Here is a 72,089-nt window from a genome sequence, read left to right on the forward strand (position 1 = left end):
AAGGGGATCAGAGCTGGGATCTAAATATCCAAGGATGTGTGTCCTGTCAAAAGGACAGACAGATAGGCAAAGGGGGGCGGGATTGTGTTATTAGTAAGGAATGAAGTTAAATTGATAGCAAGAAGTGATATAGGATCAGAAAGAATAGAATCTCTGTGGGTAGAGTTGAGGAATCGCAATGGTAAAAAGAGCCTGATGGTAGTTGTATACAGGCCCCCTAACAGTCGCCAGGATGTGGGGCAAAAAAATAAATCAGGAGATAGAAAAGGCATACAAAAAAGGCAATATTACAATAATCATGGGGGACTTTAATATGCAGGTGGACTGGGAAAATCAGGTAGGTAGTGGATCCCAAGAAAAGGAATTTGTGGAATGTCTAAGAGATTTTTTTTTGGAGCAGCTGGTGACAGAGTCTATTAGGGAACAGGCAATTCTGGATTTGGAGATGTGTAATGAGGCAGACTTGATTAGGGAGCTTAAGATGAAGGAACATGGTTTTGTCAAGGGCAGATCATGCTTTACGAGCCTAGTTGAGTTCTTTGAGAATGTGACTGAGCACATTGACGAAGGAAGAGTGGTAGACGTGGTTTACATGGACTTCAGCAAGGCGTTTGATAAGATCCCCCATGCAAGACTTCTTGAGAAGGTGAGAGGGCATGGGATCCAGGGGGCTTGCCTGCAGAAGGCAGAGAGTGGTTGTGGATGGGTCTTTTTCTGCATGGAGGTCGGTCACCAGTGGAGTGCCCCAGGGATCTGTTCTAGGACCCTTGCTGTTTGTCATTTTCACAAATGACCTGGATGAGGAAATGGAGGGATGGGTTAGCAAGTTCGCAGATGACATGAAGGTTGGTGGTGTTGTGGATGGTCTGGAGGGATGTCAGCAGTTGCAGCGGGACATAGATAGGATGCAAGACTGGGCGGAGAAGTGGCAGATGGACTTCAACGCAGATAAATGTGTAGTGGTCCATTTTGGCAGGACCAATGGGATGAAGGAATACAATATCAAGGGTAGGAGTCTTAGCTGTGTTGAAGAGCAGAGGGATCGTGGGGTCCGGGTCCATAGGACTCTTAAGTCGGCCTCGCAGGTGGAGGATGTGGTCAAGAAGGCGTATGGTGTACTGGCCTTCATTAATCGAGGGATTGAGTTTAGGAGTCAGGAGGTAATGCTGCAACTTTATAGGACCCTTGTCAGACCCCACGGAGTATTGTGTGCAGTTCTGGTTGCCTCACTATGGGAAGGACGTGGAAGCTATTGAAAGGGTGCAGAGGAGATTTACAAGGATGTTGCCTGGATTGGGGGGCATGCCTTATGTGGATAGGTTGAGGGAGCTGGGACTCTTCTCCCTGGAGAGACGAAGGTTGAGAGGCGACCTGATAGAGGTTTATAAGATGTTGAGAGGAATAGATAGGGTGGATTCTCGGAGGCTATTTCCCAGGGCTGAAATGGTCGCTACGAGAGGACACAGATTTAAGGTGCAGGGAAGCAAGTACAGAGGAGATGTTAGGGGTAAGTTTTTCACTCAGAGGGTGGTGAGTGAATGGAATCAGCTGCCATCAGTGGTGATGGAGGCAAACTCGCTGGGGTCTGGATGAGTATATGGGATCTAATGGGATTGGGGGTTATAGATAGGTCTATGGCTTAGTAGGTATACAAGTGATCGGGGCAACTAGTGGGCCGAAGGGCCTGTTTGTGCTGTAGTGTTCTATGTTCTATGAACTCTTAGGGAGCAGTGGCTACAATGTGATAGAATTTACCCTGCAATTTGAGAGGGAGAAGCTGGAATCAGATGTAACAGTGTTACAATTAAATAAAGGTAACTACAAAGACATGAGGGAGGAGCTCGCCAGAGTTGATTGGAAAGGGGGCCCAGCAGGGCAGACAGAGGAACAGCAATGGCAGGAGCTTTTGGGAGTTATTCAGGAGGCACAACAGAAATTCATCCCAAGGAAGAAGAAACATGCTAAGAGGAGGAAGAGGCATCCATGGCTGATGAGGGAAGTCAAGGACAGCATAACAGCGAAAGAAAAAGCACACAAAGTTACAAAGATTAGTGGGAAGCCAGAGGATTGGGAAGCTTTTAAATGGAGCAGAGGACAACTAAAAAAGCATTAAGTGGGGATAAGATGGAATTTAAGCTAGCTAATAATATAAAAGAAGCTAGGAAGCGTTCTTTTCAATATATAAAAGGTAAGAGAGAGGCAAAAATAGCCACTGAACCACTGGAAAATGAGGCTAGAGAAGTAATAATAGGAAACAAAGCAATGGCAGAGGAACTGAATAGTTACTTTGCATCAGTCTTCATGATGGAAGACACCAGTGGGGTACCAGAGCTCCAGGAGAATCAGGGGGCACAGGTGAGTGTAGTGGCTGTTACTAATGTGAAGATTCTGGGGAAGCTAAAAGGTCTGAAGATGGAGAGATCACCTGGACTGGATGGACTACACTCCAGGGTTCTAAAAGAGATAGCTGAGGAAATTGTGGAGGCATTGGTGGTGATCTTTCAGGAATCAGAGGACTGGAAAGTAGCTAATGTAACATTGCTGTTTAAGAAGGGAGGGAGGCAGCAGGTGGGAAATTATAGACCGGTTAGCCTGACTTCAGTCATTGACAAGATTTTAGAGTCCATTATTAAAGATGAGATCACAGAGTACTTGGAAATACATGATAAAGTAGGACTGAGCCAGCATGGCTTTGTCAAGAGGGGGTCACGTCTGACAAATCTGTTAGAGTTCTTTGAGGAGGTAACAAGGAAGTTAGATAAAGGAAAACCAGTGAACATGATGTATTTAGATTTCCAGAAGGCCTTTGACAAGGTGCCGCATTGAAGACTGTTAAATAAGTTAAGTACCCATGATGTTAAGGGTAAGACCCTGGCATGGATAGAGGATTGATTGACTGGCAGAAGGCAGAGGGTGGGGATAAACGTGTCTTCTTCAGGGTGGCAGCCAGTGGCTAGTGGTGTGCCTCAGGAGTCAGTGATGGGGCCTCAACTTTTCACAATATACATTAACGATTTAGAAGAAGGAATTGAAGGCACAGCTGCTAAGTTTGCAGATGATACAAAGATATGCAGAAGGACAGGTAGTATTGAGGAAGCAGGGGGGCTGTAGAAGGACTTGGACAGGTTAGGAGAGTGGACAAAGAGTGGCAAATACAATGCAATGTGGAAACATGTGAGGTCATGCACTTTGGAAGAAGGAATGGAAGCATAGACTATTTTCTAAATGGGAAAACGCATCAGAAATCAGAAACACAAAGGGACTTGAGAGTCCTTGTTCAAGATTCTCTTAAGGTTAAATTGTAGTTGGCAGGTAGGAAGGCAAATACAATGTTAGCATTCATGTTGAGAGGGCTAGAATACCAGAGCAGGGATGTACTTCTGAGGCTATATAGGGCTCTAGTCAGACCCTATTTGGAGTATTGTGAGCAGTTTTGTGCCCCATATTTAAGGAAGGATGTGCTGGACTTGGAAAGGGTTCAGAGGAGGTTCACAGAGATGATCCCTAGAATGGAGCTTGTCCTATGAGGAATGGTTGAGGATTCTGGGTCTGTATTCATTGGAGTTTAGAAGGATGAGGGGGAATTTTATTGAAACTTACAGGATATTGTGAGGCCTGGATAGAATGGACGTGGAGAGGATGTTTCCACTTGTAGGAAAAACTAGAACCAGAGGGCACAACCTCAGGATAAAGGGATGATTCTTTAAAACAGTTGATGAGGAATTCCTTCAGCCAGTGTGTGGTGAATCTGTGGAACTCTTTGCCGCAGAAGACTGTGGAGGCCAGGTCATTGAGTGTCTTTAAGACAGAGATAGATAGGTTCTTGATTAATAAGGGGATCGGGGGTTATTGGGAAAAGGCAGGAGAATGCAGATGAGAAAAATATCAGCCATAATTGAATGGTGGAGCAGATTCAATGGGCCGAGTGGCCTAATTCTGCTCTTATGTCTTGTGGTCTTATGGTCTCACTACCACAGCGTACCCAGGCCCACCACTCTGCTGTTACAATGTTGCAGGAGATTGTAGGTCTGCACAGAGGAGGGAATGGAACCCTCCTGTTGCAACACAGGCCCCAAGTGTCCAAAACGTGTGGTGAACAGGGCCTGCCCCACTGCCCTTCCATCCTGATCCTTGCTATCACCAGCTCTCCAGGTGGAATTGATCGTTGTTGCTGTCCTCCCCCTCCTCTTTCTCCTCCTGCTGGGTGGCCTTCTCCCCAGCGACGCACAGCTGCTCAGCCCCCATGTCCTCCTCCTTCAAAAGGTTACCTCTCTGCTGCGCCAAATTGTGTAGGGCACAGCACACCACCACAACATGGGACAATATCAGGGGTCTATATTGGCGGGCCCCTCCAGAGGGTCCAGGCACCTGAACCATATCTTGAGGAGCCCTACGCACTGTTCCACTATTGAACGGGTGGCAATGTGGGCCTTATTATATCGGGTCTCTGCCTCAGCCTCAGACATCAGCCAAGCCTGAAGTGGGTGCCCCATGTCCTCCACAAGCCATCCCTACAGCCTGAGCTCCTCCTCAAAGACCTCTGGAACATTGGAGCTCCTCAATACGAAGCTGTCATGCACATTGCTGGGATGTCTAGCGCAGACGTGCATTATGTTCAGCATGGTTACACACCAACTGCACATTGACCGAATGGAAGTCCTTTCTGTTCATGAATCTTCCTGGATTCTTCATCGGGGCTTTGAGGGCGATGTGGGTGCAGTCTATACCACTGCACAATTGCTATCCCCGCAATGGCTGTGAATCCTGCAGCCTGGGCTTCCTGCTTGCCTGATCCAGGTTAAATTTAATATACTGGCCAGTCTGGGCACACAGGGCATCAGTGATCTCCTTGGCACACTTGTGGAAAGGTGATTGGGAAATGCCACAAAGGCCGCCACAGGTGGTTTGGAGGAACCTGGTGTCATAAAAGTTTAAGGCGGTTGTTACTTTCACAGCCAGTGGGTGTGGGTGCTCTCTGTGCTTCGTGTTGCCAAGTCCTGCAACAAATGGCACAAGTGTCTCATTTTGGAATCGGAGCCATCGGATATCCTGAGGCTGCAACACTGCCACACCAGGGAGTTTCCAGCCCACCACCACCCCTCCGCACCTGCAACAGTGCTTGCTGCTGCCAGCACAAGGATCCAGAGCCAGCACAAAGACCTGAGATTAATGCTCAGACCTGGGTCTGTGCTAAGAGTCTGAAGTCAGACCCCATGAGTAACAACAGCCCCCTAGCCTCTCACACATTCGCAGCCCAGCCCCCTGACCCGAAACGCAACATAGCCATCACGAAACAACATCCCCCCATCGTCCCAGCAGCATGGAACAGTTTGAAAGCAGAGACTTCCCTCCTCGCTCACTCTCATTGCTCCAGCACCAGAAATTGACTTTAATACTTGAGGTGTTTTCCTCACCGATTCCAGTGCAGTGAACGAGCTCGTTAAGGCAGGTGAGCTGGGACGATTGGGAGCGAAGGTCACTAATTGCATTGTGGTAAATGCAAAAAATGCAAATTGATGTTTTGGGTGGGATCCTGATTGTGCCGATTCTTTTTGTGGTAAAATGGGAATGGGCGCAAAAACGGGCACCATTCCTGCTAGTTGCATCATGCCTGATTTAGTGACTTTTCCTGCTGAAAAACAGACACGATGAGGTTGTAAAATTCCGCCCATATTTTCCTAATGTTCCATGAACTTCTTACTATTTTTCCCAGCATTCAGAGCAGTAAAGAGTTCTTCTATGTTGGCACTTTGCCCTGGTAGTCACAATTCTTCACCCATGTCAATTTTTTCATTAAAGTTACTGAATATTTGTTGTTGCCCTTTATATTTTATTGGATATGTGCGGTTGCTGAAATCTTCTCGTTGAAGCATCTAACTTCACCTTCAGAATTTGAAGTCACACAATTTTGTTTTTGAAAGTGTTGGTCCATGCACCTGTGCCACATTACCCTCAGCACTTCAGCTGGTGCCAGATTACCCTGTTATAATGGCTTAGGTGCAACATATGGATCTCTAACAAACTGAGGCACATCACACTATGTACAAATTTCAAATGTATTTCCTGCAATGATAAATGCAACACCAGAAAGAAAAGGTCAGCTTGACTGAATATTGACAACAGTATGATTCCTCTGTTGATTTTCATTTCAATGTTGGTCTTCAATATTCAATGTATATTGTGCTGAAATTTAGTCAATGTAAACCAAATCCAAATGCAGTGTACTTCCTCCTTGCAATGATTGGATTGCTATGGCTATGATCAACAACCAACACTCGTGCACACATTATTTGAGAAGCTATGCTCTGCTAATGTGGAAAATGATTTTCATCTGTTGTTTACTGTTTACCTTGCAGCAGCTAGGACAATAAATGTAGTGTATTTGTTTGATGTGAATAGAATCTATGCATGATGCAGCCCACTGGCTCTCTCATACTTCTCCACTGTATCTCAGATAATCTAATTTGATTCAAGGGCATACTTTGATTTGATTTGATTTATTATTGCCATATATATTGGTATACAGTGAGAAATATTGTTTCTTGCATGCTATACAGACAAAATATACCCTTCATAGAGTACATAAGGGAGAATGAAAGGTGAGGGTGCACAATATAATGTAACAGTCATAGCTAGGGTGTAGAGAAAGAGTAACGTCATATAAGATATGTCCATTCAAGAGTCTGATGGCAGCAGGAAAGAAGCTGTTCTTGAGACGATTGACACATTATCTCAGACTTTTGTATATTTTTCCCGACAGAAGAAAGTGGGAGAGTAACGTTTTTCTAAGTCAATCCTAATTCCATGTTTTCTTGACCGTATAGTTATAAATTTGGTCACAGTTTTGTGGAAAAGGTAATAGCCATAAAAATATATAGTAATTGCAAAGACAACCAGAAGCCATTTTGAAATGAAAGGGAGCAAAAGCAACAATATTTCTACACATGAAAATGTGGTTACACTACAATGATGTGTGCTGTGAATTTGAAAAATCTGTCTTAAAAATGTATTTTCTTGAGCGATCTTGGACAGAGCAGGCACCATATCAAGCTATGATACAATTGGAAAGAATGCTTTCTATGGTGCATCTGTAGAAGTTGGTGAGAGTTGTAGCTGACATGCCAAATTTCCTTAGTCTCCTGAGGAAATAGAGGTATTAGTGAGCGTCTGCATGGAGGGACCAGGACAGGTTCTTAGTGATCTGGACTCCTAGACAGGGTTACATTGCAATATATTTCCTGATTGATTCAAGCACGTTAAATGAACTCATTGTAATGGTGTTCAGCTGTTGTTCTAGAAAACTATACAACTGTCATCAACCTCTGCTACAAAGATGTCCAGGATCTAATCCATACACTTGTTTTAAGGCAGCAAGAGAGCTGTTAAAATGGACCATCTTAAAATGAATCAATTATGATAAGTTACAAAAACAAAGACATTTCAATGCACTGTTTAATAGTTGTGGTCTATATCTGCTGACACATTTAACAAATGGGACCCAAGGAGTTGATGGCATTTGGGACAGGTGGCGAATTCTGCCACACAGTAAAATTGCAGGACCATGTTACATTGATGATGACTGTGCAGAGGATATTATTACTGAGTGGCTCCTGCAAACAAGGGACTTGCCACTTGCTCTGTGTGCAGCTAAATGGTTAATTTTGTAATTGATTCTGGAGATAGTCTGTAATGATCCTGTTGGGTGGAACTTGAAAGCAATGATGACCTTTGACAGTGGTGAAGACAATCTCTTGATCGAAATGAGCATGTGGCATAATTTCTGTATTAGTATAAAGTGAAGTGCCGCTTCAGGAAATCATTACACTAAACTCTAGATGCTGCAAATCTGAAACAAAAACAGAAAAATACTGGAAATGTTCTGCAGTTCTGATGAAAGGTCACAGACCTGAAATGTTAACTATGTTTATCTCTCACCACAGATACTGCCAGCACTACTGCAATTTTCTGTTTTTGTTTTAGGAAATGATTGTTCAGGTGGAGATAGAACCTTCGTTTCTATGTGTGATGAAGGTGCCTGCTGGCCATACTCAATGAATTTCACTTCCCTCTAATCCTGCTCATTGTTCTCAAAAGAGCAATAATAACACGGCACTCTTAATTGCGAGACTTTTGTTTAGTAGTAACATGAAAACAGAAAATCTGAGTGTATAAGGCAGAGTAGTGAATATAGATTAAGCTTCTTGATATACAAAAGTACAAATTGTTCTAAAGCAAATTTACAGCAATTTACATTATCTTAAAATACCCCTTTAAATCAACTTCTGTCCATCTAGCAGCAATGAATGCTTCTGAAAAAGTAGCATTCATTGCCATGGGTACAATGGAAGCACAAATAGCAGGAAATATGATATTTGCTGTTAGCCTGTATTTAAATATATATTACATATTAGGTCCAGTATTTTGATGGGCATTCCTAATCATGATCTCACTTGCGGTAGAGAGTTTCCAATGCCATTATTAGGTTGGGAAAGTAGTGTTCTGCATCATTGTCCAATTTTCTAATCCCACCTACTACAGAGTTGCCTGAAATTAAGCACTAAACTAGATGAATATCTACCTCTGGGAGTCCAGTATTCTGCAGACGAGGGGATCAGAAGCTATACCTTGAGGATTATAATAGATAGATACAAGGTCCATTTAGAAGAGGTTTGGTAAGGCCATTGTAAGAGGGAGTGATTGATTTAAATATCCTAAAGTTGCATCATACTTGGAGGCAATGAGATGTGAGACATACCACACTTCTGTCATCAATATTGTAATTTGAAGGACTACATACACTAACAAACATGAGTCCAACATACAGCTAACTCATCCTGGGTATTACTAGGCCACATAACAAATAATGGAAGAGTTGTGTGGCCATACCTTGAGAGAATTTATGAATCTAATATGTTTCCGCACCTATGGGTATGAAGTGCAATGGATATAAATTTTCGACATGGTGTCCATGTTCTGCTGCTATCCTATGGGGAGGACGCAAAGCAGTTTGACATCTTCCCTAAACCTATCTAATGGAATGGACCTCCACTTTTCCAGCCTTTGAAGAATGGAGATTTGGTGCTTTACAACTTAAATTAATATTACAGATTATAGGGCTGATGAACAGATAGGCTTTAAGGAGTATATTAAAGGTGGAAAGAGTTAAAGAGAAGCGAAGAAGCATAGGAAGGGAATTCCAGAGCTGGGAACCTTGTCAGTTGAAGACGTGGTTCCAAATGATGTGTGGTCAAAATTGGGGATGGTCAGCTGATCAGAATTGGAGGAATGCAAATATCTCAGAGGATTATGGAGCTGGGAAAATTAGAGCAATAGGGAGGAACGAGGCTTCCAATCATTACTACAGTCACTAGGGTTTTTGGACATGCAGACATAAATTATTGACTCCATATTTGTCAATTAGTTTTCTCTATTGCGATGAGCAATATAATTTGTGAGACTAATGTGGAAATTTGCGTGATCCATTGACTGCACAGACTTTGGTTTCAAAGCTTGCATTTTTTGACATAGACTCTAATTAATGAGAAACAAAAACCCCGGTTTTAGGGAAAGAGGAGGGGGGTTAAATTTTGATTTCCTGGCTGTGACATTAGACTTCTGGAAAACCAGACAGACCTCAGGTTTCTAAGAAAATGGAGACTGCTTCAATCTAAAAATAAACGCTCACAGCTCTCAAAAATTGTTTTCAACAGGAAGGCTGAGGAAAGAAAATGTGAAGTTATGCATGGATGAGATTGTAGAGTTCAGCCATTATCTTCAGTCCCCATCACAATTTGCATTCTCTTACCACCAACTCCATCCCTCTCCCTGTCAACTATCTAAGACTGAATCAGGTTATTTTCAATCTTGGTAGAATATTTAACACTAGGACAAGCTTTCTACCAAACCCTTATTATGATAACCTATTCTCACTTCCACAATAACATCTGACTCTGCCCACCTTCATTCATTTGCTGCTGAAATTCTCTGATTGAATGTTCCAAAGCACTCAGTGACAGCCTCCCACATTCTACCATCTGTAAACCCAAGGTCTTCTAAAACTCTACTCATGTCCTAACTCATACCAAATACCTTTCACTCACCACCCCTGTGCTCATTGACCAAGATTGTCTCCCAGTTAAGCAATACATTGATTTTAAAATTCCTACTCCTGGTTTCAAATTCTTTCATACCCTTGTTCCTGCTATTCCTGGCATCTTCCCCAACTCTATAATCCATCCTGATATTTGGGTGGCAGGGTGACATCGTGGTTACTCTTCACTCAAAGGGTGGTGAATCTCTGGAATTCTCTGCCCGTTGAAGTGGTGGAGGCTACCTCGCTAAATATTTTTAAGACGCGGGTTGATGGGTTTTTGATAAGAGAGGGGATTAAGGGTTATGGGGAGAGGGCGGGAATGTGGAACTGAGCCACGACAGATCAGCCATGATCTTATTGAATGGCGGGGCAGGCTCAAAGCGCTAGATGGCCTACTCCTGCTCCTATTTCTTATGTTCTTATGTTCTTATGTTACCACTGTTGCCTCACAGCACCAGGATTCGATTCCTGGTTTGGGTCACTGTGTGAAGTTTGCACATTCTCTCTGTGTCTGCATGGGTTTCCACCAGGTGCTCCAGTTTCTTCCCACAGTCTGAAAGACATGCTGGTTAGATGCATTGACCCGAATAGGTGCCAGAGTGTGGCAGCTAGGGAAGTTCCACAGTAACTTAATTGTAGTGTTATTATAAGCCTTACTTGTGACTAATAAGTAAACTTTACTGTTTGCATTCCTCCAATTTTGACCTCCTGAGCTTTCTCAATTTTAACTATCCTTCATTTGTGGTTGTTCCTTCAGCTAACAAGGTCTTCAGCTCTGCAATTTCCTCCCTAAGCCTCCTTATCTCTCTTTCTCTCTTTCCGCCTTTAATATACTCGTTAAAACTTACTTTTCTGATATTTTTGGTCACCAGCCAAATTTTGTTTAATCATGTTCCTCCAAAGTACCTTGCAGCATTTTGTTACATTAAAGGTACTCTATAAATACAAGTTGCTTTTATAACACACATAAGTCTGAAATTCCAACAGAAAGTAGAGCATCACTTGCAATTGTCAAGTAACCTTCCTGACAACTCTCAAAATGGTTGACTGAGAGTTGTTCTTCACATTAATTAATGTAACATCATGTACACATATTCCACGCAGTAGAGTGGGTGGATTCAATGAACAATTTCCTTTGGAAAAGAAAATTAGAGGGAAAAATGTAACAACATTTTAGATGTGGGAGCTGAAACACATGAAGAGAAGCAGATACACTCATTTCGCACACAATTCTTTCTGTGATTACTCAATCAAACTGCAAGCTAGAATTTTCTTTTTGAAACATATTTTTTCACCTTTGGAAATAAATAGGATAATGTAATAAATTGTCATGTATAGCCACATGACCTTCCACATTCGTGGAAAGATCACCAAAGTGGTGAAGGGCAAATGGATGTGTTGGATAAAACAAAGGCATCATGTCTCATCAAGAAATAAGTATTTTAAGGGCATAAGTTATAAGAATCATGGTAGCACATTTGTTGTAGTCTGCATAGATTTTGGCAAGGATTTTAATCAGATCACACATGGCAGCCTTGTCAGAAAAGTAAAAGCCCAAGGGGTCTAAGGAAAGGTAGCAAGTTGGATCCAAAATTAACTCAGTAACAGGAAGCAAGGGGTTCTAATCAATTGGTATTGTGTGACCTGAAAGCTGTTTCTAGTGGTACTTCGCAGTACACAATACACAATTATTTGTTTTTCATTATATATATATCAATCATTAAGACTTAAGTGTGGGAGTCATGGTTGAGACGTTTGCAGATTACCACCCATCAAGTTATCACCAACATGTCTCCTGTTCCGCCAGAGGCCCAAACATCCTAGACCACTGCTACACAAATATCAAATGTGCCTCCCACTTCAATTGCCCACACTTTGGCAAATCAGACCACAAGGCTGTGCTCCCGCTCTTGGTTTAGAAGCAAAAACTGAAGCAGGAGAATCCATCAGAGAAAGTCGAGCAATGTTGGCCTGAGGAACTGGATGATCTCCTACGGGGCTGCTTGGAGTCAGTGGACTGGTCAGTATTTAAAAACTCTGCAACCAACCTGAACAAGTACGCCACTACAGTAACTTACTTCATTAATAATGTCTAGAAGACTATGTGCCAAAAAATCCATGTGTTCCCCAACTGGAAACCATGGATGAACAGGGATATTTACTGCTTGCTGAAGTCTAGGTCTGAGGCGTTCAAGTCAGGTGATACTGACCTATACAAGAAGCCAGATATGATCTAAGGAGATCCATCAAAGTTGCCAAAAGACAGTACCAGACAAGGCTTGAGTCTCAGGCTAGCCACACCGATCCCCACTGACTATAGTATGGTCTACAAGACACAACAGGCTACTAGATGAAGGCATGTAAAATTACCAGCTCCAACACACCTCTCCTTGGTGAGCACAATGCATTCTATGTCCGTTTTGTGCAAGAGATCAGTGATTGCTTTCTCGAAGGTCAACCCATGGAAAGCGACTGGCCTGGGTGGGCTACCCAGATGAGCACTCAGGTCCTGCGTGGATCAGCTGGTGGGAGTATTCACAGACATCTTCAACCTTTCTTTACCACAATCTGAAGTCCCTATCTGCTTCAAGAAGACGACTATCATCCCAGTATCTAAGAAAAACCAAGCAGCAGGCCTTAATGATTATCAGCCGGTGGCTCTGACATCCATCATTATGAAGTACTTCAAAAGGCTAGTCATCACACAATCAATTCCAGCCTCCCAGACTACCTGGATCCACTACAGTTTGCCTATCACTGCACAGTTCCACAGCAGATGCCATCTCCCAAGCCCTTCTCTCAATCTTGGAACATCTAGATAACAATGACACCAATATTAGACTTCTATTTATTGACTACAGCTCAGTCTTCAACACTATTATTCCCACAAAACTCACCTCCAAACGTCATGGTCTGGGTTTCAACACCTCCCTCTGTGACTGGATCCTGAACTTTTGAACTCACGGACCACAGTTAAGATAGGCAACATCACCTCCTCCACGATCATTCTCAACACCAGTACCCCACCTACTATACGCCTATGACTGTGTGGCCAAATTCCCCTCCAATTCTATTTTCAAGTTTGCTGATGACACAACCGCAGTGGGTTGGATCTCAAACAATGACGAGACAGAGTACAGGAATGAGATAGAGAACCTGATGAATCGGTGTGGCAACAATAATCTCTCCTTCAATGTCAACAAAACGAAGGAGATTGTCATCGACTTCAGGAAGCATAAAGGACAACATGCCTTTGTCTACATCAATGGGGATGAAGTAAAAAGCGTTAACAGCTTCAAGTTTTAGGCCTCCAGATCACTAACAACCTATCCCGGTCCTCCATGCTGACACTATAGTTAAGAAAGTCCATCCAACCATCTACTTTTTCAGAAGACTAAGGAAATTTGGCATATCAGCAACAACTCTCACCAACTTTTACAGATGCACCATAGAAACCATTCTTTCTGGTTGTATCACAGCTTGGTATGGCTCCTGCTCTGCCTAAGACTGCAAGCAACTACAAAAGGTCATGAATGTAGCCCAATCCAGCACGCAAACCAGCTTCCCATTCATTGGCTTAGTTTACACTTCCTGCTACCTCGTCAAAGCAGCTTACATAATTAAGGACCCCACATACCCCGGATATTCTCTCTCCCATCTTCTTCTGTTTGGAAACAGTCACAAAAGTCTGAGGTCACGGACCAACTGACTCAAGAACAGCTTCTTTCCTACTCCCATCAGACTTCTGAATGGGCTTACATTGCATTAAGTTGATCTTTCTCTGCACCCTAGCTTGACTGTAACACTACATTTTGCACTTTCTCATTTCCTTCTCTATGAATGGTATGTTTTGTCTGTATAGCAAGAAACAGTACTTTTCACTGTATGCTAATACATGTGACAATAATAAATCAAATCAAAGATATTACAAACATTGGCCATGTGATTCATGATTAGGATGAAAACCGTAGACTTCAGGATAATATCAATGCATTGGACAGATGTACAGAAAAGTGGAATTCAATCCAGAAAGGTAACGGATAACATATTTGGGGCGGGTACTGGTCCCTGAGAGTAAAGAATAGGCAGATAAAGTGGTTAAGAAGGCTTACATGCTACTTTCCATTGTTAGTCAAGATATGGAAAGAAGGAATAGGGAGTTTAGGCTAAAACCGTACAAAATATCAGTTAGGCCATAAGAAGAGCACTGTGCACAATTCTGGGCACTACATTACAGAAAGATTGTGAATCCCATTTGGGTAAGATGCAAAGGAAATTTACAAGAATGTTGCTAAGACTGAAAAATTTTAGTTATGAGGACAGATTGATTAGGCTGGATATTATGGACAGGGTGAGAGGGAACTCCCGAAATCAATGTCACTTCCCAACTGTCTGTAACCGGTAAGTTTTTCAGAGGAAGATCTGTGAATCTCTTGTGTGGTTTGATGGAATTAAATATAGAGGATTGTTTATTTATCTGTTCACCCCAAAATCTAATATTATTGCACTCACACAGTCTCACATAAACACAAACACACTCAACGGAAGGACAGTTGAAGAGAATAGTCATAGAATCATAGAGTCATTGAGGTTTACAGCATGGAAACAGGCCCTTCGACCCAACATGTACATGCCACCCCTTTTTTTAAGTCACTTAGCCTGTTCCAATTGCCTGTGCTTAGTCTATACCCCTCTATATCCATCTTACCCATGTAACTGTCTAAACGCTTTTTAAAAGACAAAACTGTATCTGCCTCTACTACTAGCTCTGGCAGTTATTCCAGACACTCACCACCCTCTATGTGAAAAAAAATTACCCCTCTAGACCCTTTTTATCTCTGCCCTCTCACCTTAAACATATGTCCTTGACTTTTAGATTCCCCTATCTTTGGGAAAAGATACTGACTACCTAGCTGATCTATGCCCCTCATTATTTTATAGATCTCTATAAGGTCACCCCTTAGCCTCCTATGCTCCAGAAAAAAACATTCCAGTCTATCCAACATCTCCTTATAACTCAAACCATCAAATCCCAGTAGCATGCTATTAAATCTTTTCTGCACTCTTTCTAGTTTAATAATATCCTTTCTGTAATAGGGTACCAGAAATTCACACAGAGTTCCAAGTGTGTCCTTATAACGTCTCGTACAACTTCAAGAAGACATCCCAAATCCTGTATTCAATGTTCTGACCAATGAAATCAAGCATGCCGAATACCTTCTTCACCACTCTGTCTACTTGTAACTCCACTTTCAAAGAGCTATGAACCTGAACCCCTAGATCTATTTGTTCTATAACTCTCCCCAATGCCCTACCATTAACTGAATAATCCTGACCTAGTTCAATCTACCAAAATGCATCACTTTGCATTTATCTAAATTAAACTCCATCTGCCATTTATCAGCCCACTGGCCCAATTGATCAAGATCCCATTATAACCCTAGATAACCTTCTTTTCTGTCCACTATGCCACCAATCTTGGTGTCATCTGCAAACTTACTAACCGTGCCTCCTAAATTCTCACCTAAATCATTAATATAAATGACAAATAACAAAGAACACAGCACCAATCCCTGGGACACACCACTGGTCACAGGCCACCAGTTTGAAAAGCAAGCCCCTACAACCACACTTTGTCTTTTGTGATTAAGCCAATGTTGTATACCATTTGGCTAATAGTGTACATTTACAAGGTATAAGCAAAAAAAAAGTTCATAACTCACATGATTGTCAGGCTCTGGAAAATATATGTCGCAGGCCTAATGAAGCAAACATTTTTAATCCTGCAGGGTAGCCAAAGTCATATACCGAAATAATTTCTGGATTCTGTTGAAGGGATGGGCTTTCTGCAGGTCACGAAGTTAGTGACTAGTAGTCTGGTTATCTGGATTGAGTTTACTGTGTTGGTGAATTTGCAAAGGCACAGTCTTGGAAACCTTGTGATGTTAAATCCTCTGGTTCCTTTAAGGTACAGGTGTTTCTGCCTTTTCTGCTGCTGGCCTTACATACTGTAGACAGCACTTAGAACATAGAACATAGAAAAACTACAGAACAAACAGGCCCTTCGGCCCACAAGTTGCACCGAACATGTCCCTACCTACTAGGCTTACCTATAACCCTCTATCTTACTAAGTCCCATGTACTTCTCCAAAAATCTTTTAAAAGACCCTATTGAATCTGCCTCCACCACCACTGCCGGCAGCCGATTCCATGCACCCACCACCTTCTGAATGAAAAGCTTACCCCTGACATCTCCAAAAGATTAAAGATTTAAAGGGGTCAAATATGATTGTATATGAATGTGACTTTTCACAAAATATTTTCTTTCTCAAATATAGTGGTGGTCTTAGATTGATCAACTGCATCTTGGTATATCGTTTGAAAACGCCGTGAGTGGGACAGGGGGATAGAGGAATCACCTTCTTTGTTTCAAGAAAAACCCATTCAATTTGGGATGTCTCGGGATGTGTTATTTTTTACTCATTTAAGGAATGTGGGCATCAGTGGCTAGACCAGCATTTATTATTCATCCCTAATTGCCCTTGAGGAGATGATGTAAGTTGCCCTCTTGAACCACAGTCCATGTGGTGTAGGTATATCCACAGTATTGTTAGGGAGGTAGTTCCAGGATTTTGATTCAGTGATAACTTCAAGTCAGGATGGTGAGTGACTTGGAGGGGAAGTTGCAGGTGCTGATGTTCTCATGTATCTACTGTCCTTCTCCTTCCAGATGCTAGTGGCTGTTGCTTGGAAGGTACTGTCTAAGGAGCTTTGTTGAGTTCCTGCAGTGCATCTTGTAGATGGTGCACACTGGAACTATTACGTGTTGATGGAAGGAATGCCAATCAAATGGACTGCTTTGTCTTGGACAGTGTCAAGCTTCTTGAATGTTGTTAGAGCTGCACCCATCCAGGCAGGTGGTGTACTGCATCACACTCCTGAATTCTGCTCTGTAGATGGTGGACAGGTTTTGGGGATTCAGCAGGTGAGTCAGTTTCTAAAGAATTCTAGCCTCTGATGTGCTCTTGTAACCACAATATTTATGCGCCTAGCCCAGCTCTTGTCAATGGTAACCACGAGGATGTTAATTGTGGGGGTTCAGCAATGGTAGTGCCATTGAATGTCAAGGGGCCATGGTTAGATTCATGCTTGTTAGAGATGGTAATTGCATGGCACTTGTGTGGCACAAATGTTACTTACCATTTGTCTGCCCCAACCTGGATATTATGCATATCTTCCTGCATTTGGACACAGACTGCTTCAATACCTAAGGAGTCATGAATGGTGCTGAACATTGTGCAATCATTAGTGAACATCCCCACTTCTGACTTTATGATGGAAGGATGGTCATTGCTGAAGCAGCTGAAGGTGGTTGGGCCTAGGACGCTACCCTGAGGAACTCCTACAGTGATGTCCTGGAGCTGAGATGATTGACTACCAACAACCACAACCACCTTCCTTTGCACCAGGAATGCCTCCAACCAGTGAAGAATTTTTCACCGATTCCCATGAACTCGTTTTGCTAGGGCTCCTTGATGCCACAATCAGTCAATTGCAATCAAGGGCATTCACTCTCATCTCACCTCTAGAGTTTAGCTCTTTTATCCATGTTTGAACCAAGGCTGTAATGAGGTCAGGAGCTGAATGACTTTGACGGAACTCAAATTGTTTGTCAGTGAGTAGGTTATTGCTGAGCAGGTAATGCTTGATTGTGCTATTGATGTTCCCCTTCCATCATTTTACTGATAATTGAGAGTCGACTGATGCGGCAGTAATTGGCTGGGTTGGATTTGTCCTGCTTTTTGTGAACAGGACATCCTGGGCTATTTTGCACATTGCCGGGTAGATGTCAGTGTTGTAGCAGTACTGGAACAGCTTAGCTAGGGGCACGCCAAGTTCTGAAGCATAAGTCTTCAGAACTATTGCTGAAGGTGTAGTTAACAGCTTTTGGTCTGTCTCTGACAGTAAGGCAATTTTTGAATATACAAGACAAGGCTGCTGACTTTTGGTGGCCAGTTTTGCTGTACATTGTCTACTTTTTAAAAGGAAAAATCAATTTCAAAGAATCCATGGAATAAAGTTTGTATTTCAAAAGTTCGGAATATGACATGTCCTTACTGGAAAGAGGCTGCTTTTGTTGGAACAGAGGAAGCTGGGAGGAGGTTGATGAATAAAATGATGAACAGTCTGGATAGAATGTTTAGAAAAGACCCACTTCCTTCAACACAACCAGGGACTACAACCAGTGACCCTAGGTTTGGTAAAGTACTTGGTAGAAGGGTTAAAGAGAAGGTGAGGGAACATTCGTCACGCAGAGGGGGCTGGGAGTCTGGAACTCACTGGCTGAAGAGGTGCAGAAGTAGAACGATGATATTAAAACCAATAATAATTGGGTGTGAAATGCAATCTACAAGGTTATGAAGCAGGGGCTGAAAAATGAGATGAGGATGGATTGTTGGGATTCAGCTCCGTAACACAGTGTAAATTGGCCTTGGGGAACTCTAAAGAAATCGATAGGGTTTGACAGAAGGTGTACCAAACTGTTCCCGACCGACACGAAGCCGCCTCCAGCGAGCTGCGTCCATTCCTTAGCGTCATCCAGTTTGTGTCACGTTTCATCTCCACTGCTGCATGCCAGTAGCAGCGCGGAGAGTGAGACTAAGAGAGTGAGACAAGTACTGGCAACGCACTGCCTGCTCTCACATCCTGCAGTAAGCATCTCTCTCTCTCTGCTCTTCACACCTCACCGTGCAGACAGCAAAAACCTCAAAAGTTGAACAGCGAGAAAAAGGTGGGGCTTCCTCTGCAACGGCAACCCGGAATATCTCAATCTGATCCCTTCAGTTAACCTGGGTAAGAGTTAGTTCATAGCCTTGGCTTTGTCTAAATGTTTCTCCCATTCTTTCTCCCGATTTGTAAGTTTGCTAAATTGCAGATTTCTACTATCCTGTACTTTCAGTTGCTTTATTCCGATCGCCTTACGTGTGTCTTCTGTCCTACAGTAATTTCGTTCGCCTTTGCTTCTCTCCTTGTAGATGCCACTATGGGCACTCCAGTGGTGATTACTGGGGAAAACATGGGTTCCAAGTGCATGCTGCACTCCCCCGACGAATGTAGTATCCCCGGCCAGATCCCAAACAACACTTTCCCACCCATTTCTTACTATTGGGAAAACAGCACCGACTTTCTGGACTTCCACAGGAACGGCTCCGTCGGCACCCTCCTCCCCATCAGTATCACCGCTGTCTACTCGCTCATCTTTGTGGTGGGTTCAGTGGGTAACTGTCTGGTTATGTATGTGATCATCAGGTAAGAGGCTTCAGTCGGTCTTTGCTCCTTTAATGTGGCATTTGACACCCATTCCTCCAGCAGGATGTTGCAAGTTAAAAGTTTCGGGACGAGGAGCAGAGCACATGAGGTAGGAAATAAAACTAGCCCTTGCGATAGATTGAAATGAAATAGTGGCAGGAAAGTAATGGGGTGGAGAAGTCTCAGTGTGGATTGTAGACAATACAGAGGTGTACACGTTGTGAAGCGGCATTTAAATGGTTCATAACAGGATGCAGATTAATAGCCATGACTGCTGTCATGCTGCATTCTGGCTCAGAGCAACTTGTAGATGTATCTCATTACTTTTCAAAATGACTGAAGATTCTTCAAAGTCCCTTCCTTGAATTTATATGTACATTTAAAATAATTCGCATTTAACACAATTACACGGCTAAGGGGTGCATTGCCAATGATAATGAAGCCTTGAACTTCTGTTGAAATTGGACAGGACTTGTGTTAGCATTGGAACGCCCCCACATGGGAGCAATCGGTAGTCATTCAGGACAGGGAAAGATTAATCCATGTAGTTGTCACAAACAGTGAATGCAACTGCAAAAAAAAACACACGTACCTTCGAGACTAATGCCGACACCATGGTAACAGAGTGAGATTCAGGTGTATTGCCACAAAGGACAGCATATTGCTGTCAGTTTGAAATGAGAGCAGAATGGATTGGAAACTCAGCAGGTCAGGCAGCATCTGAGGAAAGGTCGTGGCCCTGAACTGTTAATCCGGCCTTCGTTTCATCACCAATGCTGCCGGACTTGTTCAAGGCTTTCCAGAATGTTCTGCTTTAATTTAAAGTGTGTTAGTTTGTGTTGTTGTGTGTGTCAAAGTTTTATGTTACGTGCGCGTAAAATTGATCATACAAAAGTTGGTGACATATTAATAATGTGATGCATACAGATATGTTAACCTGCAACGAAATTCTCCATTATATAAAAACAGGGTGACCAACTCTGCTCACAAACATTGTGCTGGGGAATAGGTGCAGCAAAATAATGGGCACTTGGGCTGTGGGACTGGTGGCGTTGGTGAATGCGGGAAGGGAGTAAGGGGATTTTGATTATAAAAGCAGGGTTTGCTCTGCTGATCATGGCTTTCCTCTTGATGATCCAAAGTGAGCATACTGATATAGAAAAAACAAAGATGTTCAGTCTCCCTCATGCTGTCCTAAAATTAGCAGACAACAGGTATCCTATAAGTGGGCACTGGACAGTCAAAATAAGTGACAATCCGTTAAAATACGGGGCAGTTGGTCACCTTGTATAGAAGACATAGAATCATAGAATCTACAGTGCAGAAGGAAGCCATTAGGCCCAATGAGTCTGCACCAATAATAATCCCTCCCAGGCCCTATCCCCCACAACCCCGTATAATTACCCTCCTAATCCCCAGACATTAAGGGGCAATTTAACATGGCCAATCAACCTAACCCAGGCACCTTTGAAGTGTGGGAGGAAACCGGAGCACCTGGAGGAAATCTACACAGACACGAGGAGAATGTGTAGACTCTGTACAGTCACCTGAGGCCGGAATTGAACTTGGGTACTTGGCACTGTGAAGCAGCAGTGCTAACCATTAGTCATCAGTCTTTTGCAGTGTGCAGTACCCCATTTCTCCTATCACTCTTAAGTACCTGTTGAAGTACATCTCAAACTTACTTTATCTCCAGAATTAATAATGGTAGGAGGGATTTTCAACCACATTATACTTACCTGAAAAACAGAATCTCAGGGGTTGGAAATGGAAGGGGGCAATACCATGTCCATCCTAATGATGCCCAAGAACCTGTTAATGCAATATTCAGGTTAGACTGTAGATGCCAAGCTTAAACAGTTTGCCTGTTTAAGGTGAGAAGATACTTAGATATGCAATTCAGAGTTCAAGTTTGCAATTTGTAAGCTTGCCAGCACATTCTCAAAGACAGCTAGGGTGGGCAGTAAATGCTGGTGACACCCACATCTCATGACTGGATGACAAAAAAATTGCTATATTCTGTCTGCACTGAAGAACTGCTGTTGGCTCTACAAAACACACTGCACCCCTCTACTGACCGATGTTCACCATCTCTCCAGCTGCCCCAACCCACCTTCTGGGGAGGGATCCCCCCTCCTGCTCAGACTCGCTTCCACAACAAGTTCCAGCACCTGCTCCAGCCAGCATATACTTCCTCTTTAAGAGGTGCAAGCAAGCCTGAGGTACTCCCAGCTCGCTTTAAGTGGTGCCAGCCTCACACAAACTTGGATGCCCTGCAGCCACTCAACAGTACGTGCAATGTATTGATCATGCATCATGTCCCCGCACCTGTTTTCAGGAGCTTTTCAGCTTTGCCCCCTAAGTGTTAACTATTAACTGTTGGACAAATACAGTGACTGTTGCCACCCATTCTGAGGTGGGCCAGTTCAAAGCTGGGCCTTCTGGACCCAGAACTGCTTGAAGTTGTGCTCTCAGACAGTCTGCAGTCTCTGTCAGTCATGCTGCAGTCACTGGAGTTGCACTGCATAGGAGCACTGGGATAAGTGACAGCATACAGAAGGACTGTCCAAGTCTTGAACAGTCAGTTTTTGTATTCAATATGGCAATGTTCGATTTATAAACTTGATTTGGAAAGGTTGTTGTGTGGTGGTTTTTATTTCAGCACCACTGTCAATCATATACTGTGATGGTCGACACCAGAGGGAAATTAAGGTCTGCGACTACTATAGAGTGAGGAATTCACTTGTATCGCAGTCAAACTGCATACCAGAGTTATGAGTCATGTGTTCAGCAGATAGCCCTGGTCCACCACTAGCCACCCTCTGTTTCCTGTGGTGGCCTAAATACACATAGTATAATAAATTGCTGCAGAATTCAAACATACTAACTGCTGCCGGGATATTCATCCTTAACTAGTATGATATACCAATTTGGGCCGCACTATAGAGGGAGTCAAATGTTGTGGCCCATCTCAGAACTGACACACGGTACCTGCAAAGCAAAGTGTGGGCCATCAATGACACCTTATACAATGGGGAAGCCTGCAATCCTCATAAAGCGGGGTTCTCACTCTGCCTGCTTCTCCCTGACGAGAGAGAATGAAATATATTCAGCACTCCTTGCATATAGAGCCAAAGCGACTTCCCCTATGCAATGATGGACACCAGGCTGGGAGATGTTGCTAATGACTACTGCTGCAGCCCAGGAGTCAGACACATAAAAAGTCAAGGCTTCACCACCTGCACAGCCACTGGCAATGCCGTTTGCAGTCTTATAGCTGATTTCTGTGAGAACCCTTTTCGCGAAATGGTGACATCTGACACACTGTTCCCTACTGAGGTCTAGGTGGGAGAACTGGTCCCTGAACAAGCCAGGTGAATATACTCTGACCAAGTGCTCTTCTACTTCTTTTCCAGAAGCTTACACTGCTTTTTAGTTTAGCTCATTTTCCAAGTCACGTTGCACTCCAAGGAGAATGCATACCACACTGCACTCATGTCTGGGAGTAAGTAGCTTGTGCAGAATCCCTTAAATTTGACAATATTTTGAAGTGCCACAGCACTCCCTGTATACTTCAACAAATTTAAAGAACTCTAGAAACCACTTGTATAATTGCTAAACAAGTCAATAGAGATCAGTCAGCAACTAACCTGAAAGTAATTGATAATCCCTTTAAACAGTGCTGATAGGAGCCTTGTCTAGTTACTGAATATATGTTCAGTTGTGAGAGGTTAAACTGGTTACTTTAGCTGAAGTCATGAGTTCCAAAATAACTGTGCCTGTGTCATGTCAGTGTTATGTGCTGATCAATGTCATGAATTGTCTTTTCTGCATACTTACTGATGGATGTTGTCTGCATGCATGCTAATGCCCTCACTATGGCATTTGGAATATCACGCATTATGTCAGCACTAGATATGTGTATGCGTTTGCTGCAGACACAATCTCAGAGGTAAAATGGCATCCCTGGCACAGAAAACTTGAATGCCACCTATGTGAATTTTGCAGCCCATGTGTATTGCATGCTCCTCTTAACATACCCTGTCACGCATTCCAGTATACATTTGATCAATTTCACTTGGTTAATTAGCACCAAGTAAAACAGATGCAAATCAGAGCTGATGATGTTGGAATATATGAACAATAACCAGGAAAGCAGCTGGAACACTTCTGAAGAAAATTAACTTTGGAGTTATGAAAACAGCCAATTATGAAACCTATAAATAGAAGAATAAGGATGAACAATGAGATAATTGAAATTTTGAGAATATTGTGTTTTTCTTCTTGATGGTTGAAATTTTGGATGTCTAAAGCAAGATTTGCAACATTAAAAGTGGGAAAAATACACCTTTCACAAAAGCGATTCAACTTAATGATAACATTATATTTAATTACATAAGAACATAAGAAATAGGAGCAGGAGTAGGCCATCTAGCCCTTCGAGCCTGCCCCGCCATTCAATAAGATCATGGCTGATCTGTCGTGGCTCAGTTCCACATTCCCGCCCTCTCCCCATAACCCTTAATCCCCTCTCTTATCAAAAACCCATCAACCCGCGTCTTAAAAATATTTAGCGAGGTAGCCTCCACCACTTCAACGGGCAGAGAATTCCAGAGATTCACCACCCTTTGAGTGAAGAAGTTCCTCCTCAACTCTGTTCTAAACCGCCCCTCCCCCCTATCTTGAGGCTGTGCCCCCTAGTCCTATTATCCTTTCTGAGCGGGAAGAGTCTCTCCACCTCTATCCTATCCATCCCATTCATCATCTTATACGTCTCAATGAGATCTCCCCTCATTCTTCTAAACTCTAACGAGTACAAGCCTAGTTTATTCAGCCTCTCCTCATAGCTCAACCCCCTCAACTCCGGCATCAGCCTAGTAAACCTCCTCTGCACTCCCTCCAAGGCCAAAATATCCTTCCGTAAGTACGGCACCCAAAACTGCACACAGTACTCCAGCTGCGGCCTCACCAATGCCCTATACACCCGCAGCAAGACCTCCCTACTTCTATATTCAATCCCCCTCGCTATGAAGGCCAGCATCCCATTAGCCTTCCTGACCACCTGCTGCACCTGCAAGCTGGGTTTTTGCGACTCATGCACAAGGACCCCAAGGTCCCTCTGCACCGTCACCTGCTGCAGTTTTTCGCCACATAAGTGATAATCCTTCCTACCATTATTCCTGCCAAAGTGGACCACCTCACACTTGCCAACATTAAATTCCATTTGCCATTTCCTGGCCCATTCGCCCAGCCTATCTAGATCCTTCTGTAGACTCTCCACACCCTCTGCACAATTTGCCTTCCCTCCAATCTCGGTGTCATCAGCAAATTTCGACACCCTACACTCGGTTCCCTCCTCCAGATCATCTATATAAATGGTCATCTATATAAATGATCATCTATATAAATCTATATAATTACATTCATCATTGTTGTCATTTGAGATGACACAGTCAAAGAGAGATCCTGCTGGTGTTTGCAATGTACATGATTTATCAAAGTACTTCAAAATCATTATGTCAGCTCAACTGAGAAATTTTTCCCCTTCAACACTGAAGATTCTACTCAAATGCTACTGTCAAATAATTTGAAGAAAAGCTGAAAGAAAAACATTCAGAAATTCATTCCCGTGACAGTTATATGAACGGATAGTTTGCCTGAATCTTCAAGAGCCTGTGGGACACTTGCTTGACTTCAAACACAGGTTTAAAGTTGTGTGTGTTACCCTGAATGTTCTGATTCACACTTGTGATTTTTAAAAAAAGAATGTTTGCATGTATCTGTCAGAGAAAAAGCAGAGAAGCAATTTAAACACACAGATCTTATACCTTTTGTCTACCACTGAATTCCAAACAATCCACTACAAACTGGGAGTGATTTTCACCACCACCTACCCTGTATATGTTGGAAATTGGGGATTGTTGGCAATTGGGAAAAAAAACAATACCCATCAAAACTGGCTAACTGACAGAGTATCATAGAATCTCTGCAGTACAGAAAGAGGCCATTTGGCCCATCAGGCCTGCACCAACAACAATCCCATCCAGGCCTTATCCCTGTAACCCCACTAATCCTCCTGACACTAAGGGACAAATTACCATGGCCAGTCAACCTAACCCACACATCTCTGGACTGTGGGAGGAAGCCCATGCAGACACAGGGAGAATGTGCAAACACAGTGACCTGAGGCCAGAATTGAACCTGGGTCCCTAGCGCTGTGAGGCAGCAGTGCTAACCACAATGCCACTGTGCCACATGATGAGCATTGCCCAATTGCATCTTGATGTGGATTGCTCTTTAGTTTGTAGGTTTTTGAAAGTGATTGAAATACAAATTCAACTTATTTTAGGTAAGTTTTCAATTAATATAAAAATTAAAACCCATTGAGACCATTTTGTATCTTAAGAAGTATGTTAAGTTGAGAGAAGCAGAGATAGAGATGGGCATACTGATTTTGAGTATCAGCTTGTGGACTGTCTGTCTTCATCCCAGAGGGTGCACTGCCACTCTCGCCCCATTACAGCAGTAGACTTTCTCCTGAGAGGCCTGCCAGCTCCTGTGACCTCCGCGACAAGATGCAGTAACACTTCCTTGTAAACGTAAAAAGGTAGCAACACTCCTCCAGTTACAGTGAACACAGTAACACAGGAAAATCAAAAGCCCTTCACCTGGAGAAACAGTGGGGGTGATTCTCCCAAAAAATTCTAAGTGCTGAATTAGCAGGAAAACTGGTGTAAATCACAATTGTTTTTTCAGTGGGAGCTCAGGCTCGAATCTCCCAAACTCTGTCCACTGCAGAGGTCACAATCATGAATATCATTAAAAGCTCGGGGGGGAACAGGACTTATTCACATTGGAGTCTGATGATTCTGAGGCCCTGCTCATGCGCAGTAGCCTCAATCTGTCAGCTTCTCATTTGCTGCTTAGCTCAATGGCTGGCTGGACCGGGACGCCTGAAGTGCTGCCCCTCCAGCCCTCCTTCAATGGCCCGATCACAGCCCCACAAGCATTCACGGGACAGCCCCAATCCCACAACCACCCCCCCCATCCTATAGCACCTCAATCTCCAGCACCCCACCCTCCGCAATAATGGTACCCTCCCCGTGCCCCCCTGCCCCAGCAGAACCCCCTCCATGGGAAACAGACCCCCTCCTCACAGGAGGCAGACATCTTCCAGAAAGCAGATTCCCTCGGCAGACCTTCCCCTCCTGCCTGCCCCAATTGCTGGCCTACCTCCAGCCCGACTGAACCCCATATAGTGGGGCCCCCCATCTCACCAATTTTCCATTAGGCTGCCCACAATAAGCCCCACCCCCTTGGCACTGCTCCATTCCTGATGGGCAGTGCCAAAGTGCCCCCAGGCATTGGCACTTTGCCCCTTGGGCAGTGCTGGAGCATAATCTGGCACTGCCAGAGTGCCCATGCATGGGGGCACCGACCCCCACCACCCACTCCCTGGGGAGGGAGCCTGGTTGTCCCCCTTCACTCTAGTGTGGTCTCCTGCTAGTTCCTCGAACACGGGAAGCTATTCTAAACCCCGCCAGAGTGAAATACTCCTGGCGAGGTGGGAGATCCTATTGGGCCCAGCAAGGAACTTGCTGGACCTGATAATGACATTTAAATTACATTTTAAATAGATTAAAGTCACTTACCTGGTCTTCACGCCGGTTTCCAGCGTGGTCCTGACCATGCCTGCTCCTTGGTGGTGTGAGATGCACATGTGTAGTAAACGTATCCATGAATCCTGCAAAATAACCAACAAGCGCGTTTTCCAATCTGCATGCCAAAAAATTAGCACGCCGCGATAGGAGAATCGGGCCCAATAGCTCTAGCTCTTTAAGAGCATGAGAGAAGATTCCATGTACAGTTAGGGGTGATTTAAAGAGGGCATTATCTAGACCAATGAAGTCCAAAGACACAGATTGTTTATCACATCAGTGTGAAAAGCTACCTGATGTTGATCCACCCACTCTACAGTATTTTGGTGCATGCAGCAGACCAGTGCTAATAACATTGGCCAAGATGAATTATATAGCTGAATCAGTAGTTGCTGGAAGGGCCATGGAGAGAAATCATGAACCCTGGTGCTTGTGTTTCCGACCCTCAGGTATGTCTGCAATGTAACCTCTAAGATGCCAGAGAGCAAAGACTGGATTATGTACCGATGTATCTGTTTCTTGATCAGCAAGTCTGAAGGCTCAGCTGGTTGCTGCTTCTCACTGATATATTTTCGATACTGATTATGCAACACAACATTTTCACAATGTTTCAATACCTTAAAAGCTCACCAAAAGCACTAGGATAGAGTAAAATAATAGGTAAGTATACAAAGGGACATACTGAAGTCAATGGAAAAGATTCTTGAAAATTATATGCAGGTTATTGATTTACTATGAACCCATTATGCACTTCTGCCCTGGCAATCTCACCTCAAAAATCCCACTCACATTAAACTTTCATTAGCAACAAAAAAATACAGAATTACAGCCATGATTCCACCCTCTATTCACAAACTAATTATGAATTACAAAGGCCACCATGCCCAGTTCATGTCATCCATCCCGGAATGACATATTAGGAGAGGGAGTTGGCCATTTGGTCCCTTAAGCCTGCTCTGCAATTTAATAACTGTGCCCACATTATATCAGTGACTACAACTCAAAAGTAATTAACTGGCTGTAAAGCAATATGGGAAATGGTGAAAGTTGTTCTTTAAATGTAGATTTTGTCTTTCTTTGATTACATCTGCATGCAATAGGCAGCATGATTGCTGCAATGAGGCCAAGTGTTGATTCTCTAAGGATAATTAATCACCAAGTAATCAACTGATGTTAGGGAATGTGGCTACATTTACAGAAACAATTCAAATCTGTAGCTAATCTCTCCTCGAGCAACCCTTCTAACCTTCTCCCAACACTCTCTCCAACCCCTCCAACCTTAACTCCAACCTACCCACAATCTATCCCCCAACTTCATATCCAACCTTTCCCAATATCCTCTCCAATGCCCCCTCCAAGTACCTCCAACCCTCCCCTCCAGGTTTTCTCTGAGCATTCCACAAACTGCACCCTCTTCCAACCTTTACCCAATGTGCCCTCCATGCTCCCTACACACACATCTGGTAGGTAGTAAAATTAAAGGGATTTGACTGACTGTTTCTCAAGCTAGACCAGTGTTCGGTTTTGCTGCTGCTTCACATGTTTGGGCAGCTTTGTGGTCTGGCAAGTTTTCCAAAAATGAAATCAGAATCGTGAAGCTGTCCAAAGGTCAGAAGCGGCAGCGAGTAGTGAAATTGAGATGTCATTGAGTAACCAGCTTAAAAAATATTGAAATCCCCAGTCTGACAGATCTGTTTTTTTTAAAGCCAGTCTATCAGATCAGTAGTTGTGGCTGCTCAGCACAGATGATGAGAAACTGTTTGAAACACCAAGCCTGGGCTCACCCAGGCCCCAGTTCCTGATGTTTGGCACTATCTGCTCTCCCCCTTCTCCTGTTCCCTGATGACGGGTTATGAGTTTTGGGTTTCCATAGCTCTGCCACCAGCAGAATTATGGAACCTAGTTTCAAGGTCCAGATGCCTGTCTTTCACATGGTTTTCTTTCGTCCTGTTTTTCAGGAATAATGGAGAAAGCCACATTTTAATTCCCAAGACACTGGTAAAAGTGACAATATAAAGTATTAAAAATAGAATTTAATTTATTCTATCACTGTAATTTGCTGGCAGTGATAACATGTAGGTTTATTCCATGACAGATTTAAAACAACCACCTCGTAATTCATTTTGAGTAATGCTAAGGATCAAACTGCTGATTCTTATATATTAATATTCCTCATATCAAGGTGATAGTAATCTAATTTTGCAATTCAATTTGATTACCTGGAGATCCAGGGATAGAAACAAGCTGCTGTTGCCCCTGTTTCAGCACTGCTACCTTACAGCGCCAGGGACCCGGGTTCGATTTTCGGCTTGGGTCACTGTCTGTGCAGAATCTGCATGTTCTCCCCATGTCTGTGTGTATTTCCTCTGGGTGCTCTGGTTTCCCCCCACAGTTTGAAAGACGTGCTGGTCAGGTGCATTGGCCATGCTAAATTTTCCCTCAGTGTGCCTGAACAGGCGCCGGAGTGTGGCAACTAGGGGATTTTCACAGTAACTTCATTGCAGTGTTAATGTAAGCCTACTTGTGACTCTAATAAATAAGCCTTGAACTGCAAACATTTCCAGGCAGAAGACATGAATAAGAAAAGTACCAATTCTATGGAGCAACTTCCTCCCAGTGTTGGGTGTTCTCTGAGGCTACTACTGATGAACCAAGTGACTTAAAATTAGTGCCTAAGAACTTGTCCAGCAATTGGATGGCTGGGATATGTCCAATCCAATATTTTGTCAGGTGATATTCCATTTTATTGAGGGACTTCATTTTTGCACTAGGACTCATCAGTCTGATTGGGCCATCTTGAGCTCTGTTCAGGCATTTTTTGTCATCGACATGCCTTGAGAATGAAACGGTATGTAAATATCATTTTACAACTTAACATGGGGTCATGAGTACTCAGGTCTACAGCATTTCCAAGAGATGCTGTTGGGCCATACTTGATTCATTTCCATGTTCCTACCCTCCCACACTGTACCCCACTCCCAACCCACCTTATCTGTGGGCTGTTGCTGGTGACCCAAAGAGCAGAAATTGGTCATTTGGAAATTTGTCAGTTACCTCTGGAGGCACAACAGACCCTGACAGCTTGCCCACACTGGTCATCTGACACCCAATTTAGGCCAATTTTGAGACCTCCCTGGTTTTTGCACGTAATGTCTGTGGACCATTGGCTACACACCCAAAAACAGATTATAACCAATTTCTACCCATTAATTATATTACCAGCCTTTAGTTATTCCCAGACATCTACTTTAATTGTTTTTTTTAAAAAATAAACACCAGAATATTAAAAATGACGGGTGCTCTCAAAATTATAATGATATTAAATTTAAATATAATCAAATTCATGCAAGATGGTGTTAGATTCTCAGGCAAAAAAATCACACTATTGTGATTCATTAACGTTCCAAATGAGGAAGGGAAATTATTTAAAATTTGGGGCAGCCAGAATGAGTTGGACAATGGATACAAATAAATAAATAAAATGGACACTGACAAAAAAGCTTAGTAAATAAGTCCCAAACCAACTTACCATAATTCCTCCTCAAGAGTAGAAGCATAAATGATGAAAAAGTCATTGGTGGAAGGAACAAAGATGAGTGGCTGAAAGGCTGTACGGATTTAATGGTATTCATCAAATGCAGCCAAGCAAGGTTACAATTGCTCTCCCAGAACTGATCCAAAATGCATTGACAAAACTAAGACCCAGAGGCAGTGGACACTGTATACTACAGATAACACTTTTGCTGAGCAGAGCAGGCACTGTGTAGCATCCTGCTGACTGCACACATAAAACTTGTTCAGCACCTACTCTGAGATTGGGCACCTATTGCACAGTGTTAATGAGTGAAATTTGTCACCTCGAGAATTGAACAAACTTCTTCCCAACTGAACAATATTTTGGCTCACCAGCCCTCCGTGCACTACAGACCAAGATCTCAACATTCTCCCCAAACAAGATTGCAACCTCTTCCCCAACTGCCATGTTGAACAAGTTTGTGATCTATTTTCTCACTCCCCAACTTGTGAAGTTTACATCTGGGAAAAAAAGACATTGCACTCCAAAAGAAGAAAGACAAACACAGCATCCTCAAAGCTGATTTTAGGATAATGGCTTTAAGACATGTAAATCTGAATAGCCAGTGAATATTGAGAGACTCTCAAACAGCGATGCAAGTCCCAGAACCTAAGCAAAACATTTGTCAAAGTCAAATGGGAATCACCTTCATGCCAATCTCTCTATAATTAAATGCCTGCTTCTTCACCTTGGATCTAGACCACCCTTGCCTCCACCACCACCTCAGCAGTAAGTTATGGTTTCCATTTATTTCCCCAACATGTATTCTTCTACGGGTGTAAACATCTATTTTTGTTTATTGCTGGCAGCAACTCTGCCTCCAACAAACCCCTCTTTACTGGCTGCATTTCCTGCTCTGACACAAATATTGTCAGCAAATCCCTTTTCAGCTCCTTCGTCCCATTGGCATTTGTTTTCTTCTTTACAGGTTACTTGTACATTTTCTTAATTTCCTCTTTGATAACAATTCCCTCTATGGCCTCGTGTGTCAATTTTAACTTCCCCTGGTCATCCTTCTATCTCAATGCTACCTGTCACTTGCTTACATTTCCCTCTTCATTCTGACCTGAATGTCCCTTTCTCAGTACCTTCTATCTTCATCCCTCCTCTCCTGTACCCACTCATGCCCCCTTTTCCCCTCCTCTTCAATTATCTTCTTCCTTGTTTTCTTCCCAATAACTTCTTACTCCCTCCTTCTCTCCCTTCCCTTCTCCCTGCTTCCTCTCCTTGGTTGCACCACTTCTACTTGCCCATTACTTTTCCTATAACCATTTTCCCACTCGCCACATTGGATCTAATTATCTTCCATTTTGCAACCCTGCTGGACTAAAAATTCATTTAACTTAATCGGTGTGCAATGCCTTAGGAGATTGACCAGTTGTCTTAAATAAAATGTTCCTTTCTGATGTGTTTTTCTTTTGTTTGTTCCCATAATCTTTCCCTAAAGCTTAATTCTTTTAGATGATATGCTTAATTTACCATTGGGAAACAAAATCATATTCTCACGTTATTTGCATCAATCTGTCTGAAAATTTGGAAGGTTCTTCATACACTGGTTAACATCCATATTGATTTAAGTGCGCAAAGTGCATGCCCAAATTACGTTTTAAATAATTGCATGGTCAATTTTTAATGCATTTTAATAATGTGTTTCATCTATACTGCAGAATATAATTTGTTTTATCAGTGAAATGCAACAAACTAAGCCTTTTTTATTGAATATTGGGTTAGATATTGCAGGATTTATTATTAATGCATAGCTTTAAACAAAGAATTAAAATACCTATATCCCATATATTGAGAATGTGTAATGATAAATATTTTGTCAAATAGCTCTTTTTTTCATTTTGGTTTACTAAAATATGCTTTTAAGGCTCAGACCACCGAATCAATTTGATATCAAGTCAATAACTCACTTGCACAAGAGCATTGATAACTGATGAATACTTTTCTAGAAGTGAACCAAAGAATTGAGAGTGTAGAATTCTGTTCAACATATAATGGGAATAAATCACAGCAGCAATATGTTTTGCATAAAGCTTAATATGCCCATTATGAGTAGGGCCATATTCAACATTATTAATAAGTGTTTTCTTCTAAAGCCTGCTTTAGATACAGCGCTCATGAAGAGCAGGTGCAAGCAGCTTGTTATTTTTGTTGTATCATGTAGATTTTCTATTTTACATAGGAGGTTCTAACCCTGTTCATTGTGCTTATTAGCAGCAAATTGTCAAAATTACTAAAATAGTTTTCAATCTAACGTCTTCAATCCCCAGTTAATGGGTACAGAAGTAAAACTGAGGATCATTTAATATTTAATTATACAGATTATAAAATAGCCTTATTTAAATCCAATGCTGTTTTAAGAAGCACGTCACAGAATCCATACAGTGTAGAAGGACGCTATTCGATCCATCGAATATGCACTGACTCTCTGAAAGAGCAACTTAACCAGCTCACCTCCCCCAGTCCTTGTTACCCAATGTATCACCATGGCTTTATGGTCTTCAAGGTGGGACCTTACTTCCAAAGTGATGTTTTAAAAAAAAATCTTCCATTGGTTTTACTTCACTTAGGGTTGTCAACATCTAATTCATCCTTCATAGATCTGTACCACCTATCAAATATAATTTTTTTTCTGTAGCAAATTCTACAAATGTCTGACTCTGTTTCTTCTTAAATTTCAACATTTCTCTCTCTAAGCCTCCAGCACTAACTCATAAGCATTGAGAATAGCAGTTTTCACTCTAATATTGTCAGCAGGTTGTATGTATGAAAGAGATAAGTACACTGCTAACACGCTCTGCAATTAAATCATCCAACTTCATTTTGACCCTTGAAGTTCAGTAGCAATTTTCTCAAATGATAGAAAATACATTTCATCTTCTTCCTCACTGAATTTAGGCACGAAACATTCTCTTGCCAATTTCAATGGCATTACTATCACTGAATCCTCCACCATCTACTATCACCAATGGCAACCTGTGAGCTCTCCAATAGGCCTCACACCGTCCTGATTTGAAGTTACATTGCTATTTCTTTATTGTCGCTGGATCAAAATCCTGGACCTCATTCCCTAACAGCACAGGGTGTATTAATACCACATGGACTGCAGCAGTTCACGGTGGTGGTGATGTTCACATCTCAGGAAAGAATTTAAAAAATTAAAACCTATAAATAAATCTGCATCACATTCATGTTTTCCTACTACCACTGATCACAGAATCAAAACTTTTCTCTGTCAAGATCAAATCTGTTTGTTTCTTTTTCTCTTAGAAACTGTCTTTTTCTTTAATTCTTTCCTCTCATTTTAATTTTTCTTTTTCTCTCTCCCTGTAGAATTCAAATTTTCATTTTCTCTTGCTGTTTTGAAGTTTAATTTCTTTCTTGTTTTTACCTTTCTTTTTACAATCACAGTTGTTGCAATTGTAATTGAATTCTACTTAACGCAACTTGACTGCTATTGGGATGACCTGTTTCCTCCTCAAGAGTCAAGTGCTGAGCCCATTCTTCACCATTTCTCACCCTTACTTTCAAGCCAGCTCTAACTTTCTTTGCCACAGCCTTCAGATTAACCTTTGTCAACTGCGACATGACATCTACAGACAGATCATCTCTTTACAGAAATGCCTAACCATTGAATGTAGCCACGGTAACTTATCACTGAATACAGAAAAAGTAAATCATAGAATCCTACAGTGCAGAAGGAGGCCATTTAGCCTATTGAGTCTGCACCAACCACAATCCCACCCAGGCCCTATCCCTATAATCCCACGCATTTATCCTAGCTAGCCTTCCTGACACCAAAGGCAATTTGGCATAGCCAATCCACCTAACCCACACATCTTTGGACTGTAGGAGGAAACTGGAGCACCTAGAGGAATCCCATGCAGAGATGGGGGGAATGTGCAAACTTCACATAGATAGTGACCCCAGCTGGGAATTGAACCCAGGTCCCTGGTGCTGTGACAGAACAGTGCGTGCCACTGTGCCAGTCCAACCACTGTGCCATCATGCCACCCGAATGTGAAATCCTGGCGGGAATTTTCCCTTCCCGCCTGCCATGGCTATCATAGCGGGTGGGTTGTGGAGGTGAGACCACGCAAGGGTCCATTGACCTTGAACAGGATTTGGTTTTGGAACACGGCTCCGAAATCCAGCCACTTCTCTGTTTAAACTCTGGTAAATTCCATTATACCAATTTTTCAGTCTCTGGATTTGGATCCATAAGAGCTCTCCATTTGTTACAATCCCTATAGTAAGCAATAATTTTCAAAGAAAGAGATGAATTTCCCAGCAACATATAGAAAGAATCACAAAATTTCATTTCTCAAAACTTTTACTTTAAGAAACAAATTAAAATCAACATAGACTCAACCTTACTTACTAGGCAACCAGTACATCAAATCACAGGATATGTACTTCCCCACTAACTTTATAACATAACCAAAATACTTTGTGTCACACTCCCAGCTGTTATGTAGTTGTGAAGATTGAATACAAACTCTTTGCACCTTTTCAAAATGTGCTCTTAGAACATAGAACATTACAGCGCAGAACAGGCCCTTCGGCCCACGATGTTGCGCCGACCAGTTAAAAAACAATGACCCACTAACCTAAACCAATCCCTTTTCGTCCATAAACCTATCCATGGATCTCTTAAACGCCCCCAAACTAGGCGCATTTACAACCGCAGCAGGCGGTTCTCCCTGCCACAGCAAGATGAGTCTTCCAATGTCCTTTCAATGTTGTTCCACCCAATATTCTGAGTAATTGCAAGCAGCTCCCTTTTTTGTGTCAAGGTGTGAATATTTGTTGCTTGATTTTTCCATTTTGTTTTACAGATCACATGGGTCTGTTCCCAGGCAGAATGAGTCTGATCACAGCATACCCCATTCAAAACATTTTGTTTTACCTTAAGTTTAAAGAAGACAGTTTAAAACATAACTGTCATATGAAGTCCCACATTCATACAAAAGTAATTTTGTAATAAGTTATTTGTTATACAGGATAGAAATTTTAGTGGTATGGTGGCACGGTGGTTAGCACTGCTACCTCACAGTGCCAGGGACCTGGGTTCGATTCTTGGCTCGGCTCACTGTCTGGATGGAGTTTGCACATTCTTCCCATGTCTGCATGGATTTCCTCCAGGTGCTCTGTTTTCCTTCACAGTTCGAAAGACGTGCTGATTAAGTGCATTGGCCATTCTAAATTGTCCCTCAATGTATCTGAACCTGCGCCGGAGTGCGGTGACTAGGGGATTTTCACAGTAACAACATCGCAATGTTAATGTACGTTTACTTGTGACTAATAAATAAACTTTAACTTTAACTTTAGGTGCCTCTTGACCCTGACAACAAAGCTCACACAAGTTCTATGTACCTGAGAACTTCTAATATCAATCTGTATGATGATTTCTCTGCCTACTAATCTGCCAGTCACAGAACATTTCAAAATTAATGGTCTTGGCCTTTTACCAAAGAATTTAAAAATAGTTGTCATTCACAGTCACAACCCCAAGGTTGAGATGTTTCATTTGTGGTGTAATGAGAGACCTTACAATTTGATCTGATTGTGTAAATTAAAATAAAATGACATTTTAAATAGCAAGATGCTGCAATGCTTTTTCTGTAGTACAGTATGGCTACCTCGGACAAGGCCAGAGGGATTTGGGTTTGAGCTCACATCCCTTGACTTAATTAATTAATATTCCGTTGTGTGGGCCAACATACATTTACAACATAAATTAAATCCGCTTGACTAATTGAAGCTGGTATTATTTTGTTGAAAAGATATGTTGTAATTTATGGATTTAATCCTTCATGTGATTGAAAAGTGAATGCTTTTTTGAAGGTCTAATATTATGTTAAAGGCTCTATATAAATGCAAACTGTTGTTGATGATTTGTTCAGCATTACAAAAAAGCAAGGAAATGAATCAATAAATGCAAAAATTCATTCCTCCCTTCCCTTTCTCTTTAAAGTTCTCAAATGTGTCCTCCGTATCTATGTCTTCTATCACGCTTTGATTTCCTTCAATCTGGTTTCTGTGCTCCTCAAAACTCTCAGACTATTCTTTCTAAAGTCACCAAAACATTCTTTATAACCATCAGCACAACTGTTAACTTCACTTGTCCTCTTGCCCTTTCTATCATTAATTTTGTGCTCAGCATTCCTGTCACTCCTCTTGCCTCCGCTCTAATATGTCCCAGTAAGGCCAGCACATCTCCTGTAATGGGTGTGTGTCCAACCACCACCTGACCCTGTCCAAGCAGTCACATCTACTGTGCCTGCAGGCTCCAGCCTTTCTCCCCTTCCTTTCCCTATTGTACGTGCTACTCCTTGGTGATGTGACTATAACCAATGGGCCACATTTCACATGTAAGCTGGTGATACCCAACTCTCATTCTGCCACCATTCTTTATTCCTCAACAATCAGTTGAGATGTTCAGATGATGGTATATCTGAGATAGTCAACAATTTCCTTCAGATCAACACCAACAAGTTAGGAGCCATCCAGGTTTTTAGTCTGACAAAAGTTAATAATACTGCAAGTATCATTAAGTGAAACATTTCAATCTGTAATCATTATCTATTATTGGCAACTTTGATATTAAAAACTTCTTAGAAGAAATGTTCCCATCAATATTAATACAGCAGATTGCCTGCTAAATATTTTATTATTCATGTGTTTGCTTCTATTAACTACAGAAGTTAATAGCTAACTGATGGAACCATCACTAATTGACTGCACCACACACTGAATAAAAGTTGCCAACCTTTATTTTTTGTTGGAATGGCTTGTAATTTCCAGTGTTGACTGCTTCTTCAATGCGATGAATTGCACAGATACATCCACCAGGGCAGGTGAATTAGTATTTGGGAACAGGTCACTATGACCAGATCTTTCTCAGCCCATGGACGTGCCTTTGGAGGTTGGTGGGGAGTGGGAAAAGTGGAGGGGAGAGGGTGGGGTAGGGGAGTGTTGTCTACAGAATTTTAGAAGTGAAAGCATTTAGCTGGACCCCCAAAGCATTTCCTGCCTCCTCATACTTCTTATGGAGACAGGAGAGAACAGGCAGAGGAAAGGTGCCCAGTAGTGGGCTGGTGGTTGAGCTATATAATGGGCATTTCACAAGGAGGCTGCAATCTTGCTGGTATCAAGTGGGACCCCCAAACCGATGTCTGGCCCCCACCCCACCTGACATCCTCACCGAGTAAGAGGAGGTGGCTGCACAGTGGGAGGTGGAGGCTGCAGTACATATAATTGAGATTTAACTGATGCCAGCACAAAATTACATAGCTGCTTCTCCCCATCTGACAACATTACCATTGAGTGTGGAATACCTGAAGATGGAGCCTCATGAGGATCTTGATGTCTCAGCCTCTCTCCTGATCCTGATGGCTGTTACAATGCTTTCCTGCCACTCCTGCTGCTTAAGCCTCAGCTGCATTCCTTTGGCATGCGGCTGGGACTGTCAGCCTTCCCTGTAGTGGGGCTTACTGGCCCATGCAACCCCTTTTGTCACCCACCTTTCTTGAGTAGAACATGAAGGGTGGAGGTGTGTGGGCAGGGGGGGAGGGGTTGGTGGTGGTGTGGACAGCCTGTTGATTAGCCAAATGAGGCTGGCGGGTGTGCTATGATCAGGATCCAGAAATGATCCCTCCATCATTCCTGACATCCACAGCAGAATTCAGCATAATATGTTGCTTTTAAAGATTTAATATTTAATTGCCTGGTATCCAAGGTAGGCATCACAACTGTATAAATGAGTACACTTTTTGCGCAAATGGTACCAGTATCTTTGCAGGGATATTTGCCAGGGCTGTTGTGGAGGATTTAAACTAGAGTGGCAGAGGAATGGGAACGTGAGTGGACAGACACAGGAGATAGAAAGATAGAAATGAAAGTCAAAAAAGCAGAAAGCAAAATGGGAAGGCAGAAGAAACATGAGCGAGCAGCAATAGGACCGTAATACAAAAAAAGGATGTGTAAAAATGTTAAAGGACAAGTTTAAAGGCAACATATCTGAACACACAAAGCATTCACAATGAGTCAAAACAATTAATAGTTCAGATAGATCTGAATGAGTCTGATATGATTTCTATTATGGGGGCATTGCTGCAGGGCGACCGAGCTTGGGAATGGAATATCCAAGGATACTTAATATGTAGGAATGACAGGCAAAAGGGAAAAGGAGTTGTCTGAGAAAGAAGGGGTGGAAAACATTGGTGGGAGTTGCCTCTTAGTCTCTAAACACTAGTGGTAAGATAGAGGATGGCATTAAATAAGAAATTGGAAATACATGTAACAATTGTGCTACCATAATCAAGGGTGACTTTAATCTACATTGTGAGCTGGCTAGGATTGATTTGGGAGCTTCATTAAAAGGCGTGATGGTGATAGACAATGACTACTAATTAAAGAAAGAATGTGTGCATTATACCAGTTATACATTTCTTTCTGATATAAAAATACAAGAAGAGTGACCCAATCATGGCTAACAAAGGAAGTTGATGCTAGTATCAGATCTAAAGTGGAGATGTATAAAATTGATAGAAAAAGCAGCAAGTTTGAGGATTGGGAGCAGTTTAGAATTCAACAAAGGAGGATTAAGAGATTGATTAGGAGGGTTAAAATGGAGTATGAGAGTAAACTTGCAGGTAACATAAAAGAGGACTTATAAGCTTCTGTAAGTTTTTACAAATAAAACATTAGCAAAGAGAAATGTTGCTTACACTCCAAAATGGGAGAATTTGTAACAGGAAACAAAGCAATGGCAGAGCAATTAATGAACTATTTTAGTTCTGTCTTCACAGGCGACGACACAAATAATTTTCCAGAAATGCTAGGGAATCAAGGATCTAGTGAAAAGGAGGAATTGAAGGAAATTTGTATTAAAAATAATGCTGGAGAAATTAATGGGACTGAAAGCTGATCAATCCCCAAGGCCTGATAATCTACATCACAGGATATTAATGGAGGTGGCCTTGGAGATAGTTGTCATCTTCCTAAATTCAAAGGAACAGTCCTTACAGAATTGAGGGTGGCAAATGTAACCCCACTATTTAAAAAAGAGGGAGGGAAAAGTCAGGAAATTACAGACTAGTTAGCTTAACATCAGTGGTAGGGAACATACTCAAGTCTATTGTAAAGGATATGGTAACAGGACACTTAGCATATACATAGCTTAGAGAGAGTGCACACTGATTCCTGACTTAGCTGGCTTGTTGTTTGAGCAGATATTGACTTGGCTTGTTTTCTGTGGAGTTTAGAAGGATGAGAGGGGATCTCATTAAGCACTATAAAACTCTGACAGGGTTGAGCAGATTGGATGCAGGGATATCTCCTATGGTTGAGGGCTGAATGTTTGGAACAGGATGTTACAGTCTCAGGGTAAGGGTGGACCATTTAGGACCATTGAACTAAGAAGACACGTCTTCACTCAGTCGAAGGTGAACCTGCAGAATTCTCTACCACAGAAGGCTGTGGAGGTCAAATATATTTAAGAAGGAAATAGATAGATTTCAAGACTCTAAAGTCAAGGGGTATGGGAAGAGAGCCAGACTATAGTGTTGAGATAATGGATCAGCCATGATGACATTGACTGGTGGAGCAGGCTTGAAGGGTTGTATGGCTACTCTTGTTCCTATTTTCGACAGTTCTATGTTTCTAACACATCAATTATGAATTATATATGTATATCAGTGCCAGATTTAATTTTGCTTGTATTTTCCATTTTGTATGGCTATGAATTATCATGCCAACTAAAACAGTTTTATACGTTTCTTTTTAGATACACGAAGATGAAGACAGCTACCAATATATATATTTTCAATCTAGCTGCAGCAGATGCTCTAGCAACAAGCACAATGCCTTTCCAGAGTGCTGACTATTTAATGGGGTCTTGGCCATTTGGAGACATGTTGTGTAAAATAGTGGTCTCCATTGATTATTACAACATGTTTACCAGCATCTTCACACTGACAATGATGAGCGTTGATCGATATATTGCTGTGTGCCATCCAGTGAAGGCATTGGATTTCCGTACCCCTTTAAACGCAAAAGTAATAAATGTTTGCATCTGGCTCCTTGCTTCAGTTATTGGCATACCTGTTATAGTGCTTGGGGGCACTGGGACAAGAGATGGTGAGTTGTCAAGCTTTATCAAAATTAACTTCATTTAGCTGGTTACAGAGTATTCACAAAGCCTGATTCTAATGTTAATGTATCTCATTTTTGCATATGTTAGTTTACTTTGCCAACGTTTGTTCAGCTCTTGCTCACACTGATGGGTTTTAATGAAAGGTAGAACACAGAATATGCAATAAAAATCTTCCGGAGCAAATTAAAAGTGAATTAAATGGGCAGGATTTCCTGCTGCTGCCCCAGTGGCGGGTTTTCCAGGAGCAGAGGCAGTTTGCCATCCTGGTCCCTTCAGTGTCTGCAGCACTTAGCACAATTCAGCCATCCAGCCACCAGGAATCTCACTAGCGAAAAACCCACCACAGGGGCTCACCTTCAGTGGGACTGGAAGGTCCTGTGAGTGGAAAGGGCTGGAAAACTCTGCCCTGGATGATGGTTCTCTGTAATGTCGAGAAAGACCTTTTAAGGTATTGAGCTATCCCAAGCTGCTTTATTTATACGTTATCAGTCAAGATTTAATACCAAGCCATTTAAGGAAAAATAACATTAGGACATATGCATCAGAGAGGTAGATGTTAAGGAGCTCTTTAACCGAGGAGAGAGAAGTAGAATAGCAGAAAATTTTATGGCATTTCAAAACTTAGTTCAGGATTTTCTGCTCTGAGCAGAAAATCATTCAAGAAGCTTAAATCGCACTTCACGCCAACCTAAACACGTGACGTAATTGTCCCCCCACCAATGATATATCGCATTTCTCAACATTCAATGTCAGGAACATCATTTCCATCTATTTTCATAGAATTATCAAGCCTTCAAAACTGATTTATCCCCTCCACCCTCTCCGTAAGAACGTCCATTCATATCAGCGTAAGAGCAGATCAGCATGAAATCTGACTGAATTTCCAAGGCCCACTTCCCAGAAGAGCTCAGGTGAGAACATTGTTCAAGGCAGGGACAGAGGGTCCTGCCTGGCCACTACCCCCAAGCAATGCTGCCAGGACCTTGGGCATTACTAGAACATTGTCAGGAGCAGTGCTGGGGACAGCACTGGTGGCAGGGTGTGTTGGGTTGTGTGGTGGTGGGGTTCCATGTGCAAACTTGTGCGTTGGGGCAGAAAATAGTGCCCTGATCTTTGCGAAACAAAGGGTCTGATTTTACCATCACGTTGCACCCATTTTTGGGTGCAAGAACTTGGTAAAATTGGGCGTGAGGCAAACAGCATCTGTCTCCGTGCCAGTTCCCCCTTTACCAAGGCTCAAAAATGGTTGCAAGCGGGACCACACCTGAAAAGGGCACGATGGTCATTTAAATGCATTTGCATGTATTTTAATGGAGTTAATGGGCTGCATGCCCAACCTTACCGGCACATCCCCCTTTACTACCGCATTTGCCCATCCGGAATCAGCGTGAAGCAGGCATGGTCCCCAAATAAGTCCGTTCCAGATGTTCCAGTTACTGAGGAGGTAAATGTCAAGCTGTCTGATAGCTCTCTGCCTGAGATCAGTGGAGTGACGTCCTCTGCCACTCTGTTTGAGATTGGTAGGTGGGAGGTGGGGAAGGGGGATCCGCTGCTGTTCTGCCTGAGATCAATGCAGGGGGGAATGGGGTCCTCTGCCACTCTGCCTGAGATCGGTGGGGACGAAGGGAGAGAGGCCTGCGGCCAGTCTGGGTAGCGAGGGGGTGGGGGGATAAGGGGGTCAGTAATGTTGTGGAGATGGGGCAATGTCTGTGGGGGCCAGGGCGAGGCATTATCTGGCCTGGGAATGATGTGACAGGGGACTGTTTACCATTTCATTTCTGCGCATACGCAGTTGGAAGCTCCGATCGGAGCTGCAGTGTTTCGGGCACGTTAAGCCCGGCCCACAAACTTGTGCAGAGCGGTTTGGAATCACTGCTAGTTTTTCAGGCAGAGTGCAGATGAAGGCACCTCAGAACGGGTCTAAAAGTTGGATCTGAAACAATCCCAGTTTCAAGTCCGCCCAGCACTTAGAATCAAAATGGTAAAATATGGCCCAAAGTTGTTGGTAGGACAGGTTCAATCCGCATAATGTTGTGGGACCTGCATCTCGATGTTTTTGAGACTAAGTCCCAAACTATGGCTGCAATGTTGCCTTTTCTGCCTCTATTGTCTCGGCCTGTTTCCAGCAAAATTTCACCCTTAGAGCTTAGACAATTGAAGACACAGTCCCAATAGTGGAACAATTAAAATGGGATTTGCACAAGAAAAACTCAAAATTCATAAAGTCATAGAGTGATATAGCACGGGAGGAGGTCCATCATACTTACCTTGGCTCTTTGGTTCCATCTGCTTCCATAGCCCTGCAAAGTATTTTGCTTCAAGTATTTATACAATCTTAGATGCACTATTTAATCTGTTACCATCACCCCTCATTTCCATCATGTTCCTAACAGCTTTTTATGCTGAAAAAAAGGGTTTTCTCATATTACCTCTGATTCTTTCATTGATCACTCTTTTTACATTTATGAAGTTTATAAGTTTATTATGTTTTAGGACAGTTTTAAATTTAGGGCAAATGAAAGGCTTCATATGATCGGTGTTGCAGTTTGCCTGAAAGTAAGCCTGGGCAGCTTGATATTTAGACGTAAGAGGAAAGCTTATATTGTTTAACTAGGAAACTATTTATGCTTTGGTCTGGGCCTCTCAAAGTTCCACAAAGTCTCATACAGTGGCTAGGATTAGGGATGGGATTGGTATCTAGTGAACAGAATTTGGTGTGGTGGAAGAAGACAAGGATGAGGTTTTCCCAAAAATCAGCAAAGACTGATGGTAAGGGAGGGAAATTGGAACTCAGCCAGCCGGGGGCAATGGCGGCCTTTCCTGCTGTATAGTATGGCTTTTAGTGCCAAAACTTTCATTTCTGGGTTCCACAACATATCACAGGCCTCTAGTTCACCCGCCCCCCCCATCACCTCAGTGCTGCAACCAACGGGGTGCCACATTTAAAGGCTGCCCAGTGCGCATCAACTATATTTCATAGGTTGCTGGGAAGTGATGGCTGCCAGGAAATCCAGCAGGTTTCAACACCTCCCCAGAAAGGTTCCTGATACAGGAGAGGCCCGACGTGAAAACCAGACAGCAAGATCAACAACCAGCATGGGGGGTGGTGGCAGCTATGGCCAGTGCTAAGGCTCTGCCGAAGAGAACAGCCATCCAGCACAGGAAGAGGATGAATGATCTCTTCCCTTCTGCCAGGGTAAATCAATCTTCTCACACAAAAACAGAAAATGCTGGAAAATCTCAGCAGGTCTGATAGCATCTGCGGGGAGAGAATAGAGCCAACGTTTTGGGTCTAGATAACCCTTCATCAGAGCTGCTCTGGACAAAAGGTCCAAAAGGTCCAAAAGGTCATCCAGATCCAAAACCTTGGCTCTATTCTCTCCCCCTGATGCTGACAGACCTGCTGACATTATCCAGCATTTTCTGTTTTTGTTTCAGATTCCAGACTTTTATTAAGTCAATCTTCTCATTACTCTCAACTCACACACACACACCCATCACATATCCACAGGGATTTCACTCACTGCCCCACATAGATCTTCATCTCCCCTGGGTAGAGTCCTCATCACCCCACTGGTCAATCTCAGCATCTACACATGCCAGGAATCCTGATCAGGCATCCTGTTTACACGGTCTCCATCTGTATTCCCCCAGGGAAGTTTGGCTCACAACTAGAAGGAGAGATTCCAGTCAGATAAATAGATTCCAGAACACAAAGCCCTCATCAATTTTGAGGACAGAGCCATCTGGGGAGGATGTCAATCTCTCCTGAACTGATGGTGATAAACCAAGTCAGGATCCAGCACTGCACCATCCATCAGACAACCATGCTGTGAATCATGACTAAAGGCCTCTGCCCTGCACTAGGGAACTTTTCTTTCTATTGTAGGCACATCTGGGAAGCAGCCCAAGGAGTTCCCAGACCAGGTCCTCGACTCCAGCCCTGACAGCAGCACAGTGGGGGGATTCACAGTCCCTGATGTGGAAGAACTGTCGTGGCACTCACCCACAGCCTCCACCAGTGCAGACACACAGCTTGGTGTGTCTTAATTCTAAAGTAGGCTCGGGGTCACAACCTGGTTAGCACTTTACACTTTCAGATCCACAGCAAGTGGTGGCCTGGACATCAGAGGACTGCTGATAGGCAGGAATGTGCTGATCCGAGCCAGATGATTTGTCTCCGGTCTCGGTCCTGCCTCGATAGCTGGAGTGCCACATGAGTGCAGTCGATGGCACCCTGCACCTGTGGAAAGCCAAAGGTTTGTGCAAAGCCCATTGCTCTTGCATTCTGTTTGGCCTGATCCCAGTGGAAATGGGCGAAGTTGTAAGCCCTTGCAAAGATTGTGTCATCGCCTCCTGGATGCACTTATGTACAGAGGCTTGTGAAACCCTACACTGGTCAGCTGTGCAGCTCTGGAAGGAGTCACTGCTATAAAAATTGAGCACCACTGTAACTTTCAGCAACACTAGCAGTGGATGTCCTCCAAGTCCCTGTGGCACCAAATCCTGAAGATGATGGCAGTTGTGACCAAGCAGTTCCTTGGGCATGTGTCATTTTTGGCATTATGGTTCTTGGACATCTGCAGGTATGTTCAACACTCTTGTTTACCCTGTTAATAGTGAGGCACCTCTGAGCAACAGATCTCTGGGATTTATTCTTTGTGTGCACAGCAGGCCTTGCCATGCCTTTCTTTTCACGATTTTGCTCCTGCCTTTGGTGAGCTGAGTGCTGATTTTGACATATTCTTCTTCTCTCCAGCCTTTCATTGAGAAGATTGACAGTGAGTTCACCAGGCTCACTGTTTTGCACTACAGTATCAAAGAGAGAGATTTAACAGTTAGTTTCTACCTCCTATGGGCCACTCTTTGCACGTCTCATCTGAAGCTGCTCCTCAAAGCCCAGTGGTTCATGTTCTGGCCACAACATTAATGTCCAGTCCCTCATTCACCTGCTGGTTGGGCAACACCCCTCACCACCCTTGCCATGTATCACATGACCAAGTGGCCACAGCTTTGGCCATTATGCTGCATCCTGAGTTCTCATTCAGGAAGAAATCCCACAACACCAGCTTAAAGTTCAACAAGTTTATTTGTAGCAAAAGCCGCAAGCTTTCGGAACAGGCTGCCCCTTCATCAGGTGGCCAGGAGTTAACAAATAAACTTGTTGGACTTTAAGCTGGTGTTGTGGGATTTCTTTCTGTTTTAGCCCAGTCCAATGCCGGCATCTCCATATCATGACTTCTCATTCAGACACAGCCGTTGTCCAAAGCTTCACTTTAAGGCTTTGCACTCAACCTGATCTATAGAACATAGAACATAGAACACTACAGCGCAGAACAGGCCCTTGGGCCCACGATATTGCGCCGACCAGTTAAAAAACAATGACCCACTAACCTAAACCAATCCCTTTTCGTCCATAAACCTATCCACGGATCTCTTAAACGCCCCCAATCTATGGGGAGTTCTTATCAATACTCATTGCAGCACACAGCCGAACATTAGGAATATTTGCCTTGGGCAGTATACCATTGCCAATTCTCTAAGGAAGTATATTTGCATTCCCAGTCAGCCAATGGTGCTAGCATACCACTGCAGTTAATGATTTTAGAAGTGAGTGCTCTGAGGGTTAACTGCTGAGCAGCAATTAGCGACACTCACACACACAAGTGGCGCTTAAGCGGGCATAATTGTGTGAGTAATTAGACTCCAGGCATGTCAACTGAGTTACAGCTGAATGGTCTCATTGCAATGTGGCAATGATCACTTGCATCCTCCCTCCAGAAGCAACCCCCGCCCCCCCCCCCCCCCCCCACCGCCCCCCTCTACACCTTCCTCCAGCTTTGAAAAGAACTGTCAGTCCATGATGACGACCCACACACCCACTGTACAGCGCTAGGCTTCCTTGCCCTCTGTGAGGCCTTCCAGGATGCCCATAGCCCAGGAACAGAAGACAACAGAAATGGTGCTTTTTACACTTGATCCTCTCTTCCCCAGTTTCCCCTGAGTCAAACCCCACTCGAAAGACCCCCCCCCCCACCGAGTCAAACCCCCACTCAACACCCCTGGCTCCCCCCCCCACCGAATCACACCTCCTCCCCCCTGCCCCCGACCACACCCCCGTCTGCCCAGATTAACCTGTTTTCCCCTGAGGTAACCCTGTCTTCCCTCCTCAAACCCCAGCCGGTATTCTACAATGTCCGCTCGGGTGAGGCTCATAAAATCTTGCCTGAGGCCAACGTGGAATTCCATTCTGCGAGCCTACCTGATCCAATTCCAGGGTGGACGTAGCAGTAAATTTCCATTTCCCGTTTCCACTGACTCAACTCTATCTCTTCTGAGTCAACCGCTGGTCTTACCAACTAGTATTCTCCCCAGTAGTCTGGGGTCTACCTCCAGCTTTCCCAGTTAGGTCCCCAGCACCTTGAGGTTTTCCTCCTGGCACCGTGGAGCTTCCCCCGATCCCTCCCAAGTCTTCCCCATAGTCTCCCTGACTAGGCCCCGATATCTTTGCAGTGTTATCCTACCAGTCCCATTACCCTCTGACTGGGGCTCTTCTCGTCTCACTCCAGTGTTACATGAGTTTCTCTCAAGCCAAAAGCTAGTTGCTCTGAGTCAAAGGTTCATCACCTTTGGGTCAGGGCCTTAATACGCGGAGCTCCTCCACATATACTGAACTTTCCTTGGAGAGTTGGTCACCAGGTTTACGTATTTTGAAGCTAGCCATAAGTTGCACTGTTCTGAAATCACGCTGCTGTGGATGGATTATTTGACACACAATTCCGGTGTATGAACCCAACAATGAAATACTAATGTATTATTAAGGGATTCTTAACATGAAACTGTAGGAAACACTTCTCGTCACTGAGCAGGGGAGGGGAAGATCATGGAACCTTTCATACCAACATAAACCGCCACTTTGGCCTTCTCGCAATATTTTCCGTTCCCGTCGGTGGACCTAATGGGAACGGAAAATCCCGGCCAATGGTTTCAGTCTTTCCAATATTTGAGTGGAAGAAAATTCTACTCATCCAGTTCTGGATACCAGAAAAGCAGTGAGAAGAAATTCAAGACACTGATAGGTGGAGTGATGTGTGGTGAGTAAGTCTGTGCGCCTTCAGTGTATGCGTGAGATCGATCATTGTTTTTCAGTGATGTTATTGAGGGATAGATGGGAAATGGGGCTTCTCTTGGAATGCTCACTTGCTTAGTAATAGATTCAGTTAACATCTCAGAATATCCTCCATGTCAGAAATTCCACTTGGCATTATCCGGCACTTAACTAAATCAAAAATAAAATTAAAACTTGCCTAATTGTTTGACAATCTATTACAAGCTGAGCACTTGCTCACTTTGGAAATGATTAACAGGCGCCCACTTGCTGCAGTTTTATGTCTTTATTCCCATAAAACCACGCAGCACTGATGGTTATTATACAAAATCCTTTTTGTCTTATGGTGTTCAGCATTGGTTTTGTTTTGTCCATTAAGACTTAATTCATTAAGAAATTGCAGCATGCAGAATCATTAATTTCCAACCAAAGCTATAACAATCCTAAACTCAACTCACAGGAGAGAGTGTAAAATATGTAGGTACAATTGACTTAAACCTGAGTGTTAAATCTAGCTTTGGCTGATTTGGTTTTAAAAGTGTTGGAGCCTTCCTACTCATGTTAATCTATAGCACTGTAAGCAGTAGATTTTATAAGTAGCACGAGTTTAGAAATTTTGCTGTCTGATGCTGCTGTATAAACATTAAAAGGATTAATTTTACAAAGTTGCATTCCCCTCCCCTTGCCCACCAGCATTGCATCTCGCCACATGATGGCACAGTACTTAGCACTGCTGCTTCACAACACCAGGGACTCGGGTTCAATTCTGGTCTCGTGTCACCATCTGTGAGGAGTTTGCATATTCTCCCTGTATCTGTGTGGGTTTCCGCCGGATGCTCCAGTTTCCTCTCACAGTCCAAACATGTGTGGGTTAGGTAAATTGGCCATGCTAAATTGTCCCTTTGTGCCAGGGGCCTGATAGGGTAAATATGTGGGTTACAGGGACAGAGTTTGTTGTCAGGGCAGGTTTGATGGGTCAAGTGGCCTCTTTCTGCACCGTAGGAATTCTATGGTTCTATGATTGTGAGAATTTGGTCACCTTTAATTGATGCTCCAAAATAACTTCTTAAAGGATATATTTCTCTGGCCTTGCTAATTTTGATGAAAATGAAGAGTATAATCCAAAGTTGAAACAGTGCTTTATGCTCAACTTATTTTTTGATTCGTGAACAGAGGAAGACAAATTCAATTGCTGGCAGATGTAAACAGGAAGATGGGAACTGATTTAATAATTGGAGAGGTACACAGCGAAACAAAAACTATTTTTACTCCTTGTGAAAATATAAAACCAGCGAGTCACTCTTGAAATGAGGCTAACAACGGGATTATAAACAGCTAGAATTGGCCACCTGTGACTTTACAGGCATTAACCTTTATGGATAAGAGTATTCCAGCGTTCTCATGGCAACAGGAACTGAAACACAATATTTTGAAATTGACTTGTTGATAAACCATTGAGAAGTCACGCAATTTCCATATATGCAATTTATTTATCAATGTCAATCATACTTTTGAAAGGAATGAAGTTGGAAAAAGACACTAAACCAGTTTTCACTTTGACCATATTTTATAATGTGTGATCCACTGTTTCTTGAGGTAATCTTCTAAGTGCATCCTCTTTACATCTGCTTACCAAGATGTGCTAAAGCTGATCTCCTGCTAAATAACCTACATGCTAATTGGTGCTTAAATCATTTTTATTTGGTTCTAAATTGCAACAAATGAATCTTGTCATGAAGAGCTGAAGGCCAAGCAGAAATTCTCTATTAATTATTTGCATATAAGCAATTATCAAGCCTGACTTATGGAACCAGGCCTCTACATCGTACCCATTAAGCATGCTTCGGTACATTTCATTTAATTGAAGTTTTCCAATATAATTCACAATAATATGTGAAGATGCTGTTGAAATTTATTTACAGTCCTCTTACAAAATCTGGCCTGTTTCTCTATTAATATTCAGGTTTGTTGATTAGGACAAAGTTAGTTGGGCATTCAGTTACACAGATGCAGCTCGTAACTTCGGAATTCCCAGTTTAAGTAGTTAAATTTTACTGAAAATATTCTTAAACAAATGCTGCGATGAGATTTGACTCAGAAGCAGTACAGTGAGGAAAATGTGTAATTCCATTGAAAGGTCTTTGGATTTCTGTACTTTTAAGAATGTTTGAAAAGCACTTTTGAGAGTTTGTATCTATTGTAAAAGGAACAATTGCAATTTTCTTGAATAATAAGAAATAAGAGTAAATAAATCATAAGAAATAGGAAATAGCCATGTGACCTAGTGGCCCTTGACCAAGCAGGAAACAGGACCAGCTGGATGGAAGATAAGAAAGAAGTCATGTGGTTGACACACACACTTGAGAGTTATAAGCAGAGCAACTAGAGGGTGAAGATGATCAATACATAGATATATCCACAAGAAAGCAGACAGAAACAAAAGAAGAACACAGACAATTATTATGGGGGAATGATGCAAATCATTCTCAGGACAAGTTTTTATTTTTGTTAGAAAAGAACTAATTGGAAGTACTTTGTGAGCTGGCCAAAAATATCTAAAATCTATAAGGCTGTGTGAATAGTTCAGAGACATTAAAGAGTTGGACGTTTTCCCAGAACTGGCCATGTCCTGAACCAGGTGTTGGTTGACTGAAATAGAACCCTGGAAAGCTACATACTCAGGATGATTGTAACCAGAGGGAGAGAGGGTTTGTAGCAGTGTGCCTGGCTGATGATAAATATACCCGTAAAACCTAAAGATGAAGACTGTTGTCAATTGACCTACCCTTTGTGAATAAAGAACAGCATATTGTAGAACTCTGTAGCTCTATGTAGTGCCACGCTTCTGTGGGGGGTAATGTAAGTGCTTGTACCAGATGTATCCTTGTTCTATCAACTATTTAAAGTGAAATTTATCTTTTTATTTGAAGTATTAATTGGCTGTTAATTCATGTGCAATTTGCATTTGATCTGATTCATGTTAACATAAATACTACAAAAAGTGAAATCTTGGTTATTTCTTCAATTGGGAGTTATTCAGTAAATGTAATTGTTTTAATTTATGGTTTCCTCCCGGGGAACGTAGCAACACAGTTAAGATGATACCAATCTTAGTTAACAAAGTTTAGCTGTAATAGTTTTGACTGTATATGTCATCATAATATCTGTTATTTTTCTTATTCAACAGGTATCGTCGAGTGTGAGTTGCAGTTCCCACATCCCTACTGGTACTGGGATACCGTACTGAAAGTCTGTGTTTTTGTCTTTGCCTTTATTGTACCAGTCCTCATCATCTCTGTCTGCTACAGCTTGATGATTTTGCGTTTGAAGAGTGTAAGACTGCTGTCTGGTTCCAGAGAGAAAGACAGAAACCTCCGTCGGATCACACGGATGGTCCTCATTGTTGTAGCAGTTTTCATCATTTGCTGGACTCCTATTCACATTTTTGTATTGGTCAAAACTTTGGTAAATGTGCCAGAAACGGCAGCGGTATCTGCCTGTTATTATTTTTCAGTGGCTCTCGGATATACCAACAGCAGCCTTAACCCCATTCTCTATGCTTTTCTAGATGAAAATTTCAAAAGGTGCTTCAAAGATTTTTGCTGTTCCTCAGGGCTGAAGCTGGAATTACAGACCAGCAGCAGAGTAAGAAATATCACACACAATCCCACTTTGTTTTGCAATAATGTAGGGAATGCAAACCGGCAAGTATGACTAGCAGTGGAAATGTCATCTTTCTCACCACAAGCGAGAGATGACTTTCAGGATTCAGGTCTGACTCAAATTACTTCTGCAGTTTAATCTTTGTTTTGCTGATTAAGAAAATGAGGTCTGTTTAGCATTATAATAAATACAATGCTTTTGTCTGCCTGTGCTCATCAATAAGAGATCAAATAATCAGTATGCATGGAAAAAGAGTTTCATATTAATATTCTTCAGCACAAAATAGCAGATGTTTAGCATCTAAGCTGGATAATTGGCATTGATCCTAAAACAATGCTGCACTTATGTTCCCATTTCATTGGGAAATAGAGCATGTCAAATTAGCTTGGCAAGCATATGACAGAGACATTTTGGAGTCTTTGCTCCCATTGTATATTAGCAACAAGCAACTGACATGTTGCGATGCGAAACAATTTCAAATCTTAAGCGAGAATCTTATTTCGGATTAAAAGAAGCCATCTATAGTCAGTCATGTACAAAAATATGTCTGTCATATAATGTATTGTTATATGACGATTTATTCATGTTGAAGTGTAAAACACATAGAACATTTCTGGTATCTAAAGCACCCACAAATTGAATATATTGTGCCCAAAGGCAATCTGTGGAATGTCATCGTTGAAAAATAGATATTTTCATAAACCACAAGCAAAAAGCAAAAAGCAAAAAGCTTTTGCTTGTAACAGTGAAAATGCATTCTATGTTCTACGATCAATAGTCTTTGATCGTCAGCCACAGTTTGGGCGTAGCAATGCATTAATGAACATATGGCTGGAAGATAGTGTGAATGTAAATGACTGCGTTCCATAGCTGAGATTCAGGTGTCAAAGTGAGCTTTGGCAAAAAGCAACCAAGCCTGGATCAACAAATGAAAAGCCCTTATTTTGTAAAATAACATGCAACAGAAATGGCTAAATTTTGTATCAGAGAACTTACGAGGTCCAATTTTACAAATGTGCACTTGTGGCCAGGAACTTCACTGATGTGCTAGAAAGGTAATCACAACTTTCTGTCTATTATGTAAAATATCTCACATTGAAACATGGGCCTTCATTAGTTTTTGAACTCCATATGTCTTGAGAGGTGACTGTACATTTAAAAAAAATCTTCAAGCATTTTCAAGCATTTTCTCTTTGCTATTAATATATTGTAATGTGTTCATATGTTAAAATATTTCTCACCTGATTGAAGCAAAATAATCTTCTTGGGGTAAATGTGTGACTGACTGTGTTCTAGCTTTCCTTGCAGTGCTTAGAATTGTGGATGTGCTTCATTTAGAGCTGTTAGATTACTTTTTCTCTGGTGTTACAAACCATTTGTTATTTTGATGGAAGTAAATATTTGCAGGTACTTTGACATCCATGTAAAAATTTGTGTTGTCCTTATTTAGAGTATATTTGTGAAATCATTATTAAATAAAAATGAAAGTTCTAAGTAATTGTAGCTTTTCCTTGGAATATGTATTTTTGATTCTTATTTTGGAATAGCATGACAGCATAGCGAACTGCACAGAATGCTAATTTTATCAGACAGGATAGAAAGCCAGAGGTTTATAAACAATCAGAATCTCATGCTCTTCAAGGAATTTCATTCTGAAAAGCTTTACTTGAGGGCCTGTTAGCTTAGTTGGCTGGATAGCTGGATAATGATGCAGAATGATGCCAATAGCATGGGTTCAATTCCCACACTGGTTGAGGTTATTCATGAAAGTCTGTGTTCTCAACCTTGCTCTTCATCTGACGTGTGGTGGTCCTCAGGTTGAATCACCATCAGTGAGCTCCCCCCCTCAAAGGGGAGAGCAGTCTATGGTGACTTTATCTTCTTAAAAATTAAAGTTGAACATTTCTCATACAAATTCTTTGTAGCCAATCACAGTACTGAGGATCACAAAAGGCAAATAGAATGATGAGTTCTTAGCAAAAAAAGGCAGAGTGTTGGTTCTGGCAAGAAAAACCATGGTTCAGAGAAAAAGGTCGGTTTTCTCTCCAGATCTTAAAGTAAGGTTTATTTGTTAGTGTCACAAGTAAGCTTACATTAACATTGCAGTGAAGTTACTGTGAAAATTCCCCAATTGCCACACTCTGGTGGGTACACTGATAGAGAACTTAGCATAGTCAGTGCACCTAACCAGCATGTTTTTCATCTGTTGGAGGAAACCGGAGCACCTGGAGGAAACCCATACAGACTCAGGGAGAACATGCAAACTCCACATAGACAGTGTCCCAAGCCAGGAATCGAACCCAGATCCCTGTGAGGCAGCAGTGCTAACCACTGTGCCATTGTGCCCTCATACCTCACTCTGCCACAAAAAACAGTTGGGCAAGTTTCATGTCATCGCACGTGGTCTCAAAATGCTGGCAACGCCTGGCTGCACTGAGATCATGGTACCATGTTTAAAGGATCAGGCCAAAAAATAATCACACCCCCACCCCACCACAGAGGTCTCAGTGGCTTCCATCCACTGCGACCTCCAACCCCTGCCCCGCTTGATCAGAGACGATATTCACCCATGGCGATCAGAGCTGGCATTTGCCCCTGATGATCAGAGCCACCATTCACTCACCTGCTCCACACATTCAGTGCTGACAAACACCCCCAACATAGGACCCCTTCTCCTTGATTCCACTCCCCCCGCACCCTACACAGTCAATGCTGGCACCCACCACCACAACCCATTCCCCCGCAAATGGCCATTGCCAGCACCCCCAGTGCCCACCACTCCTCCCACCACCCACAAGTTAATGAATTCCCGTTCCACCCAGATTGTCAGTGCGAGGTTGGTATTGCCAGGTTGGCACTGCCAAGTTAGCATGGGAATGGTGCCAACCAGTGCCAGGGGCATTGCAGGCCACTGCCTGGCTATAAATCCCTATCCCGAGGCCAAGCTCACCTTGCATCTCCGGGGAAATCCTCACATCAGCATCATGTCTCAGTGAACCTATTGTAAACCTCAGGTTCAATATGCAGCAAGGGAGGGTGGATCTTTAATTATATGTATGTTTAAGAAGAGTAGCAAGAATAATCCAACTAATTACAGGCTGATGAACCTTACATCAGTGGTAAAGAAATTATTGGAGAGGATTCTTCGAGACACGATTTACTCCCACTTAGAAGTAAGTGGATATATTAACGAGAGGCAACATGGTTTTGTGAAGGGAGATCGTGCCTCACTGACTTGATCGAGTTTTTTGAGGAGGTGACGAAGATGATTGATGAGGGTAGGGCAGTGGATGTTGTCTACTTGGACTTCAGTAAGGCCTTTGACAAGGCCTCTCATGGTAGACTAGTGCAGAAGGTGAAGCTGCATCGGATCAGAGGTGAGCTGCAAGATGGATACAGAACTGGCTCGGTCATAGAAAAAGTAAAAAGTCTGACAACACCAGGTTTTAGTCCAACCTATTTATTTGATAATAGACTCGCAAGCTTTCGGGTTAGCCCCTTCGTCAGGTGAATGGAGAGTTCTGGCCTCAGACAGAGCATATAAAGCACAGACAGTTTAGAGATTACTGATTAGAATGCGAATCCTTACACCTAACCTGCTGTTCAAGACCTGAAGTGGCTGATAATGTGAGTGGAAGGAGCACTGATCACAGTTTAAAGAGATGTGTATTGTCTCCAGACAGTACAGTAAGTGAGGTTTTGCAAACCCAGGCAAGTCACGGGGGTTACAGATAGTGCGACATGAACCCAAGATCCCTGTTGAGACCGTCCTCATGTGTGCGGAACTTGGCTATCAGTCTCTGTTCAGCGACTCTGCGCTGTCGTGTGTCGTGAAGGCCGCCTTGGAGAATGCTTACCCGAAGGTCAGAGGCTGAATGCCCGTGACCGCTGAAGTGTTCGCCAACAGGAAGGGAACAGTCTTGCCTGGTGACTGTCGAGCGATGTTCATTCATCCGTTGTCGTAGCGTCTGCATGGTCTCCCCAATGTACCATGCTTCGGGACATCCTTTCTTGCAACGTATCAGGTAGACAATGTCCCGAAGCATGGTACATTGGGGAGACCATGCAGACGCTACGACAACGGGTGAATGAACATCGCTCGACAGTCACCAGGCAAGACTGTTCCCTTCCTGTTGGCGAACACTTCAGTGGTCACGGGCATTCAGCCTCTGACCTTCGGGTAAGCATTCTCCAAGGCGGCCTTCACGACACACGACAGCGCAGAGTCGCTGAACAGAGACTGATAGCCAAGTTCCGCACACATGAGGACGGTCTCAACAGGGATCTTGGGCTCATGTCGCACTATCTGTAACCCCCGTGACTTGCCTGGGTTTGCAAAACCTCACTTACTGTACTGTCTGGAGACAATACACATCTCTTCAAACTGTGATCAGTGCTCCTTCCACTCACATTATCAGCCACTTCAGGTCTTGAACAGCAGGTTAGGTGTAAGGATTCGCATTCTAATCAGTAATCTCTAAACTGTCTGTGCTTTATATGCTCTGTCTGAGGCCAGAACTCTCCATTCACCTGACAAAGGGGCTAACCCCGAAAGCTTGTGAGTATATTATCAAATAAATAGGTTGGACTAAAACCTGGTGTTGTCAGACTTTTTACTGTGTTTACGCCAGTCCAACGCTGGCATACCCACATCATCGGTCATAGAAGACAGAGGATAGCAGTGAAAGGGTGCATTTCTGAATGGAGGGCTGTGACAAGTGGTCTTCCTCAGGGATTCGTGCTGGGACCTTTGTTGTTTGTAATATATAAATGATTTGGATGAAAATGTAACTGATTTGATTAGTGAGTCTGCGGACAACACAAAGGTTGGTGGATTTGCAGATAGCGATGAGGACAATCAGAGGGTAAGCAGGATATAGGTCAGTTGGAGACTTGGGCGGAGAAATGGCAGATGGACTTTAATCCGGACAAATGTGAGGTAATGCAATTTGGAAGGTCTAATACAGATGGGAAATATGCAGTAAATGGCAGAACCCTTAAGAGTATTGATAGGCAAAGGGATCTGGGTGTACAGTACACAGGTCACTGAAAGTGGCAATGCAGGTGGAGAAGATAGTCAAGAAGGCATACGGCATGCTTACTTTCATTGGCCGGGGCATTTTTAAAAATTGACAAGTCATGTTGCAGCTTTATAGAATTTTAGTTAGGCAGCACTTGGAATATAGTGTTCAATTCTAGTCGCCACACTACCAGAAGGATGTGGAGGCTTTGGAGAGGGTACAGAAAACATTTACCAGGACTTTGCCTGGTACGGAAGGCATTAGCTATGAGGAGAGGTTGGAGAAACTTGGTTTGTTCTCACTGGGACGATGGAGGTTGAGGGGCGACCTGATAGACTTGTGTAAGATTATGAGGGGTATGGACAGAGTGGATAATCAGAAGCTTTTTTCCAGGGTGGAAGAGTCAATTACTAGGCGGCATATGTTTAAGGTGCGGGAGGCAAGGTTTAAAGGAGATGTACGAGGCACATGTTTTATACAGAGGCTGATGGATGCCTGGAACTCGCTGCCGGGGGAAGTAGTGGAAGCGATAGTGATTTTTAAGGGGCATCTTGACAAATACGTGAATAGGATGGGAATGGAGGGATATGGTCCCCAGAAGGGTAGGGGGTTTTAGTTCAGTCAGGCAGCATGGTCGATGCAGGCTCAGAGAGCTGAAGGTCCTGTTCCTCTGCTGTAATTTTCTTTGTTCTTTGTTTTTTGTATGGTGATGTCGATGTACTTAAATCAGATTCATGGCCGTTTTTGGCATGAACCTCACTACACTGCTGGTGATGGGAAGCAAAATCAAAGGTCACAATCTCATAGGCAAGATTTGTGACTTCTGGATCTTGAGCCCCCGCCATTCCTGCTGATGGCGAGCACAGGCTCAAGATCGCCCCCAGAATGTTTCTTTTATTGCTTAGTGAATTATCAACACCCACTCATACAAATGGAACAATACAAAGTCCTCTTCTTCATTCTCCATGCTTTCAGTTCTATCACCACGGAAACTAATAGGGTGGAACTTTTCATATTTTTTTCAAAGGCTCCAATAAGAAAACTGGTGAGGATCCTGCCAAGGTGTGCAGGTTTGCCGGGTTGGCCATGCCAAATTATCCAAAAGTATGTAGGATCACTGGATTAGCCATGGTAAGTGCATGGGCTTACAGGGATAGGGCAGGGGCGGAGGGTCTTTTGATGAGTTGGTGCAGACTCAATGGGCCAAATGGCCTCCTTCTGCACTGTGGAGATCCTATTTTAAAGTTGACAGTGGGAAAATGCACTGAATATTGAGCCTTTTTAACAACATTTTTTTCTGACATGATTCATGTCACATTTGCCCCAGGAAATGTTACTTTCTGTAATTAGAAGGGTGCATCTTTTAAATGTCTCTCATTGAGGTGATCTTATTGAAACCTACAAAATACTTAAAGGAATGGACATGGTAGATGCAGGTAAGATGCTTCCCTTGGGGAGTATCAAACCAAGGCGCACAATTTCAAATTAAGGGGGATGTCATTAAGGACTAAGATGAGGAGAAATTTCTTTACAAAGGAGGTCGTGACTCTTTGGAATTCTCTACTGCTGAAGGCCGTGGGAACTCAGTTGTTGAGTATGTGTCAGGTAAAAATTGAAAGATTTCTGATTAACAGTAATGTAGAGGGTTATGGAGATAATGAGAGTAAAAGGCTTTGAAGTGTCTGATTGACCATAATTGCATTGGATGATAGAGCAGGCTTGATGGACAGAATGGTGTATTCTTATTCCTATGTTCCTAGATCAGAGAGGCCTCCAATTTAATCCTAAACTGCTGATTTGTGCAAAACTAGCTATTTTCAGCTCTGATGAAAGGTCATCCAGACTCAAAACATTGGCTCTATTGTCTCTCCACAGAGGCTGCCAGACCTGTTGAGCTTTTCCAGCATTTTCTGTTTTGTGTTTCAGATTCCTGCATCCTCAGTAATTTGCATTTATTCCCAGCTGGGATTGGGCTGATGAAGTATCCTCAGTGATGATGGGGAGGTTTGCTGAGAAGTCAGTTAAAATCTCTGTTCCTAATTTATGTTTAATGATGTGTGCGAGAAATAGACCTGTATAACCATCAGGAGAGAATAAGTTCAAGGTTAACTATGATCTGACACTCATTTTGAATACAAAGAACAAAGAACAACACAGCACAGGAAACAGGCCCTTCGGCCCAACGAGCCCACGTTGCCATTTTAACATTGTGAGTTCCCTCTTCCACCCATGACTCTTGTCTATGCTTATGGCACTCCACATTGGAAACCAGACTGAGGGGAGACTAATTTAGGGACAATTTGTTACACGAATCAGCCTAAGAGCACATCTTTGGGGTGAGGGAGGAAACTGGAGCACCCAGAGAAAACCCACACAAGCACAGGGAGAATGTGCAAACTCCCACAGACACTGGCCCAAATTCATGTATCTGCACAGCAAACAGTGATAGTCACTGAGCTGTCGTGTTGCCCATCAGCTGGTCCAGTTTAAGCGTACACTAACGACATGAAGCACTAGGCTACTCTCGAAACACCCAAGAGCAGCCCTCGCATGACCCACCGTGTGTACGCCCCCTGTTGGACAACAAGGCAGACCGAAGCACCTGTGGATTAAAAGAGAAAAACATCAATAACATGCACATCTTATGCAAACATTCAAGGGAAGCCCCAGAAGCTTAAAAGTAAAACAAGTGAGCCAGAAAATATGTTGGAAGGTCCATAGGTATCAGTTGATTCCCAGGAACGTCCCAAGGCTCTTGATCCTTATTTAAAACCTATATCCTATATCCCTCCATCTCTATTTCGCTCATGTGCCTATCTAAGTATCCCTTAAACAACTCCAGCGTGCCTGCCTCCACCACCTTACTTGGCAGTGCATTCCATACCCCCACAACCCTCTGTGTGAAAAACCTCCCTCTAATATCTGAATTATACCTTGCCCCCTTACTCTGAGCCCATGGCCCCTCGTAATATTTGTTTCCAATCTAGGAAAAAGCTTACCACGTTTACTCTATCTATACCCTTCATAATCTTATACACCTTCATTAGATCTCCCCTCATTCTCCGTCTTTCTAAGGAAAACAGCTCCAATTTGCTCAATCTTTCCTCATAACCCAGTCCTTCCATACTAGGCAACATCCTGGTAAACCTCCTCTGCACTCTCTCCAGTCCTTCCAGTAGTAAGGCGACCAGAGCTGGACGCAGTACTCCAAATGCAGTCTAACCAACGTTCTATACAACTGCAACATTAGACGCCAGCTCTTGTACTCTATACCCCTTCCTATAAAGGCTAGCATACCATAAGCTTTCTTCGCAACCTTCTCCACTTGTACTGCCACCTTCAAAGACTTGTGCACTTGCAACCCCAGGTCCCTCTGCATTTCTATACTCTTTATAGGTCTACCCTTTATCATATAACTCCCCCCTACATTATTTCTTCCAAAATGCATCACCTCACATTTATCAGGATTAAACTCCATCTGCCATTTATCTGCCCATTATACCAGCCTATCTATATCCTGCTGTATTGCCTGACACTGCTCCTCACTGTCCGCAAGTCCAGCCATCTTCGTGTCGTCTGCAAGCTTGCTGATCACACCACGTACTCCGTCTTCCAAGTCATTTATGTATATACAAATAGAAGAGGTCCCAGTACTGAGTCCTGCGGCACACCACTAGTGACAAACCTCCAGCTAGAAAAAGACCCTTCCACCACTACTCTCTGTCTCCTATTACCAAGCCAGTTATCAATCCATCTAGATACCTGTCCTTGTATTCCACGAGCCTTAACCTTTTCAACCAACCTACCATGAGGGACTTTGTCAAACGCCTTACTAAAATCCATATAGACGACATCAATAGCCAATCCTTCATCAACCATTTTTGTCACCTCCTCAAAAAATTCTACTATATTCGTAAGGCACGATCTCCCCTTAACAAAGCCATGCTGCGTATCCCTAATCAGATCGCAACGCTCTAAATGCGTATACATCCTATCCCTAAGAATCCTCCCCAACAACTTCCCCACCACTGACGTCAAACTCACCGGCCTATAATTACCAGGGTTATCCCTACTACCCTTTTTAAACAACAGTACCACGTTTGCTATCCTCCAGTCCTCTGGGACCTCACCTGTGTCCAAAGAAAGACAAAGATTTACGTCAGAGGCCCAGCAAGTTCATCTCTCGCCTCCCTAAGCAGCCTAGGATAAATGCCATCGGGCCCCAGAGATTTATCAATTTTAATGCTACCTAAGAACCCTAACACTTCCTCCCTCGTAATGGATATTTCCTTCAACTGGTCTACATCTCCCTCCAAGGCAGTACCGGACATCAAGCCCTTCTCCTTCGTGAATACTGACGCAAAGTATTCATTCAGGATCTCTTCCATTCCCTCGGACTCTAAGCACAGTTTCCCTCCTCTGTCCCTAAGAGGACTGATTTTTCCTCTAACCACCCTTTTGTTCCTAACATAGGAGTAAAATGCTTTTGGATTTTCTTTAATCCTGCCTGCCAAACCATTTCATGTCCCCTTTTTGCCCTTCTAACTCCCCATTTGAGCTCCCTCCTACTCTCTGTGTATTCCTCCAATGCTCTCTCCATTCCCAGTTGCTTAGACCTAACGTAACGCCTCTCTTTTCTTCCTGACCAAGTCTTCCATATCCCTAGTAATCCACGGCTCTCTCATCCTACCTTTCCCATCCTTCTTCTTAACCGGCACGTAGTGTTTGGCCACATTCACTGTCCAGTTTCATGAGTGAAGTATAACCATTTGTACTGTCCTTATCAGTGGAAATGTATTCCAGCATTGACAAAATGAGCAATAAGAGAATGGTTAGATAATGGTGATAGAAATACCCTCTAGGCCAAATCGTCTCTCAGATTCTTCTTCCTAAAATTCATTTTTAAAATGTCTGGAGACTAGTTTATATCTATTTGGAAAGTTACCTGTATTTTGATAGATACATGGTTCACAGAGTTGACGTTTGAGTTTTTCTATCTCAGTAATGTCATTTGCAGTCAGCATTCTTGAGTAGGTGTAAATTATTAGAAGCGAAGCAACAATTTACAGCACTTGATGGTTAATTAAGTTTCCAACAGTTTCAAGTGCCTTGCTAAGAGCTTTCACAGATAAATTCTCCTGCTCTTCCTATAGACATATCAGCGCAGTTGTTGCATCATTATTGACCACTAATTGATTTCCTCAGTGGAAGCAGACCAGGCTCTGACTTACACCATCAAAGAATGCTGCTTGAGTATCAAGGGGAGTTTTGAAGCACCTTGTTCACAACTCAGGATAGGATACAAAATACAAAAAAGGCAACTTACTTTATTTATTTATCAATGTCATGAGTAGGCTTTCACTAATACTGCAATGAAGTTACTGTGAAAATCTCCTAGCCGCCATACTCTGGCGCCTGTTCGGGTACACCGAGGGAGAATTTAGCATGGCAAATACTCCTAACCAGCATGTTTTTTGGACTATGAGAGTACCCAGAGGAAACCCATGCAGACATGGAGAGAACATGCAAACTCCACACAGACAGTGATTCAAACTGGGAATCAAACCCGGGTTCCTGGCAGCAGTGCTAACCATTGTGCCACCGTGCCACCCAGCCTGAGAGGAGTCATTCATTCACATTCTGGGCTGAATTTTTGCCCAGTTTTGTACCTGATTGTCGATTTTCAGCCAGTCTGGCTACTCACTGGTGCAGAAACATTAATGTGCTGTATTTTCTGCCTTACACTTACTGTAACAAAGCACCAGAATGTGCTCATTCCATTCCCCATCTGCATTAAACCAAATGCTTATTCCTGACTTTAGCATTTGCTCAGCCAAAGGACATGTGAGTGGTGAGGACAGATGATGAATCTCCATGGAATTGGATCATCACTTTTTGGTTGCGAGCAATAGAATCTTTTGGCTAATGCCATAACCACAATCTTTCATCATTAAGTCCAAGTTGGTGGCACAGCACTGACTCTCTGCAAGAATTGAAATTAAAAAGACTTTTAAACAAAAGCCTTGCTCTCTCATAAAGCACATTTCCACACTTGCCTTTCCTCACATATAGATAACTTACAACATAATAAATCAACTGGGACACAGAAGACAGAAATTGTTTTTAATATTTTCTACCCTCTTCCCCCATCTCTCTTCCTTATAATTCAGGTATTTCCACTTCCCATCATGCCTTTTAATCTCAAACCATGATGGATGGGATATTTGTGCTGATGTGCTCTACGTAGGGTGATATCTTTCCCCACATGCGACAGTGTTGCTGGTCTGATGTCTGGTTCTAGGTCTCCAGCAGTGGCCGCTGTAATGTTGACTTCCTGACATGGTCCTGCCCTCTATAATTTTGGAAAAAGCAGCTGGCTCTGTATACCACTCAGCACCTGTACATGGGCTTAATTCAGAGCCATTTTCAAGTCCCTACTGGATTCTCAGTCCGGCACTTAGAGTACCCGTTACATTGGAAGATGACCTCCCAAAGGCGGTGAAGGTCAACATTTGAGCTGATGGTTCCAATTTGTTTGGAAGGCATTGCTTAAAAAAGCAGCTGAAACTGAGACTGAAAGGTTTGAATTATGAGAGGTTGGATAGGCTGGGACATTTTTTCCAGCATAGGAGCATGAGGGGCGACCTTATAGAGGCTTATAAAATTATGAGGGGCATAGATAAGGGGAATAGCCAATGTCTTTTCCCCAGAGTAGGCGAGCCCAAAACTAGAGGTTTAACATGAGAGGGGAAAGATTTAAAAGGGACCTGAGGGGCAACTTTTTCACATAGAGCGTGGTATGTGTATGGAATGAGTTACAAGAGGAGGTGGTAGAGGCGGATACAATTCCAACATTTAAAATAGATTTGGACAGGTACATGGATGGGAAAGGTTTAGAGAGATATGGGCCAAACACAGGCAAATGGGGCTGGTTCAGTTTGGTAAACCTGATCGGCATGGACGGATAGGGCCATAGGATCTGTTTCGGTGGTATATCTCTGTGGCTCTAACTACAGCTATTAATTATAATTAATAATTAATTATTAATAAGCCTGTTACTTTGAGGGGCTTTTGTCCTGATGTGTAGACATCCTATATTACCCGCCCCCCACCCCCGCCCAGCCTTTTATTTACCTAATTTATGGCCTGCAACAGGGAATGGGTGTGCTCTTACATCTCCATATACAATTCGGCAGCTCCCATCTCTGATGCTGGAGTTACCAATCCATGATTATTTGATGTCCTCCTATTAGTCCTCCAGACTCAGGAGTGCACTTGTCATCCCTGTCTGAAAGGGGTTTCCAGGGGTGCCCACTGAATTGATTCCCTCCTTCAAAATTTTCCACAGGATTCCAGACTGTCAGATCATGCTGATGGAGGGATTGGGATCAGATAAGGAAAAAGCAACTCTATACTGCACATTAATAAAACCGATGCCTGAGTGCATTTCACTTTTACCAGCTAAAAAGGACTGATTTCTGCCCTGTTGAGTTTAACGATTGCAGCAGAGATGTTGTAATTAATTCATAAAATAAAATAACCATTGCTTGCTGATATCATTCCTCTTAACTTCCTTCTCTTTTGGAGAAGTATTTATGTTTCTCTCTATTTTATCAATATGGCAGTAATGATTGTTCCCCATGCCTCTCCTGGAATCATAGGCCTAACAATTTTATGGTAACACCCTTGTTTTTTCATGCACAAAATGGCACCTAATCACCAAAAATGGTGGATGAGGTGAGTACACTTATACGTGCCTGTGTTACGGCACCTGCCATATTGGCAAATTGCAGGAAAACAATTGTCTCGTGTCCATGCCTGTTCGGTAAATAAAGCCTGTTTATGGCCCCTCTGGCAACATTGGGCTGTGTAGATCAGAACAGGAGATGAAAATACAGTCCAAATGCAGCCCAATTGGTGGTCCTTAAAATCACTGCTTTCAAAAAAATAGCTTGAATTTGCAACTGGGAAGAGATGCAATATTCCTCCCCATCCCATAGTAAAAGGACTTGGAGAACCTCAGCCACCAGCTCCCATCAGAGGTACCCATTCAGCCCCCACTCCCCACCTCCACCTGGCTGTTAATCCCTACTGTTTCCTCCTGATCTGGTTAGGTCTCCTTTCTCACGTATCTGGGGGTACTGCTAGCTTCACACTGACCCATTCCTTAGACGTGCTTCAACAACGGTGCTGTCACTTATTAGCACATTACCCATTTGATGGAAATGAGACCTAAGGTCTCATATTGGGAGTTGCCTCAGACCTCAGCATTCAGGCACAGAGCTCCTGAATACCCTAAACTCCTTGTATACCCAACATAAACATGCTTGATCGCCCTGTGTCTCCTGTCTCTTCTAGTACGTCTTTGAGATCTGTATCACTGACATTCTTTGACCTCCTCCTGAACATTATCCTATTCTGCTACCCTGTAGGTGCAACTGCCACTTCAGTGAGTACTTTGAGAGAGAAAAGAAAATGTCTGAGCAGCCGGTCTTATTCCGTAACTCAAATCAAATAGATCCATTATTTACATATTTCCATATATCATTCTATGTTCCAGTACTGTAATGTGATCTTCGATTAATACTCCAATCTCTTTTCCATTTTTAATCTTCTATCTCTCAGAAGTATTTTGCAACTATAATATTCATCTGAATGTTCACCTTACAATGAGGCTCCAGTCTAAGTCATGTCAGACTTAAAATTAGCATTTCATTTTCTGCCTCTTGCTCAACAACCTTTTCACAATAGCTATCTTATTGTCGGTTGGAAACCTCATCTATTTTACCCTATCTTCATTTTTATCTTTCTTACATTACTTGTCCTATTTTCTCTCCATTGTGTTCCCTCATCTTATTTTTCTCCCTTCACTCTCATGTTAGTTTAATTCCTGGTTCATTGCACAAAATAGTCTTCCAGCAAGGACTTTGAAATTGATCTTTGCTCAAATTTAATTTAAGAGGCCTGGAGTATAGGAACTAGAATTTATTGAACATGAGTTGTACTGTAGCTGGAGTACCACATACAATTCTGCTCACCACATTACAGGATGAATGTGATTGCATTAGGAAGGGCACTGTGGAGATTTGCCAGGATTGGAAAGTCTTAGCTACGATGAAATATTGGATAAGCTGAGGCTGTTTTCTTTGGAACAGAAGCGGCTGAGGGGAGATTCAGTTGAGATGTACAAAAAGATGAGGGATTAAAAAGGACCAATTTTTGTTACAGAGAGATTAACAGTCAGGAAGGGTGGGATGATTTTGAGTCCACACTTTTTGTCTGCAGGAATGGCAGCATGTTCAAAGTCCAGACAGCGCAATTCATGCTGGCAAGTTTCCGAGCTCTGATCTTACCGGCACCTCACGGGCGGAGTGGCGTGAAACACGCTGTGGGACTGTAAAAAGCTCATTTTCATATAATAGCATGTCATGAGTGTTCACTCTCTCCAGGACATCCTCCCTCACTAGATATTCAGCAGGTATCAATGTGCCATCATGCGAGCACCATTTACAACAAGTTCACCTAGATGGGAACCTGTTATGGGGTTCTCCCCAGGGTTGTAAACGTAACCATAGCCCTCACAGGCAGTGGCCTGGCAATGCCCCCAGCACTGCACCTTGGCACAAGCTGGCACCATGTCAATCTGGCAATACCAAACTGTGCCATGGGGTGGGCCCCAGCCAACTCCAATTAGAGGTCAGAAGGGGGACCTCTGAGACCTCCACAGTGGGCTAAGGGGGGGACGCTTTACCAGGTTCTGATCAAGGCACCCTTTAAAGGTGGCACCCTGACCTCGGTGAAGTCTCACAACACCAGATTAGAGTCCACCCAGTTTATTTGATAGTAATCTCATAAGCTTTTGGAAACGGTGTTCCTTCGTCAGGTGTGTGGAACCTCTCAGCAAGCAATGCCCTTATCACATGAACATTCACCCTCACCAATCTTAAGAGGTTTCAGATGGCCTTGTTGCTATGTCCTTTGGATGACCTCATGGCTGCTGACCTCCTCTGTGACCTTCGTCCTGGTTTCTTTGGCTTGGCAGGCAAGAGGACCTCCTACTGGTCACTCAGAGACTGGAGGAGGATTCAAGGGAGTACTGGTTGAACCATAGGGCTACCTTTGGTCTGGGGCCCTATATTTGCTACCTCTATTGTACCTGGCATATGAAAGAAATGAAGGGGGCTGATTTTCAGCCTGCCTTCACTGTCAGGGAGAAAAGCGGCATGGGCTGAAAATCCAAAGAGAATCGAGAAACACTTTGCCATTGTGTTTAAGCCCCGCCTCTCAGCATGATGGCATGATACATGCCCCCCCATTTTATTCTAGCATAAGATCTGGAGAGAAAGCCGGCCTGTTTCTTGGGAGAGATACGTACTATTTTAAGTCTGACCCTTACCATTTTGGTAAGAATCCGCCTGAGACCTTTGAAAGGTTTGATTTTCTTCCCCTGAGTAAAGATAAACAAAGTCAAAAGATAAACAGAGTTGTTAAGGTGCCACACAAAAGGTTAATACACAAGTAAAGTTGGGATTATATATTAGCTTGAATATAAGATTGCTTATGAGACAGGAAACAGGGAGTAGGGATAAACGGACATTGTGAAGTTGGCAGGCTGTAAGGAGGGAAGTACTCAGCTATTTACAATCTATATAATCGACAACCAACAGACCAAGAATAATGTGTTTAAGTTTGCTGACAATACAAAGTTCTGTGAATGCAGCAACCTACTGGATTGGCACTCTTCCACCACTTTAAATATACATCGCTCTACTACTAACGCCTCGTCTCAGCAGTGTTTACCATCTGCAAGATGCACAAAAAGTCACCACCATCTGCAAATGGTGGCAGCATTTGATGGATGGGGCATAGAGGAGTTTAAGTGGGAGTTGGGGGAAAATACCTAGAATCATACCTAGCAGAAAGGAAGATGGTCGTGGTTACTGAAAGTCAATCAACACAATCCTGGGACATTGCTGCAGGAGTTTCCTCAGGATAGTGACCTAGGCTCAACCATCTTCAACACTTTCATTAATGACTTTCCCCCCATCATAGGGTTAGAAGTAAGGGATGTTCAGTAATGATTGCTCAATGTTTAGTGCCATTTGTTACTCCTTGGATACTGAAACATTTCCATATTCAGCAACTTATGGACAACAGTCAGTTTTGGTCTCAGAAGTGACAAGTATCATTTGTGCACATAAATGCCAGGCAATGACCATCCCCAACAAGAAGGTATGTAACATCTCCCCCTGACATTCAATGGTATTACCATTACTGAATCCCCTACTATCAACATCCTGGGCTTTATCATTGGCCAGAAACTGAATTGGATCAGCTATAGAAATGCTGTGGCTGCAAGTGCAGGTCAGAGTCTGGGAATTCTGTGAAGAGTAACCAAAGCCTTCCATCATCGGCACAGCACAAATCAGGAGTATAATGGAATATCTCCACATACCTGGATGAGAACAACTCCAACAACACTCAAGAAGTTTGATACCATTCAGGACAAAGAAGCCTGCTTGATTGGCAACCTATTCAACACCTTTAACATTCATTGCCTCTACCACTGCGGTACAGTGGCGTACGATCTTGAAGTTGCATAATAGGAACTCATCAAAGCTCTATAGGTAGTGCCTTTTAAACCCATGACCACTACCATCTAGGAGGACATGAGCAACAGATATCTGTGTACTCACCAGCTGGAGGCTCCCGTTCAAATCGCTCATCATCCTGACTTGGAAATTTATCACTGTTACTTCCTCGTTGCTGGATCAACATCCTGGAACGCCTTTCTAACAGCACTGTGGGTGTTCCAACAACACATTATAATGATTTATTTATTTGAACTAAGATTTATGGGAATTACTTGTTTACAACAACCCTCACAATAATAAATCACATCAGGTTCAAGAATCTTAACCATATGGCAAGAAAAAAAACACTTCAAATAATGAATTCAGAAAGTTTATGACTATTGGAAAGGTAACAAGTTACAAAGATGAAAAGCAAAGTTTGTTTAACATTAATTTGCAGTAATTAACAGTAAGAGGAGAAAACTGAGTTTTAACAATTGAATAGACTTCCATTCCCTTTTGTGGGTGTTTATTGATGTTCACCTGGTCAGCAGCCGGCCCCCACCACCACACCCCACCCCCCCCCCCCCACCCCCCACCTGCACCCCCATTAAACCTGGAACACTGGGCTCTCTCCTCCTATTCAGCTGCACTATCAAAGCCTCTTACTGGTGGCTATTGCTGAGGAGGCAAGTGCAAGATGCAAATGCATCAATGGCCATATGCTTTGAAGACAGGGAAGTGGATTCTGGGGCTAGGCAGGCTGGTACGGTAAGGGGAGGGATGTGGAGGGAAGAATCTTGATGGAGGATCATCAGTGAACATCCCTCACTTCTGACCCTATGGTTGAGGGAAAGTCATTAATGAGACAGTTGAAGATGATTGAGCCTAGGTCACTACCCTAAGGAACTCCTATAGCAGTGTCCCAGGATTGTGTTGATTGCCTTCCAGCAAACACAACCATCCTTCTTATGTCATTATTAAGGAGTTGATCATTGTCACCACGTGGTTCCTTTGTAAACCAAAGAATGTCTGAAAAGAAACTCAGTGCTACCTCAGTGCCATTTTGTCTGCCTTCTAACCTGGCCCTCAAATGCTAGTAAAATTCAACCCCTCTCTTGACCCTGCTGTTCTATTTACTCTGTTTACAATTGCAGCAATAACATTCAGAAGCAAACAGCAGTAATTCAGTCCAGCTCCCACTTAAGAGTGACAGACTGCCTTTAAGAAGGAAAGATGGGAGTACCACACAGTATTAGCTATTCTGCTTGGCCCTATACTGAACTCAGAAGCAGCCAGCAGCATGGGCCCCACCAATTAATCTCACACAGACGGTGGGGCATTATCAAATGTGTGTGCTGCTGAGTTCAACAGGCAAGGATTGCTTGTAAATTGTGATACCTACACCCCAAAAAGTGGCATGGACCATATTTTAGCGGAATACTCCCAAATTCCTAGAAGGAATGCAGCTGGAATGGATTCCAATATCAATTTAGGTTATTATTCTTTTTAATGTTCATTCTCAGTCATTCATACCTCCATCTCATTTAAAGAGTTAATTTGCATTTTTCATGTGTTAAAAAAGCATGTCTGCAGATAACTCTACACAGTTTACTCAAACAATTAGTTACAATTAAGCTAATTATCTGCTATTATAACAGTTTTACATTTCCTCACTTAAAATAATAAATTACAGCACCCCAAGCGTGCAAAATGAATGATTACGCACAATTTCAGAAAAAGAATGTACTCCTCATGCTGGGATTGGTTTCAATTTATTTGTTCAATGGTTTCATATTCACATAAATATTTCCAGTCAGACTTTCAAATGAAGATCAATGCACTTCTTTGTACTTATCAGTTACTAAGCAACAATCCTTAATCAGCACTTTTGCTTGTGATATTACTTTAGAAACAACTCATATCACAGTTACCATGCACACATTAAAACGGATAATTTCCCATTGTAAATATTTTCTAATTTAAAGCCCTAGGAGAGGAGAATAATTACAGTTCAAAATGTTAGAGATGAGATCATCACGAAGGGTTTCTGATGAAGCCTTCAGGCTATCGATCCATGATATTTCACATTTGTATGTGAGATACATGCTTCATTAAAAAAAATGTTTGTAACTGCAGCATTCGTTACTTCTGTAAGTGTTGCTATCAATGTCTCATGCAGCTTGACACAAAACAGGTTGGATTTTCCCATCCCATTGCAGGGTGAAACCTCTATTATTAAAAAACAGTAAGGAAAGCAAGGGAGCTCCCCCCAATGTCTTGGTCAATGTTTAGTCCTCAGTCAACTTCACCAAAAAACAGATTAGCTGGTAATTTTACTGCTGCCACTTGTAGGAGCATTCTGTACACTGGCTGCTGTATTTCCTACATTATCACAGCGACTACACATCAAGGCTTCTTGATTGGCTACAAAGAGCTTTACAATTTCCTGACATTATGAAAGCAAATACGTCAAGGCAAGTCATTATTTTCTTTCCTTCTTCAGTTTAATTTTCTTCATGGTGTCTTTTGGCAGCTCCTCTTTAGTTGGAGATGGTAGGACCCGCACATGGAAGTCCCAGCCCCATGCTCAACATAGGAAATAGGATGGGTCTATTACCCACATACAGCAGCCCCAACCTTGCAGCTCCGTTGCAAGGTTTCGCATTTTAGAACCATCCCCACCCCGCAATTTTGATGGTGTTGAACCAGTCCCAGAAAATAATGAGGTTCACCGAGGTCAGCGATATTATAAGATATGCAGAACACAGGTCTGGAGTGGGGAACATTTTGACAGGTAAATTTAAATGTATTGACAACTTCACATTTATAATGTGATAAGATAATATATAAGGTAATGAAAGGGATGGATAGGGTCGAGGTAGAGAGATTCTTCCCGCTCAGAAAGGACAACAGGACTAGAGGGCACAGGGGGGTGTGCAGTTTAGAACAGAGTTGAGGAGGAACTTCTTCACTCAAAGGGTGGTGAATCTCTGGAATTCCCTGCCCATTGAAGTGGTGGAGGCTACCTCGCTAAATATATTTAAGACACGGGTAGATAAGTTTTTGGTAGACAAGGGAATTAAGGGTTATGGGGAGAAAGCGGGAAAGTGGAACTGAGCCACTTCAGATCAGCCATGATCTTATTGAATGGCGGGGCAGGCTCGAAGGGCTAGATGGCCTACTCCTGCTCCTATTTCTTATGTTCTTACATATCATAAATATATAAATAAATAAATATAATAAATATATCAATATATTTTTAAAGCAATGATTGATGATAGGGATTTTTTTTCTTTAAAAGATTAGTGTCCATTAAATTGAACAAAATTGTGAAAGTGGAAAAAAACTCAGATGTATTAGAGTACCTCATCCACTGGAAAATGTATATTTCTGCATTGGACAATTGTGATATTCAGATATGACTGTGTCAATTATACTGGGTGGTTTAATCTTTTCATTGAATGTCAGACTAGATATCCAATCCACTGGTTTAAAGCTTGCTCAGGTGACAGTTTTCACAATAATGTGAACTGCTTTAATGCATTAATCTTGTGGGTTTTGATGACGCACTTGTGAATATCTCAGCATCTATCCTCTTCCCCTGCAATCTCAACGGGCATTTGCCACACACCCTAACATGATCAGAGCTGGCACCCCATTCCCCCCGCCTCCTCCATACCATCAATGCTGGAACCGCTCCCCCCCAACCCCCAAATAGCAAATAGTCAATGCTGGAGCCCCCCAAGCCCAAACAATCAACACCAGCACCACTATCTCCTTGCTCCCAAACATTGCTGGCATTGGACCCCTTCCCCCAAACCCCATCCACCCAAAAATGGCTGGCATAACTAGCTCCCAAGTCCACCTTCCCCCTGCCAGCACAAAGAAATGAACTTCTCCTCCCCATAAGGCTCCCACCACG

The 72,089-nt window shown here is 42.8% G+C and overlaps 1 protein-coding gene across 1 annotated transcript; it reads left to right on the top strand.

The window, feature by feature from the left end:
- The first annotated feature begins 18,830 nt into the window (after positions 1-18,830).
- Positions 18,831-51,621, top strand: oprk1 (opioid receptor, kappa 1). The gene is made up of 4 exons (XM_080194927.1): positions 18,831-18,946; positions 19,129-19,402; positions 40,431-40,783; positions 51,095-51,621. Exons 2-4 carry the CDS (start codon positions 19,137-19,139, stop codon positions 51,619-51,621), a joined length of 1,146 nt encoding a protein of 381 aa, XP_080051053.1. The 5' UTR covers positions 18,831-18,946; positions 19,129-19,136.
- Positions 51,622-72,089: the final 20,468 nt, after the last annotated feature.

Source organism: Carcharhinus amblyrhynchos, chromosome 8 (genome assembly GCF_965287045.1).
Source record: "Carcharhinus amblyrhynchos chromosome 8, sCarAmb.v2.hapA, whole genome shotgun sequence".
Taxonomy (NCBI): domain Eukaryota; kingdom Metazoa; phylum Chordata; class Chondrichthyes; order Carcharhiniformes; family Carcharhinidae; genus Carcharhinus; species Carcharhinus amblyrhynchos.

Coding starts and splice junctions, on each gene's coding strand:
- oprk1 (XM_080194927.1), top strand. CDS start 19,137: ATGGGCACTCCAGTGGTGATTACTGGGGAAAACATGGGTTCCAAGTGC. Junction 19,403..40,430: donor GTTATGTATGTGATCATCAG/GTAAGAGGCTTC, acceptor GTTTCTTTTTAG/ATACACGAAGATGAAGACAG. Junction 40,784..51,094: donor GGGCACTGGGACAAGAGATG/GTGAGTTGTCAA, acceptor CTTATTCAACAG/GTATCGTCGAGTGTGAGTTG.